Source organism: Nelumbo lutea, chromosome 6, assembly GCF_056320005.1.
Source record: "Nelumbo lutea isolate HS-2025 chromosome 6, American lotus-T2T, whole genome shotgun sequence".
In the NCBI taxonomy this organism is placed as follows: Eukaryota; Viridiplantae; Streptophyta; class Magnoliopsida; order Proteales; family Nelumbonaceae; genus Nelumbo; species Nelumbo lutea.
In genome coordinates this window covers 3,772,544-3,826,282 of record NC_142689.1, presented here as the reverse complement: position 1 = coordinate 3,826,282, position 53,739 = coordinate 3,772,544, and the positions used below count along the sequence as shown (strand labels likewise).

General features: G+C 39.7%; 4 protein-coding genes across 7 annotated transcripts; 2 read left to right on the top strand and 2 right to left on the bottom strand.

Annotated features, from left to right (window-relative positions):
* The first annotated feature begins 4,989 nt into the window (after window positions 1-4,989).
* On the top strand, window positions 4,990-16,562 carry LOC148846895 (U-box domain-containing protein kinase family protein). The gene is made up of 9 exons (XM_088949153.1): window positions 4,990-5,290; window positions 6,026-6,147; window positions 6,225-6,340; window positions 13,836-13,957; window positions 14,053-14,327; window positions 14,502-14,603; window positions 14,756-15,184; window positions 15,301-16,047; window positions 16,152-16,562. The coding sequence occupies exons 1-9, from the start codon at window positions 5,143-5,145 to the stop codon at window positions 16,344-16,346; spliced, it is 2,256 nt and encodes a 751-aa protein (XP_088805279.1). The 5' UTR covers window positions 4,990-5,142; the 3' UTR covers window positions 16,347-16,562.
* Window positions 16,563-17,770: 1,208 nt separating this feature from the next.
* On the bottom strand, window positions 17,771-22,187 carry LOC148846894 (U-box domain-containing protein 52-like). 2 transcript variants are annotated; one of them, XM_088949151.1, is made up of 9 exons: window positions 21,706-22,187; window positions 21,505-21,620; window positions 21,287-21,411; window positions 20,987-21,193; window positions 20,526-20,853; window positions 20,330-20,431; window positions 19,778-20,206; window positions 18,865-19,659; window positions 17,771-18,122 (listed from the first exon to the last, which is right to left on the bottom strand). In XM_088949151.1, exons 1-9 carry the CDS (start codon window positions 21,872-21,874, stop codon window positions 18,081-18,083), a joined length of 2,313 nt encoding a protein of 770 aa, XP_088805277.1. In that variant the 5' UTR covers window positions 21,875-22,187; the 3' UTR covers window positions 17,771-18,080. The 2 variants fall into 2 exon arrangements, with proteins under 2 accessions (XP_088805277.1, XP_088805278.1); XM_088949152.1 differs by having other exon boundaries at window positions 21,702-21,840.
* Window positions 22,188-23,707: 1,520 nt separating this feature from the next.
* LOC148846893 (Cyclophilin-like peptidyl-prolyl cis-trans isomerase family protein) lies at window positions 23,708-40,315 on the top strand. 2 transcript variants are annotated; one of them, XR_016100605.1, is made up of 11 exons: window positions 23,708-24,878; window positions 25,501-25,679; window positions 25,759-25,857; window positions 26,127-26,236; window positions 26,381-26,522; window positions 27,665-27,905; window positions 37,512-37,551; window positions 38,929-39,121; window positions 39,250-39,326; window positions 39,803-39,946; window positions 40,040-40,315. XR_016100605.1 is itself a non-coding variant. In XM_088949156.1 (10 exons), exons 1-10 carry the CDS (start codon window positions 24,659-24,661, stop codon window positions 40,178-40,180), a joined length of 1,509 nt encoding a protein of 502 aa, XP_088805282.1. In that variant the 5' UTR covers window positions 23,708-24,658; the 3' UTR covers window positions 40,181-40,315. The 2 variants fall into 2 exon arrangements, 1 of the variants encoding a protein (XP_088805282.1); XM_088949156.1 differs by lacking the exon at window positions 39,250-39,326.
* A 1,302-nt stretch (window positions 40,316-41,617) lies between these two features.
* Window positions 41,618-50,225, bottom strand: LOC148846892 (Lactoylglutathione lyase / glyoxalase I family protein). 2 transcript variants are annotated; one of them, XM_088949158.1, is made up of 5 exons: window positions 49,960-50,225; window positions 48,687-48,855; window positions 44,178-44,261; window positions 43,893-44,096; window positions 41,618-41,918 (listed from the first exon to the last, which is right to left on the bottom strand). In XM_088949158.1, the coding sequence occupies exons 1-5, from the start codon at window positions 50,008-50,010 to the stop codon at window positions 41,824-41,826; spliced, it is 603 nt and encodes a 200-aa protein (XP_088805284.1). In that variant the 5' UTR covers window positions 50,011-50,225; the 3' UTR covers window positions 41,618-41,823. The 2 variants fall into 2 exon arrangements, with proteins under 2 accessions (XP_088805284.1, XP_088805285.1); XM_088949159.1 differs by having other exon boundaries at window positions 43,893-43,979; window positions 49,960-50,167.
* Between the last annotated feature and the right edge of the window lie 3,514 nt (window positions 50,226-53,739).

The following is a 53,739-nucleotide window of genomic DNA, read 5'->3' as shown; positions in this document are numbered from 1 at the left end:
GGGTATCTACGTCGCTTGAGTTTATTCGACTGTGCTAAGCAGCAATAAACGAGAGAAGAGAACACACATAAAAAACATCTAAAGCTTGCTGAATAACAAAATGTGGAGATTGTGGATTAAAGGATTCATGGATCTAATTATTCAGAATTAATACAGCAAGTGAAAGAAACCCAAAAAATATCAATATATAACAGGCAAAAGCTTTCCTATATAATTTTACTAATTGAAGGTATATACGAAATCTGAATGTTTGGGATACAACCAATTGTTCTAGGACCTCCCCCCTGTACCATACCTTGTAAGTTCTCAGCAACAAACAAAAGTTATACAACAGAAGAGTAAGATTCTAAGCCAGGATGCAAATGAAGCAGGCAGAGAAAGTGAAGCGGCCTTGGAGGCATAAAAGTAGTGGTAAGGATAGGAGGAAGTCTGTTGCCCAACAGTAGGCGGTGATGGAACCGAAGGGATGATGTTCAAATAATCGGATGGAGGAGGAGGAGGAGGTGGTGTTGCCCGGGTTGAAGAAGACGTTGAAGGTGGTGGGGGTCGATGAAGGTCGTGGGATTGAGGTGGTGAGTGGTGAACGTGTGGCGGTGGTGGTGAAGGCGGCGGAGGAGGTGGTGCACAGATGACCGGACATGTCACACAGTCGCTGATACACAATAAGCCTGTCGAAGGTTGTCCAATTTGATCCTCCAATGAAACTCGTGCAAACAAGATCATCCCCATGATCCCAACTCTCACAAGCCCAATGAGAAATCCTCTATGACCCATATCTGTTGCAGACTCGCAGATGCAGTCTCAGAAGCTACCACCCGACCACGATTTTGTAACTCAAAACCTATTAATCCGACACCGACTTGTGACCTTATAGGGTGCGTTTGGCCAACTCCGTCGAGCACATGAACCACCTTCTCTGTCACATCTGTCATCTTTCTCTTTTAAAAGTGTCGTCTGGATTATTTAATTTTCCCTTTTCTCTAAAGAAATCAGAATATGGTATTTGCTGTAAAGGAGGGAATGCTTTCAATTGTTTTCATCCTATTTTCCATTTTAACCAGGTGGGGCAATGAATCGGGTTGATCCGAACTGAAAGGCATGAAAATGAAATGAACTAATTAAGGAACACGGTTTGACGGGTCGGATGGATCATGGGTCATGGGTGTGCGATACGAAATATGGATGCCATGACATGGGCCTGTATAGAAGATCAGTCCACTAAAAAAGATTCAATTGAATGAAAATTTGAAAGATTAATTTGGGCCTTTTGCCATAACTTTAAGTGGATGGGCCGAAAGGAATATGGTAGATCCGGTGAAAACTTTTGAATAGTGATCGATTGCCATATGTGGGACCCGTGAGACGGTGAAAAAAAAAAAAAAAGAAAACTAGAAAACTTTTGGCATGTATTCCTTTCGTTTGATGGAAGAGAATCGTAGGCCAAACGTGTTTGTGAATATCAGTTTCTGATGCCTTTCTCAAAACATAATCCACTTTTTATGAGCAATTATTCTTCCGCGTCTCCAATATGTGATTACTTCTGGAAGTTGTTTCTAAGCCTGTGAATTCTCTTCCCTGCCTGGTGGCAAGGTTCAAAGTATATATCGGCCTGTACCGATCGATACATATCATTCCGGGACCCCTTTGATATGCCCCTACAATGGGTGTATCCAGGTCTGACCAGTTCAGGGTGTGGAGGAGGCTTAAACTGGCTCCTCTGAACCGACTGTGAAAAAAATAAAAAAATAAAAAAAAAGTACCAAAAGTTGTATCGATTGACCCAATACGCCCATACCGACGTATCGGGTGTATCAATATTTTGAACCTTGCCTGGTGGTGGTGGGTTATATTAATTTTAGCTAACCATGCCATGTTTAGGGTGGCGAATCAAGCGACGAATTGCATTATAAAAAGAGCTTTTGAATTTTTCTGTTGATCCTGTCTTTTTTAGACTTTTGCGATTTTCTTAAGGCTACATTTGAAATCGGTGTAAATCAAGAACAATGTGAAAGTTTCTATCGCTTCAATTTTGTTGGTGTTTGGAAAGAGTGTGTAATTATGATTGACGTAAAACTCCATTCCGATTCAGTTTTGCATGTGTTTGAATTGAGTAGAGTTTTACATTGTGAATCAATATAAAACCTCATCAAACGTAAAATTTTACATCGATTATCGATGTAAATACTACATTAATAAAATCGATGTAAAACTTAACATTGATCACATCACACTTTTAAAAAATGCAACGATCACTTCTTTTTGGTTCAATGTAAAGCATCATCGGTATACTTTTACACCGATTCCAAACGCAGCCTAAAGACCTTAGTTATATTTGTTTGAGTGATGTGTAGCACCATCTTTTTTCTATAAAGAAAAACAGTCATCACTAGAATTGTTATAATTTTAACTCATAGTTTGTTTGGCTTTATGGCTTATATGAAAATAATAAATAATGTTTCTAAACATGAGAAATCAAATTACCAATTGTTCGACGTTAACTAGTAATATCCAATTATTTTATTTGTACTTTTTATTAATGACTCCATATTAACTACTAAAAATAATATAAAAATATATGGAACCGGAAGAACTTTGTCCAATCAAATTATCCCATAAATTGTGATGAACACCACCTGATTGGTCAACTCTTTTCTAATGCCGGTTGAATGGATGCAAGTTTTTCTTGTATATGTCTTTTCCTTTAAAAAATAAGTATGCACAATGTTTAAAATTCTCAGTGTCAAAAGAAATTAAATTTACAAAATGTTTTAAAAAAATTAGTTCCAAGTTATAAAACTTTTAATATACTGCTAACAAGGATAAAAAATCTTAGTTGATTAAGAACGAAATTCAAGTAAATTTTTATTTATAAGCTTTTGGATCAATGGACATGATGATCCGATGCATGGCCAGATGATGCACCCGCATTGGTGGCTATCCGATAGTATCAACAAGCTACCTATGTATAGGATTGAAAGGGCGTGATTAAGGGACACGGGATTTTCTGTCTACGAGAACTTTGCCCACGTCTACTCACAACATACTACTCCTGTGAATTGGGAACATCACCCCTGTATAATACTATGTAGAGGATGAAATATTCTTCGTGTGTGACTGCGATATTATGTGGGCAAACGTGGACAAGAGATTCGAAGATTAACAAAATAATTTAATTGTCCTGACAAAATCTCATGGTAGAAGGGATGCAATTAGCCATGTAAGAGAAGAAATGATAGGAATAAGGTTTAAAAGTTGGGAAAGTGTCACGACTATGCCACATAACCAGCATTGCCTCTCTTAATGGTTACGTCCCTAGTACGCTAGATGTCCTCGGAGTGTTTGCTCTGCCTCTCCTTAAGCAGATGAGTTTGCTCATGTGCCTTGATAATCAAGATGGTGAAGTCGTACGTAATGTTGCATTCAACCCTCAGATTCTTTTGACTACAAGAACAAACTGGACCAATACCTACGAATTGATCGAACCAGTCATTCTAGGCCAATGACCCACAATGAGCTATTCCCTTCATTGAATCGACCTCGTCTCAGGAGTAGAGGGCAATTGATGAAGGGTGATTTGGCCCTCCAATGACATCGTGACATGTGGCATGTTAAGACAACCACATGACACCTTAGTGCCACACGAACAACTATAGATCTCACTAAGTCAAGGAGGTGCACCTAGGAACCAGTCTGAGCACCTTGTATACAACTCAGGAACCTCATGATAGCGGCTATTAGCACCTTGTCTAGGGCCGACTTGTGGTACCTCGCCAGTACTGGTCTAAGGGACCTCGGCATGAGGAGCGACCTCCCCCAAAGGACTTATCGACTTGACTAAGGTACAGGTGGCGACCTACGGAATGTGCTTGCTGACCTCCTTTGTGTGTGTCTTATCATTCTCATGTCCTCTAGAAGTTAGCTCCAGCACCGATAATTCCAAAAGCAACCAAATAAGGCATGGAAGCCTAGTATGTGTGCGAAACTACATTCTAGGACTTTGGACCGGTAACTCGGTAAGTCACGTCCTAGCAGGGATCTTGGTTGCGGTGCGTGAAGCTTATGCCAACTGATGCCTATATAAAGGCACCCCCATTTTTTAAGAAATGTACGCACAATTTAGCTCTTGGAATTCTCTATCTCTCTTGCTTTCTTGCAAATAATTAATATTTCGCTGACTTAATCATCGAAGTACCCACCCTGGGTCAAACTACTTAAACACTATAATAATCACTTTCTTGCAGCTTGACTAGGCGACCTACTCAATTCCAAACTATCTGCCATTAGGGAGCACCAAATTCAGATTATAATAAACTTAGATCTAACTTTAACTTCAAGCTAGGTCCAAATCTAGCATTAAAAAAACTTTTGGACCCAAGCCCTATTTGAGGAGATCAAATCAGCTCCCCACAATTTGCCCCCACAGCGTCCCATAGTACATCCCCACCATGTATTGGGAACATCTCCCTGATGATAATCCCAATACACGGTGGGGATGTATTATGGGTGGCTGATTGATGAATCTGAATCTCCTGCCCAGAAAACTCTGCACATATTAATCACAACCGTACATGGAAAACATCTCATTCTATACATAATATGCAGCGGGGATGTTCCCGATTCACGGGGTAGTATATTGTAAGTAGGCGTGAACAGACGTGGGCAAGAGATCCGGATTGAACTCCTATTTGATAACAAAAATTTAAGCCCAACCCGTATAAAGTTGTATGTTGGGTTGTTTCCGGCACGGGTTGGGCCGCCCAAATTTCACCCCTACGTTCACAGGCTTGACAGTAGGGCCCAGTACGGTGCTTTCATTCCAGGCTCCTGACGCTACCGTAATTTCCGTAAACGCGCTTGAGATGGTTACCGACGGCTTTGCTAGATAGATGGCTTAGCCAGCATTGTTTGAGACACGTGTCGCATTCAGAATCGCCTTCCGAGTTCCGATGTATGTACAACAAGTGACGACCTTCATTGTAACTCCCTCGAAGGCTCGAACCCATCAGCTTGACGACAAAGCAGTTAGTCAACCAACCTTCGAGCTTCGAGTCTTTCGACTCCCTCATCGGCTCCACCCTTGTGAGCTTCAATCGTGTGTCAGAACGAAGTGGTAGCAGCAACGGTGGTTCTGCCGAGGCGCCGATGAATATCGCGGTGGCCGTGCAAGGCCGCGATGGCAGCAAGAGCAGTCGTCGCGCCGTCCGTTGGGCGGTGGAGAATCTCATGCCTCATGCTGATCGCTTCACCCTTGTACATGTTACGCCTCGCATCACTTCAATCCCGACTCCCTGTAAGTCTCTCTCTCTCTCTCTCTTTCTATGTCCTAGCTCTTGTGTGGTCTGGTTTGGTTTCTGCTACGGGAATAGGTGTAAAATTGTTCTCGTAGGATTTGAAACCTATGTAGAGACAACTTATTCAATTCCCTAATTTTAGCCAAAAATGATGGTGATTAATCTGATTCAAACTCAAGTAACTTGCCGATTTTAGAAAGATGAGCAACAGCTCGTTTAATTACCATACACGATAATTCGTTCGAGAGCGATGTCAACTCAATTGGCGATGCCAATTCCCTAATTTTAGTTTAGAAACAATTCAATTGGCGTAAATGGGCTCAAAGTTGGCATTTTGTGTATGCTAACAATGAATTCTATTATCTGGAATTTACCAGTCAGATTACTATCTGCTTACTACGTACTGGAAAAAATGATTTTTCTTTGATAATGTTTCGAGATCCTATGGTTTATCTCTCTCTCTCTCTCTCTCTCTCTCTTAATTTTCATTATTTCTTTCTCTCTTTCTCCTTTCTGTTAAACGCTGTTTCTTTGATTGTTACAGTAATTTCTGTTGTTACATGATTAATATTTGAAAGGGCACGGTTTCATGATCAGGGGTGGATCTACGGCCTTCATGATATATTGTTTGCAGGAAAAGGGATCATCCAATGCAAGTGTATTGCATATGTTGCCAACTAGTTCAATAGTCTTTCCATCTGATGTATTTTTTGCTGGATCTTTTTCTTCTTCAGCAGGAAAGCGTATTCCTACTGAGCAAATGGATGATGATGTGGTCGCAATGTATAAGCAAGACATTAAGTTGAAATGTGAAGAAATGTTCCTCCAATTTAAGAGGCTGTGCAAAACAAGAGAGGTATGCTTGTTCTTCCTTGGGCATTTTTCTAGTTGGGTTAGTGTCAAATTGTAATTTTGTGGCCCAAACTTGTGCAGATGGAGACTTTGGTACTAGAGGATGATGATCCTGCATCTGCACTTCTAAGATACCTATCTGAATCTGGTTCACAGAGTCTAGTATTGGGCTCTTCTTCTTCAAACTTTATTACAAGGTACATATCAGAAGTACTTAAAACAATCCTTGAAATAACCTAATTGCATCCTGGTCTCCTAACTGTGGTTTCTGTATATCTGTATGTTCTGTCCCCTTCCTGTGGGCTCTTCTTCTTCAAACTTTAGATCTGACGGGTCTTTAAAGTGGAAACTATAAGTTTATAACATGTAACAGATTTCTTTTGGCTCCTAAAACTATGAGTGTTTATTAATTGGTTCCATTTACATTTAATTTGATGCATATTAACAAAACATAATTGAATGAGATAGATTGGCTCATGTACCAGAGGGTGGGCCTAGGTGCAACGGTTGGGTTGCTCCATTCTGACCTGGGTGACTAGGGTTCAGATCTTGGAAAAGCCTTTCTGTATGTGCTGGGGTAAGGCTGTATACATCTGTCCCTCCTCAGACCCCACATTGGCAGGAGCCTTTTGCACTGGGCTGCCCTTTTTAGCGGTTCATGTACCATGATTATGTAGTAACATATATTGGCAATTAATGGAAGCATCTCCCATGTATTCAATGGGCTGCCCTTTTGTTCTAAGTGGTTCTAAATCTATTATGCAGTTGGGTCCTCTGGTTAGTCAGATGATGCCTTTAATGGAAGCATCTCCCATGTATTCAATGGCTAGAATTGCTTCAGAAATTTCTTGCTGTTGTCTTTTTAAATTTTAACTGAGCTGTTTCTCCTTTGGCACCATTACGTTGCTACCTCATCCTTCTTGCATAAAACTGAATCTACACAAGTGGCAGCATAGGAAAATACCATCAAGAACATATGATGGAAGAAATTTGATGAGATGTACTCTGGTGATGTGGTGGTTAAAGCCTTCTATGTGAAAATGGAGGCCTAGGCTCGGGGTGAAGATGTTTCGAGGTAGATGTCTTCGGAAAGACCAGGGTGGTGGAAGGAGATGGGAAGCTAGGAATTGGTACAAGGGTGTAGAGAAGGGGGCGGGGAGGAGACCAAACTTCTCTTATAGTAAGGCGGTTACGACTGGAGTTTGGCCGAATTTTGGGCAATCTGAAATCAAGAAGGTGGAGGACAGACAAATGATATTTACAGACTCCCAAGGCGTAGAGGCCAGAAGGAAATTCTGAGAGATTGCTTGGTGGGAAAATTTCAGTGGAGGGAAGGTTTTCAAGAAGTGGAAAAATGGGTAAGTAGATGTTGGGAGGAGGTGGGAGGAGTGAAAGTAAAGAAATTAGCCGATGACCTCTTCCTGTTCATATTCTTGGATCCTTAAGCAGGGTCCTTGGCAAATGGGGAGAAATCATCTCTTTCTGGACTGGTGGGGGGCAAGCATTGCCTGCTTCTATCTGGAATCAAGCGGAGATTTAGACTGTTCAAAAACCATCTGGGTGAGGGTGTATGGTCTTCCTCTGGTACTGTGGTGCCCGAGTGTGATCAAGAACATAGGGGATGCTTGCAGTGGTTTCGTGGAAACCGATGACTCCCTTGAGGAGCTTTCAACCTGTGAGTGGGTTTGAATGAAGGTGAAAAGGTCCAGGAAGATTCCTGAAAAAGTGGAGGTTGTTGTGGGGGAGTCGGTATTTGAAATCTGTATTTGGCCTGAGTCGCTGCCGACGGTCCGAAGTTGGATGCAGGAGATTCATGAGAACAATCAGTTCCGATTGTAGGGAAGGAGCTCGGAAATCTCTAATACGGTGGTCTTAGAAGACAAGGGAGAAAGCTCACTGCCGCAAGAGTTCCATAAAAGGTCGTTGAGTTTCAAACCACCACTGAGTAGCTCGCTGGAGGTCAACGGAGGGGAAGAAGATGGTCGTGGGATCAATCTGATCCGTCCACAAGCAGTTCCGCTGGACGCCAGGATCGTCCTCAGGTTGAGTGCTTTGAATCTTGCACGCCAGAGTTAATGAAGGGAAGAAGTGGGGGTTTTCCGAGGGTGGAGGATTTAAAAATTCTCATAAAGCAATGCATTAAAGAACTACACGTGGAGTCAGACGTGGAGGTCTCGAGGTTTAAGGGGAGGGAGGCTCGACAAGGGTCCGGATTGGATTCCAAGGAAGATTAGGAGACTCGGATTTGGACTCAGGTTCCAGATCCGGGTCAAGCTAGGTTTAAGTCCTTGCCTACCCGCTCTACTCAATTGGCGAAGAAACTTGAAGGTAAAAAGTTTTTTAGTGAGCCTCGGTGGCGCACTGGTAGACAAACAGATTATAGTCCGGTTCGGTTGGAACCGACTTGGGTTAGTCTGCCATCCAAACAGTAGTTGAATCCAAGTGCTGGTTCTCCTCTAGCCCACATTCCCAGCCCTGATAATATGGTGATGGGTGGTCTGAGTCAGGCTGCTACTTCCTCCCAAAAAGTTCGGTCTTCTTCAAAAAGTGCGTGGGAGATGGACAACAGGCGGCAACGAAGTCAAGAGCTGCCTCTGGTGCCAGTGGAAGAGACAGTCGAAGAGACTCCGTTGGTGGCGACCCCTATTGCAGTGGTGGGTAATGAGGTTCTAGTGGGAATGTGGAAAATTGTCTTGATCAATCCAAAGAGTTGGGAAATAGTGGTGTAAGCCTTGAGCAAATGAGGAGAAGCAACGGAGAAGTCTTGATAGGAAACAAGGGGAAAGCGAGTTCATCAGCTGCGGAGGTAGGCAAGGATAGTAAGTCTGGAAATAATCAATCTTCTTGGGTGACATCGAAACTTCTGGGGCTGGGGACTTTCCTGGGAATTTCGATGGAGGGGATGGAAGCTGATACTATTAAGTTCTTGGAAGGAATTGAACAAAAAGTGCTTATGGATAGGGGAAAATTGGCGGCAAAAAAGGGGGATTAAAAACAAAGAGAAGCAAAGAAATGATGAGATTAACTTGGGGTCTGAATGATAAGGTGGGGAGCAGTGAAGGGGCTGCAAGGGGGTCTAAGAAGATGTGAGATGTGGGTCCTCTTCTTTAGTTATTTCTTATGGAAGTGAAAATTCTTTCCTGGAATGTTAGAGGGCTGGGGTCGGGAAGGAGGAGGATGATGGTATGTGATTCTTTGAAGCAATCGAAGTCAAAGATTGTCTTGCTCCAAGAAACTAAGCTGGAGTGGGTTGATGCTGCTACAATTCAAAGTCTTTGGGGGGAGGGTCAGGTCAGATGGAAGGCATTGGCTGCCTCGGGGAGTGCTGGTGGAATTGTGAGCCTTTGGGACCCAACTTTCTGTTCTTTGGTTTCTTGCAGAATTGGTAATTTCTCAATCACTCTGAGCCTGAAACTACAAGATGGAAAACTTATTCAAGTCACAAACGTTTATGGTCCTGTTGATTCTAATTTTCGGGTGGCTTTTTGGGCGGAATTATCAGATTTGAGAGATCCTCAGAACTGTCTTTGGGTAATTGGGGGTGATTTTAATGCAACTATTTTGGTGGATGAGAAGAATACAAGGGGTAGAAGAACTGGTTCGATGAACATGTTTGCTGACTTCATAAACAGTATGGAATTAATGGACGTCCCAATCCAGGGTAATAGATTCACTTGGACCAATAACCAATCTGTCCCGACCCGGTTAGGCTGGAGAGATTCTTGGTTTCTTCAAACTGGGATGAATTCTTTCCTGATTTCAGACAGCTTACCCTTCTTAGACCGATGTCCGACCATAGCCCTATTCAGCTTGTTTATGGTTTCCGTGAGACAGTAAAATCCCCGTTTAAGTTTGAAAATGCTTGGTTTGAGGAGGAAAATCTTATCCCCTTAATCAGCTCTGTGTGGAATGAGTTGCAAGTGGAGGGCTCTAGTTCTTTCGTTATGGCATCAAAATTAAAGGCCGTCAAGGGTAAACTAGAAATTTGGAGTAAGGAGAAGAATATGAAGTGGGTTACTGATAAGAAGGCTTTGTTGAGCACCATGGTTGAGATTGACAGAGCTGAAGAGGCGGGTCCCTTGTCTGAAGATCTGAGACTTAAGAGGGCAATTGCAAAAATCAGGTATAATAAGATGGCAGTTGAGGAAGAGAGGAAGTGGGAACCAAGAGCTAAATCCATTTGGCTTAAAGAGGGGGATAAAAATACAAAGTTTTTTCACAAAATGGCAAATGCTCGTGCTAAGTTCTCTTCAATCAGCAAGCTGGTGTGGGAGGACAGGTGTGGTGAGTCTAGTTCTGAAGTTAAATCTGTAGCTACTTCTTTCTATAAGAACCTTTATAAAGAGAAGTGGGTTCAGAGACCTTTTCCCTCCGAGCTCCAATTTAATAAGTTAAATGAAGAGCAAAAAATCTGGTTAGAGAGACCATTCTCATAAGAGGAAATTAAGGGTGCAGTAAAGAAGCTAGAAAATGATAAATCACCGGGTCCTGATGGGTTCTCTAATCTATTCTATTTAAAATGTTGGGATATTGTGAGGAGTGATTTGATGCCGGTGTTTCAAGCATTTCACACTAATGCCTCCTTTTAGAGAAGTCTGAATGCAACTTTCATCACTCTTATTCCAAAAATTGAGGGGGCTGTCAATATAAAGGACTTCAGGCCCATTAGTCTCTTGCACGGTTTCTACAAAATCTTGGCTAGGGTTTTGGCTGAAAAAATGAAGTGTGTGTTAGGCAGTGTTATCTCTTGTAACTAGACCTGTTCATGGGCCGGGCCGGGCTTGAGCCAGGCTTTCACTTGTCAGTAATGAAAATATACTAGGCCCGAGCCCAGCCCTGGTAAAAAGCCCGAAGCCCGAGCCCGAGCCCGAAGCCCGAATTTTCCATATTAAAATTAGAATTAAAAATTCAGATAGTATTTTTTTTTCTATTTAAATGAACAATGGGCCTACAAGATGGTATTTTTCCCTTTCTTTTATATTTTAAAACACAAGTTTACATTCTTAAATCAAAAAATTTATTCAAATGGACATAATCACATAACTAATTTTAAGTTTAATATTAGTTCGGGCCGGGCTATTTTGACAAAACCCGAGCCCGGCGCGAATTTATTGCGGGTCGGGATTTTTGGCCTGAATTTAGGCCCGCAGGACTATAAGAATGTCCAAGCTCGTCTGGGGGCTGGGCTGGCCCGTCGGGCCACCCGACCCATGAACAGGTCTACTTGTAACCAAAGTGCTTTTGTCCTAGGTAGACAGATGGTTGACTCTATTCTCATTGCCAATGAACTGCTGGAGTCCAGAAGAAGAGAGGGGACCCTAGGTGTTCTGTGTAAACTGGATATTGAAAAAGCTTATGATTATGTTAACTGGAACTGCTTGGATCTGGTTTTGGAGAAAATGAATTTTGGGCAGCTTTGGAGAAACTGGATCAGAGTTTGTATTAAGACTCCTAAGTTCTCCATCTTAGTTAACGGGCAAACAACGGGGTTTTTTGGAAGTTCAAGAGGTTTGAGGCAAGGTGACCCTCTCTCTCCCCTACTCTTCATTTGCGTCATGGAAATTTTCTCTCTGTTTAGCAAGAAGGCTGTTGGGAATGGGCTTTGGGAGGGCTTTGGAATTGCTCCGAGAAAAGAAAAAATCAATATTCTTAAATTTGTTGATGACACCTTATGCTTTGTTGATGCTTCTCCTAATCAACTGGAGGTGGTGCTTGGAATTTTGAGTTGGTTTGAGGTGGTGTCTGGCCTCAAGGTTAATTTGAGTAAATCTCAGATTATCCCTGTTGGTCTTGTTACAAATCTAGAAGTTTGTGCAGAAGTTATGGCTTGTCAGACTGCCCATCTTCCGGTCAAGTACTTGGGGCTCCCTCTTGGAGCTAAATATACTTCCTCTCAGATTTGGAATCCAGTGGTTGAAAGAATGGAGAAGAAATTGGCTTCTTGGAAAGCTAAATGCCTTTCTTTCGGGGGGAGAGTGATTTTGATTAAGAGTACTCTTTCTAATCTACCTACTTCCTCTCCCTATTTCCTATTTCTTCCAAAGTGGCTAACAGATTGGAGAAACTACAGAAAAACTTTCTCTGGAGAGGTTGGGAGGAGGAGAAGAAGGTTCATGTTGTAAACTGGGATCAAGTGTGTCTTCCTAAGGAAGTTGGAGGGTTGGGAATAAGAAAATTGAAGAAATTCAATTCTGCCCTCCTGTGTAAATGGCTTTGGGGATTTGCAAATGAAAGAAATGCTTGGTGGAGAAAGCTGATTGTGGACAAATATGGAGTGGACTGAGGTGATTGGAGATCCAATTCTCCTATTTCAAGAGGGATAAGCTCCATTTGGACAGGTATAATGAAGAACACTAATTTATTTGAGGAAGGAATCGGTTACAACTTGGGAAATGGGGAAAGAATTAAATTTTGGAAAGACTCTTGGTGTTCTAAGTGTGTCTGAAAGATGCCTTTCCTCTCTTGTATCAAATTTCTGTAAATCAGGACTCCTCGGTGGCTGAGAATTTCAATGTGGATGGTAACTCTTTCAGTTGGAACCTAACTTGTAGAAGGTGCCTCTTTGACTGGGAAATTGAGGAGTATGCATTTCTGTTGGGCCTGCTCCAGAACCAGAGGATTAACCCAAACATGGAGGATGCTTGGAGATGGAAATGGGAAGCTGATGGCAGGTTTTCTGTAAAGTCTATGTTCAGTAAGTTGATAAGTTCAGGTCAAGAAAACCTTCTGGCTAGGCAGATTTGGAGCTCAATCAGTCCTTCTAAAGTGAAGTTTTTACTCTGGACAATGGCTTTAAATAAATGTCTATCCAAAGTTAATCTAGTGAAATGTGGCATACAGATTTCGGACATGTCATGTGGCTTATGTGGTGGGGTAGTAGAAACTACTGAACATCTGGCCTTACATTGCCCAGTCTCGAATTATATCTGGAGGCATTTTCTTCAAGCTTTGGAAATCAGCTGGGTAATGCCAAATTCTGTGAAGGATCTGCTGTTGTGTTGGCAGATTGATGGTCTCAGCAAGAAAGGTATCTTGGTTTGGAAGACTATCCCGGCTGCTGTGCTTTGGACTATCTGGATTGAAAGAAATTACAGAATTTTTCAGGGCAAAGCTAAATCTTCAGAGGAAATGGTGCAGAAAGCTGTGGGTAAACTTCTGTCCTGGGTGTCAGCAACACAGGTGTTTAAAAATCAGAATTTGAGTCTGTTGTTTAGATCTCAGAACTGGATGTATCTGTAATTTGTGGTGGCTCTAGGCAGCCTCTAATGGCCTAGGCTCCTTTGTACTGGTTCTTGTTTTAATAAATTACCTTACCTTTTCAAAAAAAAAAAAAAATATATATATATATATATATATATATATATATATATATATATATATATATATATATATATATATTGGCAATTAATGGAGAACACACAATCTGTTTTCCCCTATATATATATATATATATATATATATATATATATATATATATTGGCAATTAATGGAGAACACAATCTGTTTTCCCCTGACATAACAGCTTCTGTTTTTTTTTTTTTCTCTATGTTCAATATGTTAATGGTTATTGTTGTTATTTTTTGATACCCCATTATTTCACGAACTTTCTTCCCCTCATATGCAATTTTGTGGATGAAAATAGGAGATTTTTGGGTATTGTTTTCACTAAGATTTTCAGTTCCAACTGTAAAGGAAACTCAAGGGTGCAGATGTACCATCAACCGTTCTGAAATTTGCCCCAGATACAAGCAATGTTTACATTGTATCAAATAACAAAATCATCAAAAAATTGGCCAGTTCCTCATCTAATGGAGGTATGTTGGAAGGATTCATTTTCCCTAATCTCATGGCTCCCTGTTCATGATGTTGTATATTTTTACTGTTGTTGCTGTTGCCTTGATCCTCCCAGGAAATGGTTTTGGGCACAGGATGTCAATTAGAGAAGATGATAGTGGCGTCTATCAACAATCCAGCCTTCATTCTGCACCTACAAGTTCAATAGTTAGCAAATCCTCAAAAATGTCATCAGAAGTAGGTCTTGGTGACCTAAACCTGCTATTGCAGTCTTGTTCTTTTGCTAGTTCCTCTAGTAATACTACCTTGGGAGATCACCGACAAGGAAGTCATCACAACTTTAGCAATAGATCACATGGTTCCAGGACTTCTTTTACAGATACTGAGCATGTAAGTACTTCTAAGATTTAACCATGTGTATTCTTATGATTTCCTATTTAAGAAGAAGTAAGAACAATTCATTACCGATAGTCGAACCATTTTGAGTCCCCTTACCCACCTGCTGCATACCAATAACCACAAGAAACAAGTTTTGACCATATTAGGGTACAACTTTTTATGCAGTCTGAATTGCATGCTGAGGTAGAGCGACTGCAAGAAGAACTACATAATACAATTGCCTTGTACAAGCAAACATGTGAAGAGCTGATCTGTACCCAAAACAAGGTGACAGTTTTATTATGCTCAAACTTTTGTATCTGAAAAAATACAAAATCACTCGTATATATATCTTTCATGACATAATCCCCACATGACACACATGCATCCCACCAATTCATTAATCTGGATGTTTCAACCAGTAATCCACAATTTTGCAGGTTGAGTTACTTTCTTCTGAATGCCTTGAGGATGTGAGGAGAGTGAATGATGCTCTAGAGAGAGAAGAAGTTTTGAGAAGAATTGTGGCCGAAGAAAAAGCCAAGCATTTAGAGGCTGCCAAGGAAGTCGAGATGGCAAGAAAGTTGCTTGATAAAGAGACCCGTGAGAGACGCATGGCAGAACTGAATGTCCTAAAGGAATCCTCAGAGAGACAGAAATTCATCGAAGCCATATTCTCAAGTGACAAAAGATACAGGCGGTACACCAGGGATGAAATAGAGGTTGCAACTGGTTCCTTCTCTGAGGACAAAATTATAGGTGAGGGGGGTTATGGAAAAGTTTATAAATGCATACTTGATCACACGCCAGTAGCCATCAAGGTTCTTCGTCCAGATGCATCTGACAGGAAGGAGGAATTTCTGAGAGAGGTATATCTTATTATATTGAGCTTATTTCATGCTCAGTAAAGATCTGAAACCCTTGTGATTATGATGCTCTACTGTTTCTCGCCAATTGAGCTTGGATATTCTAAACCTTCTTGTAGGTTGAAGTTCTTAGCCAGCTACGTCATCCACACATGGTTTTACTACTTGGAGCCTGTCCTGAAAAGGGGTGTCTTGTCTACGAATACATGGAAAATGGAAGCCTTGAGGAATGTCTTTTCCGTAAAAAGGGCACGCCACCTCTTCCTTGGTTTGTTAGGTTCAAGATTGCTTTTGATGTAGCTTGTGGGCTTGCATTCTTGCACAACTCAAAGCCAGAACCAATCATTCATCGGGATCTGAAACCAGGAAATATCTTGTTAGATGGGAATTTCGTCAGCAAGATTGCAGATGTTGGGCTGGCTAAACTAATGTCTAATATTGTACCTGACAACATCACGGAGTATAGAGACTCTGTTCTTGCTGGTACTCTACATTACATGGATCCAGAGTACCAGAGAACTGGTACAATCAGACCAAAATCAGACATATATGCATTTGGAATAATCACCCTACAATTGTTGACAGCTCGCCATCCAAATGGTCTGTTGATAAAAGTGGAAAATGCCATCAACAATGGTTCCTTTGCTGACATATTAGACAACTCGGTTGCAGATTGGCCACTTGCAGAATCAGAAGAATTAGCGCGGGTTGCATTGAAATGTTCCAGACTTAGATGCAGGGATAGACCAGATCTCGAAGCTGAAGTTCTGCCAGTTCTCAAAAAGCTTTCAAGTATAGCAGCTTCAAGTGTTAAACTACAAAAAAACATCTATGCACCAAGCCACTACTTCTGTCCGATCCTTCAGGTGCACAGTCTAAACTCTAACAAAATGGTTGCCCAATGCAAAAATATAGTTCTTTTAGCTGTCATGCCCACTAATTCTTTCTATTGCACTGCATATAAACGTAGGAAATAATGGAGGATCCATACATTGCATCTGATGGATTCACCTATGAGTACGGAGCGATAAAGGCATGGCTTGAAAAACACAGCATATCTCCTGTGACAAAGCTTAAGTTTCCACATACCCGGCTAACTCCAAACCATGCGCTGCGTTCTGCCATCCAAGAGTGGAAGTCACGTGTATCATTCTCAAGTTCCTGATGGAAAAAAGTGTACTGTTGTAATTGGAAGAAGATTACCCCTTGTACCTCGACACAACTCAAGAAAGTCAGAAAGATGTATGTACGTATGTATACTTGTATAGTTCAATGTAAGAATTTTCTCCTTTTTTAATTAGCCACATTTATATATAAATGTGTGAACGTATGTATATAATTTTTAGCAGTGTTAAATAATAGAATAATTCAAAATCAAAAACAGGCAGGTACTTATCGGTTTGTAACAATTGATTTCAGTTTGTGATGGTCGAGTATTTTGTAAACAGTTGAGCAAGTATTCCTAATACAGTTTGCGTGTGGGTTTGTGATAGTTTAAACTTTAATATGGGGTTTAAATGACAACGAGATTCTCTGCAAGCAAAATCTCTGACCGCAAGTATGGAAATCCCACTGCATATTGGGAACATCTTCCCATGAATTTAACATATATGTACACCGCAAAGTTTTTGCTTTATCAAGAGATCTGGGCTCAACAGTCTATAGCAATAAGTTATTGGTTTTTATTATTATATATATGGATTGATGCAAACCAATATAAACTTATAAAGACCCGATATACAGTGGATAGGGTGAATTCTTTTCAAAACGTTGATTTTCCTACCATATAATTTTAATATCAGTCATCATTCTTCATCATCATCATCTAAGCCTTATATGGGTCAGTTATACGAGTCATGTTTTGTCATTCCATTTTATTCAGTGCCATATCCATAGTTTCTTATTTTTTTCCACCAAAGTCAGTGCCATCTACACTTTTTTTAACTAGTGTTGCAAATGGTCTTCCATGTGAAGAAGACAAGTCCAGATCAATAACCATAAGAGTTAGGCAAAAATTTTAATGCTGATTGCCAACTTGATTCAACCTCTCCATTATCTAGGTTTAGGCAGAGTTGTAAAATGGGCCGGACCACCTGCAAGCGAGCTTGGGCATGACCCGATCACTGTAGCAAATGGGCTATGTCAGTCCCAACCCAAATTATAATATATTATTCCAATTTTATTGTAATTTTTTATTTTATTTTATTATTTCATATATAAACTAATAAACAATTGTATACATCAAAATTCATATAAAATAAAAATTTAAGGTTATTTTTCAAATTCTTGTCTATCTTGTTAATTTGTTTTACTTTTTATTATTATTTTTTTTTTCAAAATTTCTAAATAAAACTGTGCCACCTGTGGCCTGGCCTATGGCCCATTGGGCCCAGGTCTCGGGCTGTGCCAGACTCCCCTCCTGGGGGATTCGTGCCAACTGCCAAGTAGGCATGACCTACCAAGGCCCGTGTGCCGGCCCGGCCCACATTACACCTCTAAGGATATATGACAAGATCGGACGGGCGAAGTTATGTAATTTAAATCGCTTGCATTAATCAGTTCAAGAAAAAGAAAAGAGAAACAAAACGGTTTAAGAGAGGTCCTTCTCCACAAACTATGAATATTGATTGTTTTTAATATGTATATGAATACTGAATTTAAAAAAATACATATTAACATGATATACAAGCTGCTTTCAAAAAGAAAAGAAAGGAAGAAGGAAAGAAAGAAAACATGATATACAGGTAAAACTTGCAAATTACATAACCAACGACCATCTGTTTTTTATTTGATTTATAACCTACTCTCCCGCTTCCTCGTGCAATTAACTTCTTGGCAATGTTCTTCTTCCTCCAATTACTCTGCCTGTGGATGTGCATTGGTGGCATCTTCTTCAGATTTACGCTGGCTCAATTGCCACATTAGGATCGCTCATCGCTTCCTGTTTCCAAGAAGATAAAAAATAAAGAAAACAGTGTAAAAAGCCTCAAATATGAATTATCTTCGGTATGCTGGGCCTGGGTCTCAATAATTATCTTCAGTGTATCGTGTTAAAAAAAGAAAAAGGTATAATCTGAACATTTCTCAAAACCGTTACGGATTTCAAGACTGTCTTGCTGAACAGTTATCTACTTATTTTCTTTTGGTTTGCCTTGCGTTTTTCTGGAATTTTATTTATGTTTAAGGCCACGTTTGGGAGTATAAATGAACTGAAAAACCACTTTTTGTTTTAGGAAAAGCCTTTTTTAGTGTTTATCTAGTTATCAGCTTTTTTGATCAAAATAGTTAGTTAAGATGTCAAAGAGTAAATGGATTTTATTTTGTTTTTTTTTTTCAAACGGTAAAAAGCCCATTTAAAGCTTTTTCACAAAACCTTCGTTTTCTGGGCTTTTGGCTTCCTAAACATGAAAAGTACAAAAAGCCCATTAAGCGCTCGCAAACACGGCCTTAATCTTTTAACGTTAAACCTGAGGCATGCTACCATTGATCTCTGAGAAGTGAAAACAGTAGTATTGCATGGGACGGTGGATCTGGTGCACCGGATGGAACCCAGATCATGTTGTCCAAGGCTACCATCTTGAAAAAATAATTTGATAAACCCGTATGGATAGCATAACACTGTTTTCCAAAGTGTTGTAAAAAAATAATAATAATTCGATCGCTGATAAGGTAGATGAACTAACCGAACTTGCACTCGAATTCGGATTCGAACCCGGATTGGACATCCTTTGGCGTGAATGCGCATGGTAAGAACGAGGTCCAAAGCTCATGCCGCCGAGGTTAGAGATTTCATTATTCCCAAGATCTCTGAGTCGGTTGAGCTCCGGCAAAACCACGGTTCCAAGGTCTGGTCTATCCTTCTTCCTAAGCTCGGCGCACTTCAAAGCCAGCTTTGCATACTTGAAGGCCTCTTCAACGGGCCAGTCCGTCACGGACTGATCCAGTATCTCCGCAAAGGTTCCTCTTTCGATGGCCCTCTCCACATGGTGGGTGAGACCCATCGGAGGTTTGGCCGTGATAATCTGCAGCAACATTATTCCCAGAGAATATATATCTGATTTGATCCCCAACATTCCCGTCTGTTGGTACTCCGGGTCTATGTAGCAGAACGTCCCTGCAGCCGATGTCATCCGATACTGTGTCACACTATCAGCCACAGACGGTGGAACTAACCGTGCTAGCCCTACATCACTTATCTTGCTCACGTAATTCCGATCCAGGAGGATGTTCGCCGGCTTGAGGTCCCGGTGCACCAGGGGCTCTGGCTTCGTCTGGTGAAGGAAGAGAAGCCCTGTTGCTATCTCTGCTGCTATCTTGAACCGAATCTGCCATGGGATTTCGGGAGTGTTCTCTCTCCGGAATAGTCTGTCTTCTAAACTACCGTTGTCCATGTACTCGTAAACCAGACATCCGTATTCCGGGCAGGCACCTAGCAACAGAACCATGTTTGGATGTCTGATGCAGCTCAATACCTCAACCTGCATCATCATGACAATCGTAGTCCGTCACAAATCGGCCGGCCTAGCCGGAGCATTCCTAACTCCTAAGCCTGAGCACAGTACTGCTACAACTAGTTAGCCACATGCGTATGCATACCTCTTGTTGGAATTGCTTCCTTCCCTGAGCTGCATCCGGTCTTAAAACCTTAATGGCGACGGGGGTGTGATCCAGGAAGGCCTTATACACGGGCCCATATCCACCTTCTCCAATCTTCAATGATTCTGCGAAGCGTTCTGTTGCAACTTCTATCTCATCTATGGAGTATTTTCTGTAGCGAATGTCATGTTTGGACAATGCATCCAATGCTCTGACTCTCTCCTCCGCCTCACGCTTTGCCTTGAGCTCTGCGCTCCTTCTCTTGTTTGCTTCAATTTCAGCTAGTCTCTGCGCCGCTTCCGCAGCTTCAATGGCCGCTTTACACTTTGCTTTCTCCCTCTCTGCAATAGCAAGGGCTGCCTCTTCCGCCATCCTGGCTTCCTGGAATTTACGAGCTTCTTCCACTTTCCATTGATGAAGTTCTAGAGCCTGAAGCATTTAAACATTGATCAATAATACAAACAAACCTACAGGAAACCATGATCAAGGAGAAGGTTATAGTAGCTTGATTGAAGCTCGACCTAGGAGAATGCAGGAAGACAAAACAGTTACCTTTTGCTTGGCTGAAATTGCTTCCTTGCACGCTGTGCTATACATTTCCATGGTTTGCTTTAGCTCCAGCTTAAGCCTTTTCATCTCGGCTTCGATATCTTTCTGTAGAAGAAGAAAGAAGAATAAAGTTCTGAGACTTGTCGTAATGTAAACCCATATATATATATATATATATATGCCATGCATGCACGCTCACCACGGACGACTGTGAGGGGTGCGTGGGACTGTCGGATGAGTTTCCGAAATCTATATTTTCTGAAGTGATGTCCATCGATCGGGACCCAAAATCCCTGAAATGCTCTGAGTCATCAGACAATGAATCGCGGAAGCCTGAGCCCATTGGGTTGCGTACCGATATGTCTAGACCGTCCATTGACGAGCTGTTGTGAACATTCTTGGTGCTTGATGGAGGTCTATCCCGTAACGGTATCCTTATGTAATCAATGTTCGAGTTCCTTTCTACTACTGATGACCGTTTATCAGAACCCGGAGTACCCTTCCAGCTTCCCCTGCCTGAAGGCATCCTATTTCCCTCCAAAGGTTACAGAAGAAATTTTAACGAATTTTAAGATAGAGTGCTACTGCTCAGTCGTGATGATGAGCTAGCTATTGACAATTAATTCAATGGTTATAAATGTCATGCCTGTTTTGACTGACCTTAGGTTATCGTCGGGTTCGCTATGATCAGATGCAGCCTGGAGTCGAGCTCCTCCGGGAGATGGTTGCTTGGGTAGAGCATTAATAGGGGCGGGCCGATTTGCCGATCGGACCGACGACACCTTCCCTTTTGAGATAACATACACCGCACAGAAATCTGGTGCAGATTTGGTCAAAGAAGAAGCAACATCTGCATTTCTGAACTTCCTGTAGACACGAACAACAAGAGATTTAGATTTTTAGTTTTTCACAGAGAGAGAGAGAGAGAGAGAGAGAGAGAGAGAGAGAGAGAGAGAGAACCTGGTAAGAGCGTTCCTAGTCGATGCCCCAACCACAATGTTGCTGATGTAGCTGTTGCTCATGATATAATCAACTATGGCTTTTGAAACATCAAGGTCATCAAGGACAACTTCCTTCACTTGAACCTGAAATCCTCATAGACCATGAAAACCAGGCTTAAGGCTTAACTACTGTTGATCTACGTACGAAGAGTGAAAAGCATAACTAGTGCTACATACCCCTTTACGAGCACAGAATCCACGGTAAGGAAGGAAAAGCTGTTGCATCTCAGTTTCAACTGGTTCTCGATGACCGATCTCGGGAGAACCCTCGTTTAAACCGAAACCGAAACTCTCTGCGGAATCAACCAAGAAAAATAACTATGCTGATGAAAACAATTGCGATGAGAACGACGATGATGAAAGAGGAAAGGTACCTACGATGTTGAGTATTGCGATTCCTAACGTGAATGAGAATTACACTGGGGTTGTTGTTTAAGAGATGGTCGATTGCCCATCTGACGGCAAACGGGCTGTTTTTATCTTTATCGACGGCCACTGCTGTGTAGTTGGTAGCCAGTTGTTCGTCGGGCGAAAGATGAGGAGCCATTTCTATGTGTGGTTGCGCTTCAGCAGCACCACCCCACCACTACCAAATACCAACTCTAGCTAGCCCAAGCAATAAGAAGGATTAATGAACAATGGAGAAACCAGGGCTAATGCATCCAACCTCAAAGAGGAAGAAGAGGAAAAGGAAACTAGAGAGAACGATTGCTGAGATTTCTCAATCTTTCTGTTTCTTCTCCCTCCTCCCTCTGACTTCTCTTTCACCTCATTCTTTTTTTCGTTTTTTCTCGCGAGGCGTAGACGTCTTCAGTAACCTAAGGATCTCCTCCTCTTCCTTCGTTTTCTTGTTTTAAGCCAGTTTGACTTGATCCAACCATTTTCATTTATTTTTCCTTCCGACTCTTTTGTCTTTCTCCTCTCTCAACTATCAGCGTAGGGCTCTCATTGTGACACGTGATGATACACGCTTGAAGAATGAATGCCAGCTAGACAATTGACCACGTCAAAAGGTCAGAATTTTGAGTTTGGTGCCCATAACCAATATGTAGCGTTTGTTCGTGGTTCTAAAAAAGGGGTGAAATCATACCACTTTTTTAAGAAATAATAATAATAATGCAATTTTTGAATCGCACAGGATGTTGTATTGGTACTTCGTCATCCTACCGTTACTATAAATGTTGTTTGGCAATTACTCTTCGGAAGATCTACCAGAAGTTCATATTGGTTAAAAGATGTGATAAGTTTATAGGGTCTTGTCTTTAAAGACAAAGACAAAGACCATTTTGTAAGAAGCTTAGTTTATCATGCTTTTGAAAATACGTTTATGCAAGGACCAAAAAGCTTCATTTCAAGTTTTTTGAACATTTGGCATCTTCGGTCTTTTTTGGATCTTTCTATACACGCGCTTCTTTTAATATATATATATATATATATATGGTCTTTCCAGTTTTTTGTTACCAAATGAAAACAAATCAATTTTTAGTCTTGTAAGCAGAGACTTGGGACCAGGGTTGGGGATTGTAGCGTTATAGGTACGGGGATGGGTTACCTTTGTTGTGTATAGTCTGGATAGCAAAAAGAAAAAAAAAAAAAAAAAAAACAAGGAAAAACTATATGATTGGTTGAGGTTTTATAAGTTCAGAATAGAAAGAACCGGTCCCAACCAATTATTAATCAGGGATGGCAATAAGGCAGGTTCAGGAAGGGTCTTATAAATTTTAGATTCACCCACCAAAACATGTAGCGGGTTGGATTTTTAAAATCTAAACCCTTGGCATATATGAAATTACAAAACCCCTCTCCAACCCTACCTTATCTGCATTTGAAGGTGGGGCGAACTAAGTCCAAAGCTACATCTAATTTTGTATTTATTTTTTGTTATGTATAAGCAATAAATAAATAAATAAAATAAACAAATATCACAATTTTCAATTATTTGATATTTTTGTGATAGATGAAAATCTATACCAAAAAATACAAGCAACAGGTCCTATGTCCCACACAGAAAAACTATATGAGAATTTGGTCTTTTGAGCCACAAGATAGATGTGTAGATGAAAGAGACCTAGGAATATACATAAACTTAACCAACAAAAAAAAAAAGGAAGAAACTAGTCCAGAAATCTTGTGCAGCAAAACATTAGAATCCAAGAGGAAAAGACATAAACTCTCATTATTCTTCATATAATACTCTAAAACATTATTAAATTTAACACATAATACGTATTAGGGAAGGGTCAAATTTAGCCTAATACCACAACACATAATACATAAGTTCATATGTCTTATAAAAATAATATTAGAGGAGGGTCAAATTTAGCCTAATACCACACCTACCAACAGGTCTATTTATTTTACACGATCTATGTGGAATATCACAAGGGAAAGGAAGGATACAACCCCAAACACAACCTAATGGTCCCGCATGAGTTCCAAGTTGTTGGTTCGGTTTTTTTGTGTTTTGACATCGTGTCCAAAGCAGGTTTGTGTTGGGGGGGGGTGGGGGGGCGATCCACCGGAAATTTTCGCAAGTTCCCAGCCCAACCTGACCCAAGTTGCAGCTCCACCCGTGCTGGACACAGATCCGGTATACAGCTAATCTTGATTCCCAAATTGTGCATTAATTTCTATGATAATAATATTCCAGATCAACGGTGTGAGATGCATAGGTGGAGGTAATTTGCATTACTTCAGTATTGGTTAAAAGAACCCTAACCGTCCAAACCAAATCGACTATCTTAATTTGAATCCGACAGATTTAAGGGTCTATTTGATCTGTGGGAATAAAGGTCTCAAATCAGATTTCAAATGGTACATTCCAATGTCAACTATTTGATTGGGTGAAATTCAATTCTTATTTTTGGTGGAATGACATTTTCCCATTTATAAGAGAATGGTCATTCCCTTTCCATTCTATTAAAATGAAAATCCATTCCAGCCAAATTTTGTTCTGCTTTCAATTCCAGTCTGACCAAATAGAGGGAAAATAGATCGTTCTGATTCCGATTACAAACCAAACGGACTCTAAAATTCATGGCTAACCCAATCTGAGCACAGGAAAATGACGAACGGGTCCGCTTGGGTCAAGACTTGCTCCTGGAGGATCTTCATAGCTCATGTATCGGACATTCGGAATCCAAAAGCAAGGCGTTTCATGGTTTAAAGAGTACGTCAACGCTGAAGCAGCAATTCGGTGAGACATTGGCAACGAGTTTTTATTAATTAACGCCATTATTTCTGGAGAAGCATTATCTGCGTGGTTAACTGGGACATAAACACAAACGGTTGGTGGAGGAAGAGAACATGGAACATTAAACAATCCGCATCGATGTCTTCTATCTACGTCTTGGAGCCGCCGACGAAGGGGAAGGTCATACTGAAGACGACTCATGGACCACTAGACATTGAGCTTTGGCCCAAAGAAGCGCCCAAGGCAGTGAGGAACTTCGTCCAGCTTTGCCTCGAGGGTTACTACGATAGTACCATTTTCCACCGAATCATCAAGTCCTTTCTTGTTCAAGGCGGCGATCCCACCGGAAGTGGCACTGGTAAATCTCATTAGTTTGAATCGATTATGGACATTCTTTCATCTCAAATTTTGTTAGTTAGTTGCAGCATATGTTACTCTTTTCTTAATACCCCGAATATTCTCCTTTGCCTGGGAGAGTTTTCTGTTTCATGTTATTATTGCACTCGTAAATGGAATCATTCTTTAGTGATTGTATGGATCAAAGGAAAAAGGAGAAGGCCGTTCATTAGTTAGAATAGCAAAAATTCTGTCTCTTCGCTGAATGGAATGAATTGGGATTCCATTAGCTGATGCGAAGCAATACATTTCTAATGACTGATGGTTCTTTGAGATTATAACCAGGATCTGTGTTTTTTGTTTGGAATTATAATTTATAACTACGAGCACAGCTAGTAGTTAGTTTATATAATTAAGACTGCAAAAAATACTGATATTTCCAACTGCAACTCCGTGTTTATATCAGCTAACAATCTGTTCTCTGAAGATATATTCGGTGGGATTCAACTAAGCTTTGATTTGTTTCTCCCAAAATGATGGAGAGCATAAATTTAGCTAGATGTAATGTGTAGCTAATTTTGATTAGTAACATTAGAGTAACTGGTTTATAATATTAAGGGAAGCATGACTCTTGTTATTTGCAGGTGGTGAAAGCATTTATGGAAGTGTTTTTGCTGATGAGTTCCATTCCCGACTGAGATTCAAGCATAGGGGCTTAGTTGCATGTGCAAATGCGGGATCACCTCATTCAAATGGAAGCCAGTTTTTTATAACATTGGATCGCTGTGACTGGCTTGATAGAAAGAATACCATTTTTGGGAAGGTAATAATGATTTTTCCCTACTACCCTATGCATTTGTTTCCTGAAATTGGTTGTGTTGAACTCGTTTCCACTTTTACAGGTAACAGGTGATTCCATTTTTAATCTTCTAAGATTAGGTGATATTGAGACTGATAAGAATGACAGGCCATTGGACCCACCAAGAATACTGTCTGTCGAGGTAGGCTGGCTTCTAGGATGCAATAGTGGCTATTCTCCTGTGTACAGTTGTAGAAAGGAATGCATGCGGGATGTTTTTGAGCACTTCTTGACCCTTTTTTCCATTCTCATTATTCATAGGACATCATGTAAACGTGAATTCTTTTTCTTTACCAACTTAAATGAGTTTCTGCCTACCTCAAGTCTGATTATAGAATGGAAATAGATTTTTATCCTCAACTATATTTTCTCCAGGGTCATGCAGTTTATTCTTGAAATCATATGTTTCAGGTTTTGTGGAACCCTTTTGATGATATTGTTCCCAGGCAAGCATCTGGAAAATCTTTGCCTTACTCCACAACTGACTCTGAGAGCAGAGATCAAAAGAAGAAAGCTGTAAAGTGTGTTCTCTACTATTTTCCTATTAAAGCCTAGTCTTTTATTTTATGATACAGAGAGAAACTACATGCATGCGGTATCCAAATCTGTTATCAGTAATAGTGTTGCACTTTTAGGTATTTAACTATGATATTTGCAAAATGCAGAAAGCTGAACTTGCTTTCATTTGGAGAAGAAGCAGAAGAAGAGGAGAAGGAATTGGCAACCATAAAAGAGAAAATTAAGAGTAGTCATGATGTGCTGAATGATCCTCGTCTCCTCAAAGAAGAAATACCAAGAAAAGAAATGGTAATAAAACAGCATAAAAATGGATAGACATATACAGTTTCAAAGAAAAAAAAATGATAAACATATAAGATGGCAAGCTTTTCAGAAAACACTTGTACATCTTTAGATAGTGAAGCTTGCTTGTCTCCATTTCTCTGTTTATATTACCTGCTTTATTTTTCCTTTTTCTTTGATTGGTGATTAGGTCATTGTGTTCACTAAGGGCTTAGATTTTCTTTGCTCTTTTCCCAGCTTCCAGTTAGATAGTGAAGCTTGCTTGTCTCCATTTCTCTGTTTATATTACCTGCTTTATTTTTCCTTTTTCTTTGATTGGTGATTAGGTCATTGTTTTCACTAAGGGCTTAGATTTTCTTTGCTCTTTTCCCAGCTTCCAGTTATCTATCATTGAATGATGAATATTAGATAATTTAGATTGTTAAACATTTGAAACCATTTTAGCATCTATTGAAATCCTGCAACCATCTTCTTTTGGGGAAGCTTTCTTCTGACTACTGAGCCACAACTCATGCAATCTTAAAACTTGGTCTTCAATGCATTCTTTCTAGCTGTTTCTTCCCAAACACAATGCCAATTGCTTCAACTTGATGGTTAGAAATTCTTGTTTTAGTCAGCACAGTTAGCAAATATGGTCTCGACTATATGAAATTTCAGAACTGTTAGCTGAGACAATTTTCTCCACCCATTAGCTGTTGTATTCTGTTGCATACAATGTCTTACTGTCTTAGTAAAACTATTTTTAGTGGGTCAGCATCATAATTCTCCTAATGAGGTTAACATCTTGATCTTAGATTGTGAGTTTGCCATTTGAGATTTGAAGCACCACTATATTTTCAATACCAGTTAAGAAAACCTATCAAATTTGGAATTTGCTGTCCTAGCTAGATGCATTAATGCGCAATCTTGGACCAGTTATTAGTAGCTTTCTCTCTATGCCACTTTTTTTTTCGTTGTAATGCACCATACATGTAAAGGACAGCCATCAAAGCTGGCTGGCAATAATCTAATAACTTATTGCCAGCTGCGATGGTTTGACCTTCATTACTTGCAGATTTTTTTTTTGCTGTCTTTACTCATTAAAATGCAACTTTATTTTCTTTTAGTGTTGTGGTACACTATATTCTGATGGTGGTTTTTGAATCCAGGACCCATCAGAAGTCAAGAAAGCAAGGGATTTGCAATTATCTGTGAGAGAAGCTCTAAGTGGAAAGATTGGAGATCCACAAAAAGGCCCAGATTCTACTTCTCATGATGTCAGTGATGACGACAATGACGACGACGATGATGATGATGATGAGGCTAAATTTGATGAACACATGCGTCTGCAAATTCTTAAAAAGCGCAAGGAGCTTGGAGATCTTCCAACCAGGCAAAAATTACCCAATGGTACTGAAGAGCTCTGTTTTTTTTTTTGAATTTCCTAATTATATTCTTGGTTTTATGGATACTTGATGCTGATGCATCATTCTGTTTGCTGTTCAATTGCCCTATTTATTGTTGATGTTTAAGGCATCGTATTTGTGTATCACATGCCATTGTTGTTATTATTGGTTTCTGTTCTCTCCCATACAATGGTTTGTTGTGTGTGGGTGCATGGGAGGGGTTGGGGTTTTCTGGACAGGTTTCCAAGGCTTGAATATGATGGAAACAAACCATTCTATGGGCCCATTTGGGAGGGATGAAACTTTTGTTCAACTGCTTTGGAGAAGGTACTAAAAGAAGTTTCAAGGGAAAGCTTTTTGTGGCTTTGTCTACTGTGCTCAGGAATGGGATGAGCCTAGGGTACCAAGCTTAGCTTGTTAACAGGTGTTGTAGTGCTTTTTTTTATGACAAGTAAGGTATCATTTTTGCAATAAAAAAGGAGGGAAAGGCTCCCTTAACAGAGCACTTACAAGTGTGTAAATTATGTACAAAAAGAAGATGGAAGATACAAAACCATTCCAGATTTAAAACATCAAAGTTATCATAAAAAGCAATTACCCTCCCAGTGGGAACACAAATGCTGGTATTTAAGATGCTGGATTCTCTTATGCAGCAGACTCAGCCAATGATGGTCCTTTATATCCTCCCTATTACAGCTTCCAAAGGATATGCAGCATTATCAAAGACCCTACTGTTGCATTCTTTCTAATAGGCTCCAATGCCTATAGGTGTTGCAATTATTTTATCCTTCTCCACCACCTCACCATTTATCACCAGCCCTTTTATGGAGTTTTCCCTTCTTCTAGCAGATGCCATTCTATGGAAAATTTTGGTGTTATTTTCACCTTCTTTTAGCCAAAGACACTTGGCTCTTTGTCTCCGCTTCATCTCCTCTTGAAAAGCCACCTTGTCAAATTCCATCTTAGCAGTTAATCTTCTCTTCTCCTCTTGTGACCTTCCTCCACTGCCCTACCTACTTGTATTGTTTCCAGACACTTATTATTTTTTTTCCCTGTTCCAGCCCCTTGAAAACTTCAGTTCTCCACACCTTTATTTTTTCTTATAGTGTTTTCAGTTTTTTTTTTTTTTTTTTTTTTCTGAAAATATGACTGGCTGAATCTTCCACCTGTGTTTCTTCCACTTTCTCACCTGTTCAACAAAACCTTCTTCTTGCAGACAGATTTTCAAACCTGAATGGCAATGGTTTTGATTGAATTCCTTTGCAGTCCACATACTGGTGCATGATCTAATAGAAGTCTTGGCAAAGCCTCAAGAGAGATGTTTGGAAAAATTTCTTCCACCCTGTAGAAATCACAAAGAGGTCCAGTTTCACCAATGTTGCCTCTTCCTGATTATTTGTCCAAGTGTATTTATCGCCTGTTAGAGGCAAATCCGCCAGTTCCCATTTGTTCTTTTTTTTTTTTTTTTTGAAAAGGTAAAGTGTTCTATTCAGTATGAGCTGTAAAAAGACTGTACAAGAGGCTATACAAACAACCTTACAGCCCCCCAAAAAAGTTCACCCTCAAAAGAGCCCCAGAACAAAAAACATCTTTAAACAAATCAGAGCTAGACAACCAGCTTCTCAACTCTTCCACTACAAAGTTAATCACCCCAGCCTCAGTCCTGTTTTTTTGTTCAAAAATCATATTGTTCCTTTCTATCCAGATTGCCCATAAAACAGCAGCTGGAACGGCAGACTATACTAGCTTTCCTTCCTTGGACATACGAAGAACTCTCCACCCTTGTAGCAAACCAAAGACTGATTCCGACCAGCACCAACTCAGATTTATAGCTCTAAGTGCTGCCACACCTCTGCTGTGAAACCACAGTGTAAAAAAAAGGTAATTTGCTGTTTCTGGAGCCAAATTGCACAAGGGACAGTTTAAATCTGTAAGTTGAAACCCTTCCTACTCAACATTCCTTTGGTGAGACATTTTCCTTTTGCAGCTACCCACAGAAAAAAAAAAAAGACTTTCAAAGGAGCTGCAGTCTCCGATATGGATCTAGATGGGAAGGGCTGGCTGTTACTCCCCAGCAAGCCCAGATGGAAAGATTTGACAGTAAAACAACCAGATTTGGACCACAACCTGCATCTAGTATCCTCAGATTGCAGATCTGGGTGTTCTTCTTGAATCACAGAAGCAGTTCAGCCACCTGATCCAATTCGCAGTCGTTGAAATTCCTTCTGAAAGAAGGGAACCAAACTAGAACCCCTTCCACCTGTGCAAAACAATCTGCAACCAACACCAAATTGTCTTCCTGCTTCATACAAAACAGGGAACCTTTCTTTTAGAGAGAAGTTACCACACCAAGGATCCAACCAGAACTTCAGTCGCCTACCATCTCCTACTTTATAAGAAATACCTCTGATGAAAAGAGTATAGTCTTTATCACCTTTCCATACACTACACCCAAAATATTGTTGTGACCCTCCGACATCCCAACCATTTTCACTAAAACCATATTTTTTGGCTATTAACATCCTCCACAGCTCCTGACTCTCAGTGGAGAATCTCCAAAACCAGCTTCCCAAGAGAGCAAGGTTGAAGAGTTTCACCTTCCTAATCCCAAGCCCACCATGGGAAATGGGCTTGCATATTTCTTCTCATTTTACCAAGTGGTACTTCGAGGATTCTTTCCACCTTTGCCACAGAAAGTCCCTCATCTTTTTCTCAATCTTCACAGCCACCCCCGTGGGTATCAAGAAGAGAGACAAAAAGTAGGTTGGCAAGCTGGCCAGAACACTCTTAACCAAAACCAATTTACCCCCTTTGGAGAGATATCTAGCTTCCCACGAGGCAAGTTTTCTATCAACTCTTTCTAAAACGGGATTCCAAATGCTGCTTGAGTTACTCTTTGCCCCTAAGGGAAGACCAAGGTAAGAGGAGGGGAATTTACCTGTTTTACACCCCAATACTTCTGCCAACTCTTCAAGATCCGAGATGGTCCCAACTGGTAGCATTTCACTTTTAGAGAAGTTAACTTTCAGACCTGACACCACCTCAAACCAGCTCAAAAGGAAGCGGAGATTAAGGACCTGCTCCGGAGAAGCCTCACAAAAAAATAGTCATCAGCATACTGCAGCAATGAGACTCTTGTACCTCCAGGACTGATCTCAAAACCTCCCAGCAGGCCTGACTCTGCCACTCTCTCAGTCATTTTGCTTAAGCCCTTCATTACTCTCAAGAACAGCAAAGGTGGCAGAGGGTCACCTTGTCTTAAACCCCTCGAACTTCTGAACTTGCCTCTAGCTGCCCCATTGATCAAAACTGAGAAACTAGAGGTTGTGATACAAACTTTCATCCAGTTTCTCCATTTCTGCCCAAACTGCATTCTGTCCAACATGTAATCTAGATAAGCCCAGTTTACATGATCATAAGCCTTCTCTAGGCCCACTTTACAAACCAGACCTGTCTCCCCACTCCTCTCAAAAGCCACCGAAGTATGGAATTCCTTAAAGACTTTTTAGAAAATCTTGTTTGACTAGCTGGCAATATTTTTTAAAGAAACAGATGGTAAAACCATCGGGTCCAGGAGCCTTCTCCCCTTGCAGCTCATCTACAGCTTTCTTGATTTCAACCCCTGAGAAAGGCTTTTCCAGCTCTTCTGCCTCTTGCCCAGAAAGGCTTTTGAAACTCAGCCCCTCTGGCTTTGGCCTAAATCTGCACTGTTCTTTGTATAAGTTCTCATAGAAACTGACAGTAACCTTCTCAATTTCTCCTTTCTCTTCCACCTCACAACCATCTACGAGACTATGACCAGCCTCGAAATTGAGTTAACTCTCCGTCTTGCATTGGCCATTTTGTGGAAGAAGGCAGTATTACTGTCGCCTGCCTTTAACCACTTGATTCTTGATCTTTGCCTCCACTTGACCTCCTCCTGAAAAGCCAACACATCAAAATTCTTTTTAACAAGCAACCTTTTTGGCCTTTGGTCTTCCCCCAAGGTACCTGCTTCTTCCAGAAGGTCCAGTTCCTTAATGATCTTCAGACATTCAGCTTTTTTTATTTCATCAGCTTTCTGGCTATCCTTTTGCCACTCCTTTATTTTGCTTTTAAGCCATTGGAGCTTCTTGCTTAAGACATGACTTGCAGTGCCTTCAAAAGAAGCTTCAGCCCACCACCTCTTGACAAAGGAATCAAACTGTCCCTCTCCCAGCCAACAGTGCCCCAGCCTAAAAGGTTGACCCTGTCTTCTAATTCCATTTATGTTTAGCTGCAAGGGCACATGGTCTGAAACTGGTCTCAGAAGTGCTTCTTGAATCGAATTGGGAAAGAGTTCCTCCCATTCATTGGAAATTACAAACCTATCCAATCTGACCAGAGAAGGCTGCTCTTGGTTGTTAGTCCAAGTATATGACGCCCCGGCCAGAGGCAGATCAATCAACTCCCATTTCTGCATTAAATCTGAAAATAACTGCATACCTCTATCTGATCTAGTGCTGTCCTTTTTGTCTTCCACCCTTAGGATGGCATTGAAATCCCCACCGATTGTCCAGGGTCCACTCCACTTCCTTCTCACACCCTCTAGCTCCGCCCAGAAAGTTTCTTTTAGGCTGGACTCAACGGGGCAATAAACTCCTGTCACAACCAAAGAAACATCAGATGGGATCCTGTGCAGTCTAACTGAAACAGAAAATCTGCCAGCCTCTTTGTCTGACTGCTTAAAGCTGCTTGTGTTCCAAATTACAGCTACACCGCCAGCAGTGTTAACTGACGGTAGTGACAGCCAATCACATGGGCCAAAACCCCATACCCTTCTCACTATTCTGGAGCTGAAATTTTGGTGTTTTGTTTCCTGCAACAAAAGGATATCAGTTTCTTTTCCTTAAAAAAATTCCCAATCACCAGTCTCCTTCTACCAGAGCCAAGTCCTCTCACATTCCACGAAATCAATTTCAAGTTCTCCATAAATTATCTTCTTACGGATCTGCTATTTCAGCTCCCCACCCCTCCATCATTAAGGCCCCAGGCCAGACGATACAGCTCTTTAGGTTGCCTCCGGTTCTTCTTGCCCCTCTCCATTAAGTATCTATTCTCAATTGCAACCAACAAAGCTTTTGTTTCGTCTTCCAAGCCTCCTATAGAGATACCCAGAAACTCGCCAAACGACAACAGCTTAGACAGAACCCACACCAATACCTCTTCCTCCTTGGCGTACCTTAGGTTAACCATCTGATGCTGAGACACTGCATGGGAACCAACAGCTTCTTTGTTTCCCGTTAAAATCATTGCTAATGTTTCCTAGAAGACATGTGGTGAACCTTCTAACGCAGTCAAAGCCCCTGCCATAACTGAGTCTTCCGTATTCCTTTACAACAAAACACCGTCCATAGAACTCTCCCTTTCTGTATCTAGGCTAAGAGGATCACCTCCTTGTCCACTCTCCCCCCCCCCCCCCCCCCACTAAAGGCCTCTGTCCCTTCTAGGCCTCTACAGTCCTGAGCCACAGGAGACGAAGGGACTGGTTGAGGAATCGGAGAGCTTGGTTCCATCTGTGCCTCCTAGCTCGAGGTTTTACTTCTGGACCAGATTTCTATGAAGGTTGAGATAGAACTACCGTCATCCTGCGAGAAAGGTTCTTCTGTGTCTGACTCTTCTGAAGAAGCAGACACCGCCACCTCTTTCCCCTTTCTTGATCCTTGCGCCGAAGGCTTTCCCTTAAACACCATTCTGGGAGGGCTTTTAAAACGAACTAGACCAGGCCCACTAGGATGATTAGTCTGACTCGGTTTGCCCAAAATAGCCAGTTCCAAATCCCTCCCCTTCGACTTGAACCAATGCAAAACTGCGCCTGCTAAGTGGTCTAAAAAGGACTTTTCATCCGCTACTTCCAGGTTTTGTAAAATTTGAAAAGATTTAAACCCCATTCTCGAGTCAGTCCGACCTGCCTTTCCTTCTTGACTGTTCGATCCAAAGTCCATTGGTTCTGATGTTTCTTACTTCTCCTTCCCCTGACTATCTGCCAACCATCTTCTTCTCCAGCTCTAGCACTGCTATGAGCCCTAGAAACTTCCAAAGTGGTTGAACACTCCTCCGCTTGCTGCTCTAAGCCATTGGAGTTTTCCAACCTCCCTTTGGTGTCGTCGGCAATGGAGAAGCCTGCCGGAGCTTGCTGAATCAGATTCTGCTCAACTTGCACTGCTTCAGCAAAATCCGCCTGCACTGGCATCTTTTCCGGCTTTATCTCTGGCCAGATTGTAACCACATACAGTGAATTACCCACTACTACATTAATTGTCGGGGGAGGTACCCTTGACCAGTGCGCTTTTACCCGAAAAAACTCTGCACTACCTTTACTAGCTTTAGAGTTATCGGTTTCCAAAAAGTCTTCGCAGAGGTACCCTATGCCTCTGGCAAGATTCGTGCTCCCAAGGTGTAACAGCAAACCATAGACCCTTACCCACACAAAACCAGGTATTTCCTTGGAGGATTTGTCCATAAACTTTCCCTCGGTCTATCATCATTTGGGCCATAAATTGAAGTGAGAGAGAATTCCCATCCGTCCTCCAACACATAGCACCACAATGATATAGAGAATTGCCCCACTCCCACTAATGTGCCTTTCACCCCCCCCCCCCCACCTCTATATCCCATATAACTAACATACCCCTTGATGTACCCACAACCAGCAAAGATACCCAATCATAGTTATTATCTCCCCGGATGCTTCTGAAAGTTTGATCTTTCACAAGTTCCACCTTAGTTTCTTGTAAACAAAGAACATTTGCTTTTCATGTTTTCACATAAGAACCTGCCACCACTTTTGCGACCTAAACTCAGGCCCTAGATATTCCATGAGACTATCTTCATGTCTGACCCTCAACTTGTGTCTAAGAAACAATTCCACCTTGTTCAGGGGACAACTCCCCCCCCCCCCTCCTTTCCCTCTTTTCCATCCTTAGCCACTCCCTGCATTGTCATTTAACCCCCATGCAAACCTGAATAACTCTTTTTTTGAGTTTTCTTGCCCTTTCTGCCTTTTCCTCCAAAGTTCTTCTAATAGGAGCACAGGCGACACTCAGTCCAGCAGCTAGTGGTCTATCAGCCTCTTACATGTGACTTACCATCTATCAAACAAACATATAGAAGGAGACAATGTGAGATACCAACATCAACTGAGGCATCTCTGATTGGTGGGATCAATTGAGGCAGCTACAACTATATCCTAACCGAATGAGTATATAAAGTGTTAGATGAGATTGTAATAATTTGAAGCGAGACTTGAGCTCCTTCTCCCTTTCTTTCTTTCTTGAGGAGGAGATTTCCCTCAAAGAAACCCTGTGATAGGCAGTAACCTATCACCTTCTCTCCACCTCCATTAAGAAAGTTATTATTTCTTAACTCATTCCTCAAAGTGACACCCCTAAAAATGCACCTAAATGGTTCAGCATTGGGTTTGCCTTTCGTGAGTTCAGTCTCCACACTTCTGTTCTTTAGTCTTCCTTCCTGTATCTATTTGATGCCTCCCCCACCATAGGCCAATCCGCTGAAACCATTGGCAAGAGGACTACCTCCAACATTTCAACACTACTTTCACATCTTCCATAACATCTCCTTGAATAACTATTGCCATTTTTGCTTCTTTCCACTCACTAAACCCCGTTGCCTATTCACTGATCACCATGTTCGCTTCTTGTAGTTGGGTACCATGGATGCTTTCCCTTGCAGTATCATCACCTCCCATCAACAACTCATTGTGTTGCCTCCTTGTGGCCCACCTCTTCAGTGCGTGGGAGATATTCCCCTTGTAATGCCACACCCCTGTTTTCTCCTGCCCACCCCTTTTCCATCGCACAATCATGTTTAACCAAATCTGTTCTTTGATTAGACTCCCTCATTAGCGTTTAATCATTTTTGGTCCTACTCCCTACCCCCTATTTACTGAGTATCTTAATGCATTGTATGGAAAACCTCTTGACCAAGTGGTCTTCATTTAAAATTTGAAATCTATTCTCCATTTGAATTCCCTCCCTCCATACAAGTGTCTCAGTGTGGCAGGTCAAATCAATAGCCGTGGCTTCAACAGATCCATTGTACTCGATCCTTGCCACACCACCCTTGACCTCAAAAGGTTGGACCCCTTCACTGTCCTCCTCCACTATCTCCGCTGTAGCTGTCCCATCTCCTCCTCCTTGCACACTTCCTTCCCTTTAAATCTTCTTCACACTTCCAAAGAAATGTCCATACCCGCTAACAACTTTCAGTTCCATTCTTTCTCTACCCACACTAATTCATTATATTCATCTAGTTTTGCTCTTCATTCCAGGAGCATCTCCAGTCAAATCGTCACTTCTATCATCAAATCTCCATCCAACACCATTACAGAAGCTAGGGTATATCCATGCCATCTAACTCTAATACTGATCCACTCTGTTGTTTCTCTGGCCACCTCCAAGTTGTTGATTCCCAGGTAGCCTCCACAAATGTCCTCAATATTCTCCACCACCTTGGTACTCCAGAGGTGGAGTGGTAATCTGAAAATTCTTATCCAATATGCCTTCTTCACCCCTGCATTCCAACACAATCTCCCCATTTCTCAATGGACCAAGTGTGGTAACTCTCCTTCTATATTCCTGCCTCCAGTGGACCATACCCTTTTAGCTTCTTCCTCATTGGCAAAAATGAAGAGCATCCTCAATTCCGGCCACCTTCATAGCTTCAAGGCACCCTTCACCCTCCATCTTCACATGGTCCAGTTTCTAATCTCCCCTCTAGGCTCTAGCTTTCTTGTGGTGTTAACTGCACTGACTAAGCATGTTTTTAAAAAATTCTCTCTTTCTTTCTCCAAACCCCCTTGTGGTGATGTACATGCCTTTTATATTCCTATCATCACTTCTGCAATTCCTTCATCCACACTGAGGCACTGGCCACCTCTACATGGGTCCCATTGCTGTTGCTCTACTAATTTTTCCCTACTAATGTTCTTACAAACCTCTGATGCTTCTCTCCTGTTTCAAACCCACCTGTTCTTCTAACCACCATCCTTCCTTCTACATTCCCATTATATCTCCATTTCCACTGGTCACTCATTGACATCAGTCATGGTCATCGTTCAGTCATCTTTGCATCGGTCATTGTTCTAACCCAGTTTTTTCTATCCAAAAAGGAAAGGGGGGAAAATCTTATGGAGGTGCAACAAGAGCTGAATTATAAAAGTGAAGTTGGGATGCAACTTGATAAATAATACCTTTCTCAGCCTTTTAGGCCCAGCATGGACTCAGTCTAAGGCCCTTAATAGAGGTGTTAAGCCCAGCCAGACCCATGATCACCCCTATTTTGAGCATGTGCATAGGAGACCTACTGCACCACCAAGAAGTGATTAGATGCAAGTTGAGGGTTCTAAAAGAGCTAAGGGAAACCAAGGACATTTATTGCAGCTGTAAGAAATGATTCAGCTTACAATTTGACAGAATCTGTGTGGCAACTGTATATAGTTGGGAAAAAGGATTTTCTGAGTCAAGTTGAGCATTCAGTATTCACTATGGCATTTCTGTATTTATTCTTCACTGTCTTTATCATTGACAAAATATTGATGTAAGTTGTTGCTGTTTTTGTTTTTAATGTGCAGAGAGATCAAGCCAAGATGAACATGGAGTATCTCCTCCAAGGTATGGATTTTGATTCAATGTCTTACCTATTTGGCCTTCTCATAGTGGAAAGAGTCTTACCAGTTACTTCTTTGTCATCATCTTTTTCATTTTGCCTTCTTGACAAGATACCAATTGGGAAGGATGGGCAAAGTCGTACATTGTTTCCAATGTACAAGGATTGCTGATAGGCTTCCTCTTTAGCTTTGTTGTCATTATCATCCCAGAATGAGGATTCAAATATAAATATTTTTATATGAAATTTGGAGATAAAAGTGCAACAGGAGGCAAAACTTGATCTATAAATCTAGAAGACATTTGATAATGAACGATTGAAAGATGAGGACTTGAACGTCTTTAATTTTCAATATATTAGGCTCCTTTGTTTGTAGTCTTGTCAAAAGATGCCAAGCCTAATACCACTTGTAGACTTTTTGGATGCTGTTCAAGATGTTGTAGATCCTACAAACAGGACTCCTGCATAAACAGAATTTTCAAGACTGAGAAAGGAAAGATTCTTTGACATCTTGAAAAGTATGATGAAAACAAAACAGGATGGAAGAGTATGTGAATAGATGAGATATAGAGGGAGAGAAGTTTTAATGGGGATCTTAGGGTTTCTAAGTTAAATGATTTCTAGAGAGAAGTTTCTAGTCTGGGTTTTATAAAAACTAATTAAAATTGAACAAAAGGTGGAATAAATTACTTAAAGATTTGTAAAATCAATGAATTTGATGCCTTGAATTAGATAGAATTACATTTCCAATCAATACGTAGATTAAACCTGTATAAGAAGAAAACTAGAGAAGTTGAAATATCAAAATAGTAAAAAAAAGAGAATAGTAGAAAAAGAGAGTTAAGGTGTTAGGGAAAGAACACAAACACAAGCTCCAATAACATCACATCCAATTTCTTCTTCCATCATGCCTCAAACAGAAAGATAACAAATTATTAACTAGGAAATAGGGTGGCTTGAGTTCCTGTTCAGCATAATTATGAAATTGCCACTGCATCCAATTAAGAGAAAAAACACTGTAATTTCAAATTTCTCTGATACCAACTAGGAGTGGATAGGTCAACTTTTAGAGAGGAAGAAAAATGAAAGAACTTTAGAGGGGACGAGTAGTTGGGCCAATTGACCTATGTACTGTTATATTTAATAGTGAAGGGAAAAGTATAAAAACACCCTTGTACATAAAGTTATGTAATGCTACATCAACCCGTCATAGTTATCATTGTTGTCAGAAGCAGAGTTCCCCTAATGGTGTAAATGCATTACCATGTGTTCTTCCATGGAACATAACAGATGTCTAGTTTGTGAAAGTACTTCCAGAATCCCTTCACTACATTGAAGGGTTTGCAAACTCTCATGTAGAAATAATATTGCATACTCACCAGGGCCAGCAGCGAAGAACTTGATGACCATCCCAAGAAGGAAAAGCTGTTGTTAAAGAAAAAGGGAATAGGATCAGAAGCAAGGGCTGAACGTATGGTTGAAGCAGATGCAGACTTGCAGCTTTTGGGCCATGCTGAGCGAGTAAGACAATTGCAAAAACAGAAGAAACGAAGACTCCAGGGCCGTTCAGAAGAAGTAAGTTACAATAAATAATAAGAATACAAAATTACATTTGATTTCGTTTTTCTATTTCTTTTTTATGTTGCCTGCCTATTGGGCAAGTAAGAATTTTTAACTACTAACACTAGTTAGATTTGCTGAAGTTGTCTATCTTGGTTCAAATACGGCATCTCTCTTGGAAAGAGCAGTTACATTGTCAGCCTGACATAAATTTACCGCAGTATGTGATTCATTTGCTTTTTCCCACTAATTCACATTCATGAGTCCTACTACAAACCTTGTTGTGGACATGATATTAAGTACTGGGAGCTTTACACCTTAGACTGCTCAACTTTTTTTTTTATTATTATTTTTTTTTTGGTGGGGGGGAGGTTTGGTAAACAACGAAAATAAAATACAATTTCTTGTTATTAAAAGACAAAGTACCCTTTACAGTAGTGTTTCACTTCTGTTTTTTTTCCATATGATGCTCATGTTCTATGAACTTCCTTCTTTCTCCATTAACGTAAATGGGGAGTTGCATGTATAATTGAAATGTGACTAGTGATCTATTGGTTTCTGTATCTTTTTTCAAGTTTCCTTTTTTTTTATCAATAACAGAATTTTTTCTAGTTTCTTTCCTTTCTGTATCTTTGTATACTCTTATCCTTATGTACCTGCTCCTCTAATGCAGTTTTTTGGTCTGGTTACTTTCAGGTGCTTGCAAAGCTCGAGAAGTTTAAGAAGTCTTTATCTGCAAAATCCAGCTTACTAGGTAGCAAATCTGGGGAAGGTAATGACGAGGATGTATCTGGGTGGAAGGCACATCAGTTGAGTTTTCCACGCAATCCTTTTGAAAAGGTAAAGCTTCATTTGTTAGTCCCTCTCAAAGCCAATTTTTGAGTTATTCTTTTTAACATGCTCTAACAAAATCTGCAAGTTACACTTACACAGGATAGCATGGACCGGAAGGATGATCCAAATGAGTATGTGGTGCATGACCCTCTTCTCGAGAAGGGGAAAGAGAAGTTCAACAAGATGCAAGCCAAGCTAAAGCGCAGAGAACGTGAATGGGCTGGCAAATCGCTTACCTGATTTCAGCCTTAACAATATTGAAGATGTTTTATGTGTAAAAACAATCAAATTCGGATGCAGAGTTGCCGACTGTAAATCCTTCCAACACCTACCATGGTGTACATATTAATCTAATCGGAGAATATTTTAATTATAGATTGCTGACCAGTTGATTTGGATGGCTTTCCTATGTTCACTAATCACTAATCACCCACCAAAAACAAAACTGAAAGAAAAAAAAAAAGTTGATTCACAAGGTATGTGTATATTTTCGTACTGGTTCAACGGTTCATGAAGGTAAATTGTTTAGGTTCTGCTTGTTTGCAGTACAAATCTGAACCGGATACAAATTTTGCATCCGTTGGTTTCTAACTATGATTTGCGCTTTACCTGATACAAAATATGTACTTTGTTTCATTTGCACTCACTGACGGTGCACATTGCAAGCTTTGCACCACTATACTTTTACGGTTTTACCTCAAATCACTCGTATAAAGTGGGGAAACTTTACTTACTGTTCCAAAACAAGTAACCCTTCTACCTCCATTGAAGGACAAGCACAAACAACAGCAAAGAAAACATCCATCAAGCTACTCCGCAAGCAGTACAAAATAAAACTAGATAGGAAAACGGTCTTCCATAAAACAAGAAAAACCAAACTGAGCTAGACTGTAAGCAGCACTGTTAGCTTCCCGAGGCACCCAACTGAGCTGAATCTCCAGACCACGACAGTTCATAAAAGATGAGACCTGAAGAAGGGCCAGATGACAGCCTGATGAAGTCCTGATGACAGCTTGCAGAAGAGCCAGAGGGAATAGAAACCAACTATAGGCAATCAAACTCAATTATGAAACCTGAAGCACTCAATTGTCTCTCTATTTTCAAGGCTTCTGCCATTAATGGCGAATGAGGCTACGAAAGCTCCACATACAGCCCACCAAGAAACACCTTCAAAATCTCTTGCCAGAAAACCAAACGATGCTTTATCCTGGGAAAAAAAACCTCCGTCCACATTGGGTTTTAGAAAACCTGCAATTGGAGGAGACCCAAAAAAGCTTCTGCGAATCCTTCTACCCTTGGAGGAAACCTCTGAAGAGAGCAGAGATGTCTAATGATATCAACCTGTTAATACAAGAGCCTCACAGTTCATTTCATATCATATGAAATATGATACCTATTAGAGACTGGGGCTTTTGGCTGTAACCTCTCACTGAAACAATTTTCTTGTTTGTTTAAAAATTACATGGCATGGTTACCAGGGCGCTCCGGGCCCTCCAGCCGTAGTACATTTTTCTGATGATTTTCGACTATTTGTTAGAAGCCGTGAAGGAAATCCATACAAGTAGCAGATGAAAGTGTGAAACAGATGAGGTTCATAGCACAACAAATGCTTTAGTCACAGGACTTACAGCTACAGAACTAGCCTCCACACTGCCGTCCAAACTAAGAAATTTAACATGACTATAAACCTTGGTAATCCTTGGCTTTCTTATACCTCTGTTTCCATATAGAAACCCGTTTGCCATTACATGAATAATATGCTTTTGCATATTCAGGCCACTTACATATCAGACCGAAATAAAATTGAAAAACAAAAGAAAAAAAGAAAAAGACAAGTTATATTACATCATTACATGGTTATGCTTGACTTGTTAAAGAAATAATTAGCTATCAACTTGTGTGAATTCCAGTGCATTTCCATCTGGATCTCGTGCAAAGATTGCAGGCCTCCCAGACCGGCTGAGAGTGTAAGGTACTCCTACAAAATAAACAGCAGCATAAGGCATCTATGCTACATATAAATGCATCCAAACTAAGGTGGCATTCAGTAGTGCGTAAGTATCATGGATGGGACCTTTTTGGTCCTGTCCACGGTAAGATATGGTGTTCTACTATATGTGGACAGTCCCCGTCCACAAAATAGCATGGACAGGGACGGACATACCCCAATTTATCGTTCACGGTATTTTTTCATGGATAGTCCACACAATGGGTTTCAGTGTAATGTACATGTGTTACATTGGTCCAATTACTCTCATTTTATTTAATCTTTTAATAATTTTTTAATTTTTAATTTTTTATTAATAAAATAATAATTTTTAATGTTAATTCTAACACAAGTCCGACAGTTCTCCTTCTCTACTCTTTTTCATTATTTAAATATTATTTTTAAATATTTTTAACAATAAAATAATATTTTTTAATTATTTAAAAAATGCAATTGTTGCCTACATATTAATTTATTGATGCCTTTTTTTTCAATTTATTTACCGTATAAAATGCAAAAGTTAGACATTTATGATTGACTGTGTAGATCTCCCATAAAATGTATATGAGATACATGGAATCAAAAAGTGTGCACTACACCTACAAAACGCCGCCGTGGTGTGGACTGTGGTGTTGTATGGGTTGATCCCTACCACAAGGTGTGGTGTGGACCAGTCCACACCCACCAATTTCTCATCCACACTACAGAACACCCCCTAAATTAATGTTGTCAATTGAGCTCTACAAAGCATGGCCTCAAGGATCATTCGTGTTGTTAGATTAGGAGTCTTTTTCACTACTCAACCTATGACATTTGGCTTTGCCTTAAATCTTTAAGACCCTCAGCTTGCATCAGAATACTCCTTGCTGGTGTGGTAGGTTATCTTTTCATGCACAAGTTAAAACCATCTTAATTATTTGTCATCTACTGGGGCTACTACTAGATTCCTTGTGCATTGACCTCTAAATTTATCAATTTTTTGTCTTGTCACATATCCATCTAAACATTTTTGTCTCTACTAGACTCATTTTATGGGTGTATTACTTTTTGATTTCCCAACACTTCACTCTATAAAACATACTGGCATTTTAGCCACTTTATAAAATTTTCCTTCTAATCTAATTGTTATGTACCAAACATACAATTCAAAACTTTAATACATCCATATATGTTCATCAGAAAAATACATAATTGTAAATATTATATGAATATACAGCACATGTTAAGACAATAACACCTAAACTGCTTATCACATTCCAGGTCATTAGGTTACTGCTGCTTAGTTTCTTGCATCCTTCCATTTGTAAAGAAACTTAATTTTGACACCGTGGTCTTTAAAGGTCCAGCACACACTTACAAAAAATTTTAAGTCAAAGTCTCTAACTTATATCCATTTTTCATAGACAAGATTGTAAATTGCTTTTCTCTTTCCACATTACCTCCATAGACATGCATCTGATTCTGCCATGTTGGAAAATGTTCTCTGATTGTCAGTGAATTCATTATTTCAGACACCTCAAGCAATCGTTTCATTCAAAGGGCAATTTGATTAATTTATTCCTTTTCAGTTCAAGACTCTGATGCTTCAAGTATCAAAATGAAACACAAAAAGATTGCAGAGGACAAATTGTGAAGGGCCGCATAATCAAAATGTGGATAGGAATAACTATATGTAGGATACTTCATTAGTTCATTTTGTTTTATTTTGGTGCATCTGGACGGAGTATGACTTCAAATCCTTATAGATCTTTATCATTTTTCTGGGAATCCATGGTTGAAGATTTTAGAGGTCAAATACCAGGTTTTTCCCTTTTGATAGGATGGGATGATTTAATCCACTCTAAATCCAAATACCACACATACAGTATGAGGGGGATTTTCCCAACATTTGTCAATAAAATTCAACTGTACCCATAAAAAGTTAAAAAAAAAAGAACAGTGAAGAATGAAGTAACAGTAAAATACCAGCTTCATCAAAAATAGCTTTCAGCTTTGACACATCTCGAATTGCGATACAAGCATGACGATCTCGGCCCCCATGCTCAGGACGGCCTGTTAAGGGATCAGGATTCGGAAGCTCCATCAAATGAATCATTTCAGAACCCACCCACAGCCAAGCACCTCTATAGGGTAGCTTATCATGTGGCCTTGCTTCATTTATCTTAAGGCCTGGTTTTAGTATAAAAGTTATATTTTCTTCTAATGGAAAAATGTCTATCATTCAGACAATGGCATAATAAATTGGCATACCCAGAAGGTTTTGATAGAATTCAAGTGACTGTTCAAGATTTTCACACAGCAATCCTACATGGTGAATGCTAAGAACCCCAATACCTGCACAAATATTCAAATAAAACAGATAAGATTAGGTGTGCAAGAATGGAACATGATGCAACTTCTGCAGTAGCTCACTATCTAAGAGCTTAGGCTATTTTATTTATTTATTTATATCTGATAAAAGTAAGCTGTGAAGGATATAATGACATGATCTCTGAAAGCTAGGATGCATCCAGCAATGTCACGATTTTCTTATGATGAGCCTGAAAAACTGCATGTAGATAGAAATGTTATGGCTTCTTATCCTAATGAAATCTTCCAGGTAATAAAGAAACAAACATAATGACTCACCTTCTCCTATCATATATTTGGACCAAAATTTGGATAATTTCCACATCTAAGAAACCACATATGCACCTAACCGTAAGGTCTCACAGCAGAGAACTTAGGCTCAAACTTCTGCAAACAAAAGTTTTTCCTTGACTTTAAACTTTCTGCAATGAGCTTCATAGGATTCCTACAATCCTTTGCCTCTAGGCCAAGATCCACTGACATACTAGACACTTGACAATGAAGGCATGAATGTAAACTGGATTCCATTGGGACAAAAAAGAATATAGAATCTCAAGATCTCATGAAAAGGCTTGACTGTCCCTCTTGTCCCATCACTTTAAACAGAAGCTGAATTGATGGCTAAAATTCATGTCAAATTGTCAACATGAAACTTTCTTTTTGCGTTACTTGATTAAACTACATGGGAAATGAAACCTAGCTGATCCTTTTCTGTTGAAGATCTTAGATATACCAAGGGTGGCAAAAGACTAAAAATGTAGAAATTTGGGAAAATAAAAAACCATAAGAAAGGAAGTTTAAAAGAAAGAAACTGAAGCTAAATTTAGGGAATATGATGAGCGTTATCATAAATTAGGAACTAAAGCGGGAGAAAAAGGAATTTATAAACTAGCAAAGATGGGAGAAAGGAAAAGCAGACATTTAAACCATGTTAGGTTCATTAAAGAGGAAGATCAAAGAGTCTTGATAAAAGATGAAGAAAATCAAGCAAAGAAGGAAAAACTACTTTGAAAAATTATTAAATGAACAACAGGTAGAGGACATTAATAGATTAGTGATAAGTAATATTAATAGTGTTAAAAATAACTTGAACCTTCATAAAATCAGAACTACTAAAGTAAAAGAAGCACTAAATAAGATGAAGAGAAAGGCTTTAGGACCCAATGCGATTCCAATAGAAGTGTGAAAAGGTATGACAGAAATAGGGTTATTATAGCTAGATAAGCTATTTAATAAGATAATAAAAGAAAAGAAAGTGTCTAATGATTGGAGAAAGAGTAGTTTGGTGCGTATATTTAAGAACAAAGGCAATACATATAGTTGTAATAACCATCAAGGGATTAAACTAACAAGCCACATTATGAAACTTTAGGAGATAATGGAGCAAAAATTACAACATGAAACAAGTATATCAAAGAACAAATTTGGGTTTATGTCAAGGAGATCAACCATGGAACTATCTTTCTTTTGCAACGATTGATAGAAAAATTCAAAGAGAAAAAGAAAGATCTACACATGGTGTTCAACAATCTAAATAATGCACATGATAAGAGTTCCTAGAGAGTTAATATGGTAGGTCTTGGAAAACAAAGGGTCCAAAATAAGTATATAGACCTAACTAAGGATATGTATGAGGGTGCAACAACCAATGTTAGAACACCTATGGGAGAGACATCAGATTTTATAGCTGTAATGGGTCTTCAACAAGGTTCAGCACTTGGCCCTTATTTGCACTGATCATAGATGAATTAACTAAACATATTTACAATGAGGTCCCGTGGTGCATGTTGTTTGCTAATGACTTATTTTAATTGATGAAACTAATGAAGGATTAAATGCAAAATTAAACTTATGGACAAATAGTAGTGCAACTGAGGCAGGCCCAACCCAAGGCAGGACCAACCCAACACGAAAATTTAGACGGGATGGGCTTGGATTTTGAATCCTTAGGTTGGACCTGGGCCAAGAAAATTGAGCTTTCAATACTTTCGAGTTGGGCTTGGGCCTAGCCCTTTGAAAACCCAAGCCCAGACCATTCATATTAGGTAACTAGGTGTTTTAGGTAATTACTTATTAGGTGTTTTAATTTAATTTTCTATTGATTTACTATTAGTTCTATTGTAATCTAAGGGTTCATTTTAACTTTACACTGTTTGGGCTTGGATTTTCAATCCTAAGGTTGGACCTAAGCCAAGAAAGTCAAGCTTTCAGTATTTCCGGGTTGGGCTTGGGCCTAACCCTTTGAAAACCCAAGCCCGAACCGGTTATATTAGGTAATTACTTATTAGGTGTTTTAATTTAATTGTTATTGATTTACTATTAATTCTATTCTAACCTAAGGGTTCATTTTAACTTTCAAATCCAACCCTAAGTTGTAAAATATCATGTAAAAGTAAAACCTAAAAGATTGTTAACTTCGAACACCAAACTCAGTCTTGAACACTCTGTTATCTATTCGACTTATACCCATATTCTTCATTTCTTCTGTAAATCTTCTTTCATTTTCTTTGAACGGTGACAATAGTCCACCTTCTACAGGTCATCACAGCCATCATCCCATCAACCGCTTCTTTGTTGCCCTCACACCTTGAGTTGATTTTGATTGCTACTTGGACCTACAAGTAGCCAAGATCAATCTTCCTCATTTGTTGGCTACAAGTGAGCTCTAACATATCAAAGTTAAAGTCTCAAGTTGTAAAAATCAATGTTCAATGGTAGGTATTCCCTATCTCTCTTTCACAATTTTCATTTTAAAGTCGGTTATGTATTTAAATATGTTGTTATGGAGACCTCAAACCTGTCATTATTTTCAATCTTTTCATATCAAACGTCTTGATTGTTTAACCAATAAAAGGATACCAAAAGGGAAGAAATATTGTTGAAGCTTCTAATCCATGGCTTTGCTTATCTTATGGATTCCATGCACTTTTAGTTGCCATGTCACCTGTTCATCAAGATCTAAAAGACAAATTCTTCCTATAGGATTTAATGCAGCTTAGTTAACCTCTTGTAAACAAGCTTCAAGCTTATCCATTAGCAGCTCTAACTCTAATGTTTTATCCCCAAATGTTTTCATTTTGTCAACTAGTTGGCCATTCTTCACCCATTCCTACAATTACAATAGGCTTCAATCTGTTGATAAGAGTAAAAGTATTGGTATTATCCTGCATCTGGATCTTTTCTAGAATAAATTAAGGAAAGTTCTTATTTTCTTAGGGTTTTAGCTTTTTAGGTTTATATTTGCTCATATTATCTCGGACCCATTATAGGCCCACCCCAACCTAGCCCTAACCCAAGCCTAGCCTGAGTATTTTGGGTTTAGTATTTTGGGTTTAGCGTGGACAAATGCCTTAGGAAAAAGAGGTTTAAAAATAAGTAGGCCTAAAACATTATATATACATATATATATGTGACCTTTTTTGGTACCTTGGTTCAACAATTCATAACTTAGGGAGGATGTTGCCCATAGAATTAGAGAAGGATGGGAAAAATGGAGAAGTGCATGTAGAGTTTTATGTGATAGACAAATACCACTTAGATTAAAAGGAAACTTCTATAAAACAGTTGTTAGACCAGCTATGTTGTATGGAAGAAAGTGTTGGGCAGTCAAGAAAGAACATGTAAAAAAATGAGTATGTCAGAAATGTGTATGCTGAGATGGATGAGTGGAAAAAAACTAGAAAGGATAGGATCAAAATTTTAGTCATTTTAGGGAACCTAGGAATAGCTCCCATAGGTGATAAAATGAGAGAAAGTAGATTAAGATGGTTTGGTCACGTGCATAGAAGACTATTAAAAGTAGTTAGGATTTTTTTTCTGAAGAATAAAGAGAAAATTTCATTAAAAGTAAAAGAAAAAACATTACAATCCAAATGATTGTCAAGGTGGTGCACCAATAACTTAAGTGCCAAATTGCCAATGGGTAGAAGTAATAATGAAATGATTTAAGTGCCAACAAATTTAGCAATGGATATGGCATTAAACAGATCAGAATGGTGAAACAATGTTCATGTAGCTGACCATGTATAGTTGGGATAAGGTTTGGATGTTGATGATCATAGGTATATTGAGAAGCTTCATCTCCATCTTCAATTGCTACAAAATTATATTTTAATTGCAAGTTGTCATTCTTCCCTTCAATTCAAAATTTAGTTTTGTGTCAACAAATGCACTTAGGCCCCGATTTGCAACTAAACTATATGTTTTATTAAATATATTGATATGTTCAATGATTACATGCAAAATATTTAAGCATTGCTAAATAGTATCCATAATGGCAACCATGTGGATATACTTGTTTGTTCTGATGCATAGGCGGTAAATCGTCCATGTTCAATAACTTTTTAGCCTTTACAAATCTAATCCACCATGCATCATATGCATAAGAAAGAAATGAAGAAAAATACCAACCATCATCCTTGTCATTAGTGGGCTCTTTCACAAGCACATCCTTTTCAATGGACACCTTAGCTTCTGTCCGGAAACAATGCCTAGATTTCTTACCATTTCTCCCAATCCCTTGACAATTCCCAAATGAATACATGCTCGTAGAAAAGAAGCGGACATTAACATGGCTTTCCTGGAGGAGATTGCTCGTTGTCAGCCATGAGAAACAAAAGAAGAAAGAAAATCAACAGTGCATACAGACATTGAGGGAAAATGCAACAAACTGCTAATCTATTTGGTCAGCAAATAAACAGCTACAGAATTTCTATTCCTGAGAGACAAAACTAAGATCCCATTAAAGGTCCTCATGGTCAGAGCTGCCAGGATGAAATTAAAATTCTTTTTATTTTATTTTATTTTTAAATTTGTAGATAAAACGACACTTCTAAGTGATCATTCAGGTAATCTTCTAGTTCTGAGATTTGAACCTTACTTCCTTTAAATTATTGATTATTGAGATTGTTTATCATGGTAGAGGAGCAGTTATCAATCTTTGGGTGCTGAGGTGATACGATACGCACTCCAAAAGAAATCATTGGTGGTGCTGACCATCAATCACTCAACGAAGGCTATAGAGAAGTCTATATGTCAAGCGAATTGCAAGAAGAAGTTGGTGCTTTCAAATTCTCGAAGATTAAGTGATGATACAGACAATTCAATCAGGTTCAAAAACATCATGATTGATTACCAATTTAAATAAAATTTTGGCAATGAAACAAATTTCCAGTAATCCACCCAAAGTTTCGTCCAATAAAAGATATGCAGAAGATAAAGACACTCAAAGTAATAAGGTGAGATTAATAAGATGGGCTTATTTGGGCTACTCTGCAATACTTGCATTAAGCCAAATAAAAAAAAAAATCAATTTGATAAAGACCCCGAGCAAGAACCAATCGCGTACAAGAACCTAGCTACGGGTTCAGTTCGGAAATATATAATTCTATTTTGCTTTAACAGAGGTAATCTATGATCGGTCCCGCAAAAGCGCAGTTGCACCGTACAGTGTTAACCCAATCGAGTTATAGGCTCGAGTTCATCTCAAAGGTACTGAGATTATAGCATATTTATCATGCCTATTTAAAAACTGCATCAGTAATCTGTCCCACTCCTAAGCGTACTCGAAACCTTCACATGAAGCTTTCCTCTCTACATCTTCCTTTTTCCATCAAAGTTGAGAAAATTTTAAACTCTATTAAACAACTATCAGACCTCTGATAACAGAAGAGCAGATTCTTACCGTATTCAAAGTGTGAGAGAGGATTGCAGATGAGCTCGGAAGAGACGCCATGGAAGAGAAGGAGCCAACGTTTTGCCTCGTGTTCCCTCAGATCAAATGCAGAGAAACGGCAGCCACCACTTGTTTCCTAAGCTCTCGTTCGCTCATTCAGGGACTTGTTGGCTACATCACTCGTGTAGCGAAGAGCCCCTAGTGCTACACCACCCGCGGTAATTGGAATTATTATTAAACGTGGCATTTATTGTGGCAGGATGGCAGCCCACCAGATGTCCACGCCTTTGTCATCATTATAACGGGTTGTCAGTTGACTTAGACTACTTATTAATTTCTTTTCCACGTGGCAAACGAGTTTGGAATCTAGAAGCTCAAAAAAATCCTAGACGGTCCCATCAGAGAAGTAACTAATGAAGCATTTCAAGGACTCTGAATCCCTCTCCTGTTGTATTCAACTATTCATTGGAGGAAATCGGAATCCTCTCCTGCTCGATTGGCCGAAGTTATGGTCCTGGGACAATCGCTTGTCGCCACGTCACTAAGAGGGAAGGGAAATTGATTGGGCCAGGCTCCTCCCTCTTCTCCGTGGTTGGTCCTTTCTCCTTCGTAATGGAGTAGGAGAGGATTGGGAAACAATTATTGGTATTCATTTAGGCTAAGGTTCAAAATTCTGACCCTTGTGAATCATTAATACGTATTATATCGGGGTTTAATCTGGTTCAGGGGTAGATGGGCCTATACTGACCACTGTTTTTAAAACTAGACCGGACTGGATGGTCAGACTGGAAAAACCAAGCTGATCGGTTCCATTTTCCTTCAAAATCATTTTTTTTTCTCAAAATCCTTTGATTTTGATCAGTAAACCGTTGAATCGGCCGGTTAACTATTTGAACGGTTTTGATTGTTTTCCAATTTTTTTGTCAGAATGGGCCGATCGTTCGGGTCAAATGGTCAGCTGTTTGAACCAGTAACCAAACCCCTGACTGATTTGGTCACTAGCTCATTTTTAAAAACCATGATACTGACTCCTTTGAATCAAGTTAGAAAAAAAATACATAAGTCTCCATACAGTCTGATATGCCCCTATAGTATATAGAACTGTATCAATAATCAATATTTTGAACCTTGATTCAACCCTTCAAGGCACCAAATTTGTCAAGCTACCAATCCAAATTCTAGATCAATTGCGCTCATAGTTGGAAGTAGGTGTCCAAATTAACAACCCTGATTGTTGCTTGGAATCAGAGATCCCAGAGAGCTTTTGTTCTAAAAACGTTGTTGTTTAGTTGTTTAATTATAAATGAGTCTTACTATGATGATCAATTTGGCTCTTCTTCTAAGGGTAGTCTTGTAAGTGAGGGTATGTTCGTTTTCTCTTTAACTCTTATCTCTTAAGAAGAATATTTTAATTTTAAAAGAAAAATGATTGTTTGTTTCCTCTTATTTCTTATCTCATAAAGTGCAATTATACACATTTATGTTTTCTAATAATACCCCAAAAAGATAAACAAAAACTATAATATATGGGGTCAAAATAGATATTTAATAATTTTCAGAATTCAGAGTTCAAAACAACATTCTCTACATTCAAAGTTCAACAACTTTCGCATGTCAAACTTTAGAGCAAATGAACAAGCAATAGATAGAGTTAATTTGGGCATCCACAAATATGGCAAGTTTAGTTTAATATGGCCTTCCAAAAAAAGGGAAATTGTCCAAAACCCACCATCAGTTTTTCTGAATTCTAACTCACCCTAACTTTTCAAAAGGTCAAAAACTCACTATGTCAGCGGGATTTTATTTTCCAAAACTCAACATCTGTTACAGCACCATTAAAGCTGAATGATGAGTCAGCCTAAATGAATATTTCATGACTAAACTGCCCCTAAGTGGTGAGTCAGCCTGTTAAACAATTTTTTTTTTACCGAAATGCCCTTTAAACGCCCAATCCTATTTCATACATAATATTCATTAGTGAGAGTCCTTGCTCTCGACATCAAAGAAGGGTCTTCTTGCTCTCAACGTCCAAGGAAGGGTTTCTCACTGAGATCTTTCTTGCTCCAAACGGGAAGTGTTAAAGGTTTGCTCAAACACAACCTCTACTGCTTGTTTGCTTTACTGGGTGAAAATATGTACTCCTTGCTCTACCACGATCACTGCTTTAAGAGACAATCCATATATATCTTGTTGTTTATACTGCGCGGTTTACCAGACAGACACCCGCTGGCCGCTAAAGAAGAAAGGAAGTAAAACAGGTGAACGAACTCTACTTTGTATTCGTAAACATTGATCGGAATACGAGCGTCTTCGAGCTGATCAGTGTGCTTTCTCTTTTGAGTTTTGATCTGTACTTGTATTATCTTTTTCTTTGAATCAATGCCAATGTCTATTCTTTCTCCCGTTCCCTCCCCTCTCTCTGTATCTCTCTGTGTTGATGACTCTGTAAATCTGTAATACAGAACGAAACATGGGGCTTACGAACTAAGCAACAAGAACGATCGAGTTATTGTTGATGGATTTGCTGTAGAGATTACTGATGATATCAAGTGAAGCTTATATCCTTGGTATTCATAATCTTGTTGAGTTTAACCTTAATATCTACTATACTAATGAATATATTTCCCTGTTTTCTTGATTTTCTGGTCTATGTTCTGTCTCTTTTGTATAAACCGGACCAATATACTTAGATCTCTGCGAAGGCTATCTCCTTGTAGCATGTACTCAAAGGCCTTGTTGATATCTGAGAATGGGATTTCATGGGTTATGAATTTATCCAATTCAAGCTCCTCCAAAGCAAGAAAAAAAGGGGTTAAATATTACTACAAGGCAGGTGAAAGTAATACAAATAGTGATTGGTTGATCTGAAATACAATGACCACTCGCCTGGTTCGTGTGTTTTTCCGTTTTTCGACAACAGAGGGTATGTCAGAGTGGGGCTTGTAGTTTCCAAAGAAGGTGCCTTCTGATTTCTCTCAATATTCAATATGTTCATTGGACGGGAATATAGTGATCCATGTTGTCTGTGCCCTTAGTTGTGGGATCTATACAGGTTGGAGTTTAAACGAAAACACATGAACATGTTGTCCGTACATTGAGGATATATTTTGTTTAATATGACCCTGCAGTACATGACCCTCTGCTGTCCACTACAGAGGGTATGACCCTGCAGCCGTACAGGCCAAACGAGGTTGCAGTAGCTCTAGGCAACGTAGCTTCCTAAGAAGTTGGGTACCATTCTTGAGCTTGTTGCGGGCTGAAGTTTCAGTTGTAAGATATAGGAACGTCCTGGTTTGGTTTTGATTTGAGGCTAATGAAGTATGGTAGAAGTACAATAACTGCGCAAGACTTCGATTCGGCAAGAAACTTCATCATTTACAGCAGTGGTTGAATAGTTCAGACCATAAAAATTAGAGAGATGTATTAACAGAGATGCTTGAAATCGGTTCTGTTTTTCAACAAGCGTTAAAAGAAAATCTGACCATTAGCTGTGAAATGATCAACATCTCTGAAAAGGTTTTCAGAGAGAATTAAAGAAGTAAATTTTGACTGTACATGCACAAGGACGAACAGTGGTAATGCATTGTCTTCTTCAATCTCAAACGAAGGGGAAGCAGCGGCTAATGCCTGGGTTCTGGGTTGAATAATGACGGGGTAATTTTGGTATATTGAAAAATGGACCGAAAATAATGAAGGGTAAAATAGTAAAATAGTAAATTAATGGTGTCCATTAGTCAATTCATGATTACCTCTGAGTTTGACGTTTTAAAAAAAAATTGATGAATTTAA

Coding starts and splice junctions, on each gene's coding strand:
- LOC148846895 (XM_088949153.1), top strand. CDS start 5,143: ATGAATATCGCGGTGGCCGTGCAAGGCCGCGATGGCAGCAAGAGCAGT. Junction 14,328..14,501: donor CTTTTACAGATACTGAGCAT/GTAAGTACTTCT, acceptor CTTTTTATGCAG/TCTGAATTGCATGCTGAGGT. Junction 15,185..15,300: donor AGGAGGAATTTCTGAGAGAG/GTATATCTTATT, acceptor ACCTTCTTGTAG/GTTGAAGTTCTTAGCCAGCT.
- LOC148846894 (XM_088949151.1), bottom strand. CDS start 21,874: ATGGCTCCTCATCTTTCGCCCGACGAACAACTGGCTACCAACTACACA. Junction 21,412..21,504: donor GATTCTGTGCTCGTAAAGGG/GTATGTAGCACT, acceptor TGAGGATTTCAG/GTTCAAGTGAAGGAAGTTGT. Junction 21,194..21,286: donor ACTAGGAACGCTCTTACCAG/GTTCTCTCTCTC, acceptor TCGTGTCTACAG/GAAGTTCAGAAATGCAGATG.
- LOC148846893 (XM_088949156.1), top strand. CDS start 24,659: ATGTCTTCTATCTACGTCTTGGAGCCGCCGACGAAGGGGAAGGTCATA. Junction 24,879..25,500: donor TCCCACCGGAAGTGGCACTG/GTAAATCTCATT, acceptor TGTTATTTGCAG/GTGGTGAAAGCATTTATGGA. Junction 39,947..40,039: donor CACGCAATCCTTTTGAAAAG/GTAAAGCTTCAT, acceptor ACACTTACACAG/GATAGCATGGACCGGAAGGA.
- LOC148846892 (XM_088949158.1), bottom strand. CDS start 50,010: ATGGCGTCTCTTCCGAGCTCATCTGCAATCCTCTCTCACACTTTGAAT. Junction 48,856..49,959: donor TCTCTCACACTTTGAATACG/GTAAGAATCTGC, acceptor AATCTCCTCCAG/GAAAGCCATGTTAATGTCCG. Junction 41,919..43,892: donor AGCTATTTTTGATGAAGCTG/GTATTTTACTGT, acceptor TTTATTTTGTAG/GAGTACCTTACACTCTCAGC.